At 44.0% G+C, this 60,948-nt stretch overlaps 1 protein-coding gene and 1 long non-coding RNA gene across 4 annotated transcripts in view; one reads left to right on the top strand and one right to left on the bottom strand.

The window, feature by feature from the left end:
• Window positions 1-3,045: 3,045 nt before the first annotated feature.
• Window positions 3,046-36,936, top strand: ISM1 (isthmin 1). Its single transcript, XM_083431988.1, has 6 exons — window positions 3,046-4,468; window positions 25,044-25,283; window positions 28,197-28,470; window positions 29,303-29,446; window positions 32,099-32,188; window positions 33,981-36,936. The coding sequence occupies exons 1-6, from the start codon at window positions 4,346-4,348 to the stop codon at window positions 34,496-34,498; spliced, it is 1,389 nt and encodes a 462-aa protein (XP_083288114.1). The 5' UTR covers window positions 3,046-4,345; the 3' UTR covers window positions 34,499-36,936.
• Window positions 36,937-57,536: 20,600 nt separating this feature from the next.
• LOC310675128 overlaps window positions 57,537-60,948 on the bottom strand; it is a 6,213-nt gene continuing 2,801 nt past the window's right edge. The window contains exons 1-3 of one of the 3 annotated variants that reach the window (XR_014509967.1): window positions 60,376-60,948; window positions 58,739-58,844; window positions 57,537-57,672 (exon numbers count right to left, since the gene is read on the bottom strand). The exon at window positions 60,376-60,948 is cut by the window's right edge and continues 512 nt beyond it. This is a non-coding gene — a long non-coding RNA (uncharacterized lncRNA). Of the gene's footprint in view, window positions 57,673-57,725; window positions 58,845-60,375 lie in introns of those variants that run through there. The other 2 variants (XR_014509968.1, XR_014509966.1) reach the window with 2 other exon arrangements.

Below are 60,948 nucleotides of genomic sequence, written 5' to 3'. Positions count from 1 at the left end.
ACTCCTGTCTGCCTCCTTCCCTCCCTCCTCAGAAGACACAGGCTGGTTACCAGTGGACTAAACTGGGCTTTCTGTGGCCGGCCCTCCAAAGGTGATCTGTCTGAGAATGGTTGAAAAGGCATGGGAGTATGTGATTGATTGGATGCCGGTGGCTTAACGAATCAGATTCCAATAACTAATAGTGGAAAATGTTGTTTCGTAGCCAGTCCGTTGTGTTTCATTCTACGTCAATCCACTGACTGACCTTTTTTTCCTGGATGTTGTTTATATCAGTGAACTACAGAAGCTTCATCCCTAAACCTCAAATTCATTTAAAAAAAGACACAATGCTTTGAATTGGGCTTGCATACAATTGAGTTTTTCTAGGCCTGTGTCCTTTTCAGAACTATCACAGATGATTTTTAAGCTGCCAGTGGAGCCATGTGTCGTTTCTGTTATAAAACTTAACTCAGTCAGTCAAATCTAACTGCATTTGCTGGTTCACATTAATATCTAAACATGTTAGATATTAACCACAAAGTAGATTATTTTTACTCCTCCAAATCAAAGCTTTCAAAGGAACGGTAACATACACTGTGATCTCAATGGCTTACAGGTCTTATGTACCACAGTGCAGTAAAGATTTACTGCTGGTGCCACGAGGATTCAAAAAGACTGGCCTGCGATTGATAGCTGCATTGTCAATGCCATTCACACCCATGCAGCCTAATCCTGTTCATATTTACTCAGAATTAAACCCCACAGGCTTAAACGGTATTTATTTCCATTCTGAGTGGGCATCTGTAGGGTTGACCTGTGAGGCAGACATGTAAGCAACTCACACGGCTCTCTCTGACCCCAGATCTGGCCTGATGAGCACACATCCTGGGCTGACCATAGCGATGAGCACAAGTGCAATATCGCACGCAGCAGTGGCATCTCTGGTTAAAAGGAGCAGGGGGCTCCTTTTATTTTTCACTTTGAAATATATATTATTCTTTTCTACCCCACTCTTCCATTATTGGTCAGCAAGGCAGAAACTGCACATGCTATAGAGGGAAATGAGGGGAAGGGGCTCATCGACCTGTGAAAGTAGCCCACCTAGAAGGAAAACTCTGGTCTTAAATCTTCGCTGCCTTGCGGCTATACTCAGTCATGAGAAAGGCTTCGGGAGTAAACCCCAAGGAAAACCCACACCCACGGCCTTATGGGACAGATTTGAGAGAAAAGACAGCAAATTCGGAGTGGAGTCCCAAAGGCAGTTGAATAGCACCTTGTACTTCTGGCAGCTCATGCAGCCAAGCTGGTGCCAAGCATATTGCTCTGCTTTCCTTTAGACCACACCAGCAAGGATGGGCAGCCCAAGACCTCCATACACACTGCCCAGACTTGCGCCCTTGGAAGCTAAATCAGTGTTGCTAACACAGCGAAAACAACACAGGAGGCAGCAGCTATGAATTACTGGTCTCTGCAGCCACAGCAGGCGCTGTGATTCTCCAGCGGTTTGGTTTCATCCCTGGGGGCACAATCCACTGTCTCTTGAAGCAGGCGAATGCCAACAATAAACCCCACTCTCCACAATGGTCTCATTCCCAAGTAAATACCCTTAGCATCAGGGCAACAGAAGCAAACTCCATTTTGTTCCAGTAGTCATAGTGCTGTGATTCAAGTGAGTCTTTAAAATGCAAAACTGAAAAAGTTCTGAGTGTTCTGAGTTCTGAGTGTTTCTTTGTGTGTGTTCTAACATACATGAGGAATGTAGAAGCAACTGTAAAGCACGGGGTGGTGATGTAGGGGAGGGAGATATGTTAATTGTGTGATTCGCAACAAAAGTAATACACATGGCTGAATAAAGATGAGCTCCTGTAAGACCAAAAAGCTAAGGCATCAAGCTACCCAGCTGCACCATGGCTGAGACCAACCATTTGGAACTACTGCTAGTCAGAGCAGATGGACAAGGCATATTCCTATGTGCCTACCATCTTTTCACACTTTCTGTGGAAACCACTGGAGGCCACATTTTGTGCGAAGAAGCCCTCCCTGAACCCGCTTAAAATGGGTACAAAGTCATTTGAGTGACTTTGGTTTTCACTTGTACATCTGTAAATTTCTGTTGACATGTCATTTCGGGAAAATCGTATTTTCTCAGGAAACAAAAGGCGAAATAAGAGCTTGGTCTTAACATTTAATGGTGTCAGACAAAGGGGATGTAAACATGACCATTCTGAATTGTTACTGTTTAAGGAGATGTGTCTTGGGGGAAAACTGGTTTCTGGTTTGTTTATGGGGAAGTTAGATGATGCATCAAAATCAAGTGCCCTCCCACATTTTCCAGTGCATTTGCCCATCATGTTCTTTATCGCAAAAAGCCTAATCTTTTGGGGAAGTAAGTGTGTTGCACAAGACCTTTCAGCAACCTGAATTTGCACAAGGAGAAAGAAAGAAAGGGGGCATCTGGATTAAATGAAGGGGGAGATATGGGGTGGCAATTTTGATGAAGCCGATGTCATGTGGATGCTGCGAAAAACTTGTACACACAAGCAGTGCCAATTCCACAATAAACTCCCGTCTCCAAGCACCCATAAGGCATTTCCAGGCTGTCATTGTTTTCATGTGGGATTCAATCTGGGGCAGCAAACCCACTTCCCCCAAATGTGAGCCTTTTGCAAGAAGGAGTGAAGAGAAAATGCAGGGCAAAAGTGTGGAATAAGGTTGCTTTGAGGCAACATTATCTAACATCGCCACCGCCCTGCAAACCTATCAGAATGAATGCTCAACAAAAGCCCGTGTTTTCTGATGTCCAAAACCGACTTAGAGTGTCTAATTCCGTATGACATGGTTTGCTTGGTCCGGGGTCTTCTGTCCACAGGCAACAACCTACTTCATGAAATACAGGAAACCTACTAGAGCATCGGTGTCCGCTGCTGTACTGGCCTGTAATTATCCAAGTTGGCAGTTAGGGGCAAGTAAACAGCAACAGGGAGTTAAGCAAGGGGGGGGAGAGAGAGAGAGAGAGAGAAGCTGCTCTGACGAGATCAGAAGAAATAAAACTTTACGAGGAGGGGGGGTTGGGGAGGGAGAGAGACAGCAGCCATGCAGAGGAGGGAAAGAGCGCGGTATAAAAGCATGAGACCCACGCAATGAGAAAGCCTGGCGGGACGGGGAAGAGAGACAGCATCTTGCAAGCGGAGACACACCGGCCAGCAGACGGGGGGATTCGCACACAAACTCTCCGCCGTTGCCGTCTTAGCACCGGGAACAAGTTCTCCAGCGAGGTGCCCCTCAAAGACTTGGACGTTTCCTGGTTCCCCCCCGAGAGGATTTTTACCCCAGGAAGGGAAGAGGTACAGAAGCCACGCCGAAAACCCCGGGGAGGACCTTTAGCCTGCAAGACGCGCAGAAGCCCCGAGGGGGCGGCCGGAGCAGCCCCCACCCGCACCCCTCTGACAGCACCCACCCCAGCCCGGCTCATGGGCTGAAGAAAACAGGCGCCCGCCGACCGTCCCGGGAGCCCTTGGGTGGGCTGGGGACCCCCGTAGGCGCCCCTGCGAAGGCGCCCGGTGGTGGGGACGGGCGGGGAGCATCTGGGTGGCTGGAGAGAGGAGGAGAAGTCGCCTTTCCCGGCCTTGGGGGCAGCAGTAGCCCGAGTTAGAGACGAGAGAGGAGAGCCCTCTGAGCGGGGCGCTCCCTCCGGCCGCCAGCAGGGGCGGACGCCGCCCCCGCCTCGCATGCTGCCTTCGAAGGCAGGCCGGGCACCTCCAGCGCAAGGCGCGCTCCCTCTCCACCTCCTCCTCCTCCTCGCCTTCGTCGTCCGCAGGCGCAGCGCCGACGGCTCTCGGCTGCGCTGCGCCACGAGGGCTGCCCCGCCGCCGGCGCTGCTCCGGCTGCTTCGGAAGCGCGCTCGGGGCCCGACGAGGCGGCGGTGGGCGGGCGAGAGGCCGACGGCAGCTGCCTCCCGGTGCGCTCCTGCCGGCGGGCGCGACCCCATGCGGGCGCCGGGCTGCCGGAGGAGCAGCGAGAGCAGCGCCCCCTGCAGCCGGACCCGCTCCCTGCCACGGCCCCGCTGCCGTCGGGCGGGCGCCCGCAGCCTCCTCGCGCCGCCGCCTCGGAAGCCGCCTCCCGCCCCGAAGTGGCTCCGCCGGGGTGGTGGCGGTGCTCCTCCTGCTCCCCGTCGTCGTCGTCGTCTGCCGGCCCGGTTGATCCCGAGAGCGGCGCAGGGAATCCGGCTGCTGCCCCACTAGACGCCGCCGGCGCGGCCGGAGCTCCTGCTGCTGCTGCTGCTCCTGCCGCCGCGGCTCCTCCTCTCGCTGCTGCCGCTGCTGTGCCGTCGCCGTCGCGGAGCCCTAAAGCCGCCCGCTGCAAGAGGATGGTGCGCCTGGCGGCCGAGCTACTCCTGCTGCTGGGACTCCTCCTGCTCACCTTGCACATCACGGTGCTGCGGGGCAGCGAGCCCGACGCCGCCACGGGAAACCACAGCCAGCGCCAACCGGTGAGCGAGCACCCTTGCAGCAGCCTCCGCCGTTACCGGCGAAAGTTGCGGGTTGGGAAGGGAGAGGATTTACCAAGGAACCGAGGCGTCCCTCTGCTAGCCACCCTCTTGATTCGCTCCCCTAGCCCGTTCTCTTCTTTTACTTCCACCCACTGGGATCCCTGCATATGTTGGTGCAACGATGGTTGAAGTTGCTCATAGAAGGCACCCCAGGGTCATCTAGTCCAACCCCTGTAATCTTCCGCCCAAGTGTAGAACTCAACCCACAACTCTGAGATTAAGAGTCTCGTGTTCTATTAACCGGAGCTATCAGGTTGTTAGTTCAGTTAGTGTTTCTCGCACCTGGTTCCCAAGCTGTTATTGGACTACAACTATAATCCCTAGCAAGTAGGACCAGTGGTCAGGGATGATGGGAGTTGTAGTCCAACAACAACTGAGGACCAAATTTGAGAAACACTGCAGGGAGAAGAAGGGTTGTAGCTCAATGACAGAGCATCTACTTTGCATGCAGAAGGGCCCAGGTGGGCATTGGTTGAGATGCCCCCTCCCCGTCTGAAACCCAGGAGAGCTGCTGCCAGTCATGTAGACAGTGCTGAGCTAGATGAATCCAGTGGTCGTGACACAGTAAGGCAGCATATTAGGCTCCCCCGGACTGGGACTGGCTCTTCATTGTCTTGGGGGGAGAAAGGTCTTGCCCATTCCTTCTCGTCTTCTTGGAGGAGCAGACACTCTGGATGCCAACGTTCCCAAATTTGGTCCTCAGCATCTCCAGGTAGGACTGGGAATGACTTCCCTTGCCTGAAACCCCAGAGAGGCTCTGCCACTCCACATAAACAATACTGTACTGAGCCAGGTGGAACAAACCTCCAAAGAAATACAAATGTGTTCTGTGCTTCTCCTTTTAATTAGAGATCCTGGGGATGGAACTCAAGAACGTCTGCATGCAAAGCTTGTGTTTTTCAATAAATTATGTTCTTTTGGCTTAACTAAGGGTGTGTTCATGTTGCCGCTTTAGAGCACAAAGAAGTTGCCGCCCCCCACCCCCCTGGCAGCTAAGTGTTCGCACTTTGACTAGAGATAATTAGGAATGGTTCAAGGACTTGGCAGTTTGGATAGCGTTGTGTGAGCATGGATTAAAAACTCAGCGCAACAGAAATGCAGCGAGTGCACACAGCAAACAGGAGTCCTGGGGAAAAAAAACCTTGCAGTGTATCCCGTGTGTGATTTCAGGCTATTTCCACCATCATTTTAGAAGACTGGGTTGGTCCTCCAGATTTTGCTGTACTCTTAACTCCCAGCACCCCTGGCCATTGGCCATGCTGGCTGGTGCTGACGAGGCTCATCATCTGGAGCAGTGGTAGGCAAACTAAGGCCCGGGGACCGGATGCGGTCCAATCGCCTTCTAAACCGGGCCCGCGGACGGTCCGGGAATCAGTGTGTTTTTACATGAGTAGAATGTGTCCTTTTATTTAAAATGCATCTCTGGGTTATTTGTGGGGCATAGGAATTCGTTCATTTCCCCCAAAAAAATATAGTCCAGCCCACCACATAGTCTGAGGGACGGTGGACCGGACCGGAACACGGCTGAAAAAGGTTGCTGACCCCTGATCTGGAGGTTCCCCATTTCTGCTTTAGAACTTGTACATTTGGCTCCTTTCATTCTTTCAGTGCTTGCATGAAGAGGAGTAGGATCATGTGTGAGGTCTCTGCTCCAGACTTCCACATGTTCTTCCAAAGGTCTGGATGGAACCTACATGCATAGGCTTTGGGGACCTACCCCTTTGGCTAGGTCCCCAGTTTTTACAGCCTACCTGCTGGAGCAGAGACACCAGGTCTTGATCCTGATCTTCTCATGCTGGCCCCAACATGTTGTGCATCCTGCAGCGGATCTCAACCCATTCATCTGCACCACTTTAAAATACTTGCTGCATCATTCAAACACCAATCGCCATTACACTGTTGCATGAGAGGTTGTTTCAGCCCGCTACCCAGCATGGTGTGCTCTATGCTCCTCCCCACCCACATCTCCAGTGAATGTTGCAAAAGGTCTCCCTGTCTTTCCCCTGTGTTGTATTTAAACTTGCATGAACACACAACTTGCCAAGTCCTTTTCCCAGCCCAGGTATGATAGGCCTATATATTTTTCACATGTCCTATGAGCATCTCTAAACCAGTGTGGACTTGGGAGTCTGAAGAATAGAATATATCCCTCTGCCCACAACAATAATAGTAATATTCTTGCAGATATTCCGGGTGACAGCAGGTGTGCTCCATCCCAAATTCTAGAACTAGCCTGCTCCTCTCTACTGAACTGGAAACATTGTGGGAAATGCTAAGGAAGAATGGAGTGGAAAAGTGGACCAGTGTGTGGACCATAAGATAATTATCATTTGCATGGATTTGTAGTAATGCTTCTTAGCATTTTCTGATAGTGTTTAACAGTTCTACTGCACGGGGGTTCAGAGGGCTTCCAATAAATATCTTGTCCTCCTTACAACACCCCTGTGAGGTTGGCCGGTGTTGCCATGTTTCAGATGTCAGAGAGAAAGAGAGAATGAGAACCTATGGCCAGCTAGTAAATTCATGGCAGTAGCAAGATTCAAGATGGGGACTAACTGGTTTGTAGTTAGATTTTTAGCCACAATGTTAAGGGCCACATTCCCTCTTGGGGAACTTTCCAGGGGCCACATGCCATTGGTGGGCATGCCCAGGGGCAAAGGTGGGCAAAGCAGTACAGCAGACCACATTCCATCTGTTCAGAGGCTCCATCCACGTAAGCAAAAGGCATTTTCACAGTTCCAGCCAGGCGAAAGCACTTGTAGGAGCACAGAGCAGGACTGGTGAGAAATGCGGTCTGGAGAAGCGGGCATGGCCCAAGGAAAATTGATTTATATTTATCGGATTTGTATACCACCCTTTATCCGAAGATCTCAGGGCAGGAAGTAGGAGTCACCTGTGTGAGTGACAGGTGCTGCATAGATACTGTGGTGAGAATTTCTCTTCTTATTATAGTCTCTCCATACATCTGTGGATAGGGAATTTTGGAAATTGAACAGCCCAGATACTTTACTATTTTGATTTCTTTCCAGTCCTTACAGTTTCAGGATAGTTTATGACATTTTAAAAACCAGCCTCAAAAACCATGTGGACGATTCAGTGTTTTCTAAACTAATAATGTGTGCTTCATCTAGGAGCAAGCTAGTTTTAAGTTCTCCCCATTCAGGGTTGATCTCGCCCCTCCTTTGAAACCAATAAATGCTGTCCTCATTTTACTTTTTTCAAATTCCGGTTAGGTGTGACTGAGTTTGTGCAGATGGGATGCAGGAAGGCCACATTTATGTTGCAAAGTTTCAGCCTTCAGAACGGTATAATGTGCTGGGACAATGACAGCCTCGCCCTGCGTATTGGGGAAAAGTACCTTTCTCTCTCTCCACACACCCCCTCCCAGCTTCTTCTTAATAGAAGGCTGCATAGTTTCCACAACTGGTGTTACTGCGAGGGTGCTTATTAATCTAAACGTGCATGGCTGCAACTTGAAATTAGGGTATTAAAATGGGAGCTTCCCCTTGTTTGTAAGGACGTAAAAGCCCTGCCTGCTTACAGGAGGCTGAAATAGCTGAATGGACTTAACCTCAGTGCAGCTTTAAAGCATGAAACCAAATTTAGGATTCCCTTCTGCATGAAGAGACATGGGAAAGAAATATATGGGGAATGTTGACACTTAGGGAGGGTTCTGCTGGGCTGCCCAACAGCTGAATTCCTATTTTAAGCTGCTTCCTTTCGTTAGTCCAGCCTAAAGTTGCTCCAGGGAGGCCAAGCAGATACAAAATCCCCACCACCACAGCCAAAATGAAGAGGGAGAAAGAGGGTTTGTTAGGAGAGAGCTTGAACGATGTAAGAAGAAAGCCGGAACTGGGGAACCTGCTGACTCCAACATCCATAAGCCCCAGCCAGGATGGCCAGTGGTGAGGGATTATGGGAGCTGTAGTCCAGCAACATCTGGAGGGCCGCTGGACTGCGTTCTGACTGACAAGAGCCATCATTTGACCCATTTCTTGTAGGCTGTCATTGTAGAACAACTTTCACTCTTGCCAACAATATCTTCAAGATGCCTAGCTATAACTTTCTTTATATGAATGATGCTTTCTTTCCTTGTGGGACCCTGAAGTGCCTTCTGTAGAACAGTAAATCTGAGAAGGATTTTGTTGTTGTTTTATGAGGCGTTTGGTACCACTGGAATAACCCTGAATTTGCCTCCCTTTACAGGCCAGTAACATAATGAGGGAAACAGCTGGGCAAATGAAAATCTAGGTGAAACTAATTCCCAGCGGAGTTATTTATATGCTACTGAATTGAGGGGGTGGGAGTGACTTATCTGGTATTTTAAATTATAAAAAAAGGCAAAAGGCAGATTCTGTTTAACAGCGGCTTATGTGTTTGTATACGGACTGCTGATTTCATGAAACCTCACCATTCCTCATAAAGTGATCTGTTAAATTAAGTTTCTGCATTTGAGAAACACTGCAGAGCAAGAGCTTCAGTAGATCTTTTTCATAGATTCTGCCATGTGTAGCAATACAAAGTTATATACTTCCTAACTCAATTGATTTTGCAGCTCTGGGATTTGGGAGAGCAGAATCCTGCAGACATTAAAGGCAAAGAGTATATCAGATGTCACACTAAGCATTTAAACAGATGGAAACATAAGTTGCAAATTTACTTATTCTCTAGCCAAAATTATAGTAACCTGCCTCCGCTGTACATTTCAAAGCACAAGTAAACTGATGCTTTGGGGCCTCTGAAATGTTTGCTAGCTCCCAGTTTTCTAATATTTCCAGGGATGATTCTGAATTCTCTTAAATCTATCCTGCATTCTTTAGGAATATTCCTATAAAAAAGGAAGGAAACTTGCATGGAAAAGGAGATTTATTGGATATTCTGTAAACAAACAGTAGTAAATCAGGTGGCTGATGGTTTTAGCTGGCTGGCAAATATCTGCATCTATCGTTGCAGACAGTTTGGTTTCCATATCATTTGGGATTGTGTACCTCTTGCAGCATTTCTGAGGGGTTTTGCGAAGGGGTGGCAGGTGCTAAGAAATGCTCCAGAGCTGTTTTCAGTGTCCACAGTGTCATTGTTTGCAACCTCAGGAATGTCTTGACTTTTGCAGCCCAATGCAGAGCCAGTGTGGTGTAGTGGTTAAGAGCGGTAGTCTCGTAATCTGGTGAACCGGGTTCGCGTCTCCGCTCCTCCACATGCAGCTGCTGGGTGACCTTGGGCTAGTCACACTTCTTTGAAGTCTGTCAGCCCCACTCACCTCACAGAGTGTTTGTTGTGGGGGAGGAAGGGAAAGGAGAATGTTAGCCGCTTTGAGACTCCTTAAAGGGAGTGAAAGGCGGGATATCAAATCCAAACTCCTCCTCTTCTTCTTCTTCTTCTTCTTCTTCTTCTTCTTCTTCTTCTTCTTCTTCTCAGGTTATGATCGCTTATGGGGTTATGGTTGCTCAAAAGTCAGCTCCCCTGTGTTCAGTGGAGCTCACTCCCAAATAACTGCATAGTAAATGAGGTTATAATATCAATCAGCAAATCACCAGCCAACTGGTGTTTCAAGGCATGTTTGGCAACTTTAATATTAGCTCTGCTGGGCAACTGCTGCTGGATTAGACAACTCCAGGGGAAACAGAGGGGCTCTTCTTTAAATTTGGCCTCCACAATCAAAATGCAAAGTGGGAGGAACCTTTGGGGGGGAGGACCTTGATATCTGAATCCCAGGAGGCTACTCCTAGAATATGACTCCTAGTAAATCTTTTTATTCTAATCCATCCCAGTGTGAGAACTGTAGATGCCTTGCTCTGTTGTAGGAGTAGGAAACGTCCCCCCCCCCCATCAGATGTCAAGGAAATAAACAACTATCTGACTTTTAGAAGACATCTGAAGGCAACCCTGTTTAGGGATGTTTATAATGGTTTGATGTTTTATCATGTTTTTAATATTCTGTTGGGAGCTGCTAAGAGTGGCTGGGGAAACCCAGTCAGATGGGTAGGGTATAAATATATTATTATTATTATTATTATTATTATTATTATTATTATGGCTAATAGTTTCACAACAGAGAAAGATTAAGAGGATACTAGGATCAGATATTTGTGCCTTTCTCTTCGCCTGAGGAATATAATTCTGACATGGTTTATGACTTTGCATGTAACACACCCATGGCTGGCTTCTTCTGAGCACTGGAAGAAAAATAAAGAGACGTTAAAAGTGTCAGAACTCTCATTTGTATAGTGATGATTTAACGTAGGAAATAGATTGTGATGATGATGTAAATACAAATTATGGAGAAAATACGGCTGTAAAGATGACCTAACCAAATGGACAGAATGCAGGATCTCTGTGTAGACAAAATACATGCAACCACTTAATGAGACACTTTAGAAAAAATATATATTCATAGGACTATTTTATTCTGTCTCTGAGCCCTCTCTATGTAGCTTACATCATTAGTTAAAAACAATGGGTTGTATTCAACTGTTGTTCTCCTCCGAAGGCTTCAGTGACCAGAAGAAGGAAAGCAATTTTCAGTGATTCCTCCTCTGTTGCCCCTGTGCTTGCTTCCCTAAATCTGCTCTGGAGGCTCCCCCCCACCCCAATCCTCTGGAGCACATTTAGGAGGGGAATCATTGGAAATTGCTTTCCTAGTGATGGATGCCTTACTGTTAGCTGAGCGACACCATTGGATAGAATCCAATACAACTGACAAAATGTGAAGACATCTCCCTCTTTAGCACAAACTCCCTCCATCTGTTCAGAAAAGCTGAGAATCTATTTATCTGGGGACGACGACTTAAAAGTATGTATTTTATCATGCAGATTTTCAATGCAGCTGACAAAGCAGGCAGAACAGCAGTAACAACAACAATTAAAATACAGTCGCTACAAAAATCAAAGTCATAAACAATAGTAGCAGTTTTAAAAAGCAAAGAAACAAGCAAGCCACAAATTTCTCAGCCAGCAGCAACATGGTAATTAATAATTCTAAGGCCTGGGCAGTTGAAATAGTCTTACCTAAAACTTATTAGGCAAGATGCCAGGAAAGTATCCCAAAGCTGAGGTACCACCATAGGAAAAGGTCCTTCTCCCTAGTCATCACTACCCGCTAACAGTGGCGTAGCGTGGGGGGTGCAGGGGGGGCCGACCGCACCGGGCGCAACATCTGGGGGGGCACGCTCACACTCGCAGCTCTCTGCCCCTACCTGGCTCACTCACTCTCTCTCACTGCAGTGCTGGCTGTGCAAATCCGATCCGAGCCGCCGGGTCGCCGCCCACTGTGGAGGGGAGGGTGCCAGGCGTGCGGTGCAGTGCGGAGAGAGAGCGAGGGACTATCTGGGGGAGGGACAGTGCAGCGGGGGGGAGGCGCAAATTACTTGCCTTGCCCTGGGTTAGGGGGCACAAATTATTTGCTTTGCCCCGGGTGCTGACAACCCACGCTACGCCACTGCCCGCCAAAGCTCTGGCAGCAGGAGTACCTAGAGAAAGGGCCTCTGATGATAAAGCCACAGCCCTGCTCTCTGGCTCTCTCTGCTGCTTTTCTCCTTTCATAGCCAGTGCTGAGCTGAAAACATGCAGATCAAATCCACTCTGAAGTTCCTGCGAAACAAAATATTTTGCCCCAACACCCAGAAGGAAGCACAGGGCACCATAAATGCGATTAAGAGCATTTTCAGCCGGAACTCAGTTTTGGCACCTCACAGGTAGGTGCTATGGCCGTTATAAGAGCACAAGGGAGGGATGTGTATACCTGTGAAGAGATCCAAGATTTAGAACCTCAAAGCCAAAGTGAGAGCATTTGGGTCAAAATTAAGGGAGAGAAGAATAACAGTGACCTCATTGTGGGAGTTTACTATAGATCCCCAAGCCAAACGGAGGACATAGATGATGCCTTCCTGGAACAGATGGCCAAGCATGCAAAAGGAAGGGAGATAGTAGTAATGGGGGACTTCAATTACCCGGATATTTGTTGGATGTCAAACTCAGCCAAGAGCATAAGGTCAAACAGATTCCTCACTGGCCTTGCAGACAACTTTATTGTCCAGAAAGTGGGAGAAGCAACAAGAGGAACAGCCATTTTAGATCTGGTCCTAACCAATGCTGACAACCATATGTCAGGAGTGCTCTGATGGTGTTTCCTGCTTGGCAGGGGGTTGGACTCGATGGCCCTTGTGGTCTCTTCCAACTCTATGATTCTATGATTCTATGATTCTATGAAGGGAGGTGTTCATGGTGAGTTCCAGCACCTCTTTTTCTAGAAAAATAGCACAGATTACATGCTACCTGAGCTCCAAGAACTGGATGATATTATTATTATTATTATTATTATTATTATTATTATTATGCCACTTTCCTCACAGTAGTGACCCAAAGTGACTTACAAACACAATATAAACATTAAAACCAATTATTATGGCAAACACAACCAATAAAACTATTATCTGATATCATCCAAGCCCCTCTTTGCCAGCCCTCCAAATTGTGAGCTGAGGGAGCTTCGCCACCATCACCAACCCTGACTGTCTGACATTGGGAAGGGTGAAACCTACGGGGCCCAAAGGATGCCCCCCCCCCCTTTGAAAGGGTTGGAAGAAAGGGTTCTATTAGGCAGCACCCTATCATCCTGCTTGAGGGTGCTCACCGTGGCAGCCTGTTCCCTTTCCTCTCGCTGCCCTCACTACTTGCTCATTGTGGCCAGATTCAAACATCAGGTAGCCAAGTAAATAAGCAATGGACTCGATGGCCCTTGTGGTCTCTTCCAACTCTATGATTCTATAATTCTATGATTCCAAGTAGAAACACACACAAAGTGCGCCCTTGGGCAATCATGGGAGGCATTTTTTAAAAAACTTCTTAGCCAACACTAAATGGGCATTTCCCCAGTTCTTATTTGTCACTTTACTGCTAGAAGAACCAGACATAAATATCAAAAAGATGTCTTTCTGTACAAGTTATATATACCTGTTTTTAAAAAGCTGCCTTGATTCTGGTTTGTGTGGTGGGCAGTCTTACTCTTAAACCAGCTCGGGCAGTGAATACCAACAAAATTTTGACCTACTTTGGGGGCCCATCTGAAACTCCTGCAAAGCATCTTTGCTATTTTGCCTCTAGTACCCACAGCTGCCAGTCTTGGTGACTCACCTAAAAGTCTCACCCGATGACCAATAACTGAGGAATTCCTGCCTTTAAAAAAAAAAAGAAAGGATATCTGGCAACCCAGTCTACCCTGGCATAAATTGTTACTACATTTTGTTCTCTCACACCCTGTTTGGAATTCCAAGGACAAAAATGTCCTCGCTCGTTCTCCAGTGATGCATTCTGACACACAAATGACAGATGAGTGAGTGGGCGTTCTGTTCTGGAATGCCAAGTCTCCATTTTAATCCCAGGAATTGGGACAGTATGGAGCCCTTATATGTGCTGATTCAGTCACTTCAGTCTGTGGAAGTTGCACACCACACAGAGCTTGTTCCAAGTTTGTAAGGAGTCGTTCCTTTAGTGTGTGCTTTGGAACTCCCTACCTGTTGACATTAGGCAGACACTATCCCTGTACATGGGACACGGGTGGCGCTGTGGTGTAAACCACTGAGCCTTGGACTTGCTGATTGGAAGGTTGGCGGTTCGAATCCCCATGACGGGGTGAGTTCCCGTTGTTTGGTCCCAGCTCCTGCCAACCTAGTCAAAGTGCAAATAGATAAATAGGTACCGCTCCGGCAGGAAGGTAAATGGCGTTTCCGTGCGCTGCTCTGGTTTCGCCAGAAGTGGCTTAGTCAATGACAGTGCATCCTCTTTCAAGCCCTGTTCTTTAAGGAGATGCAGGCTGAATTTATTTTTTTTAAAGGTATACACTGTCACTACTATGCCTTTGAAGCAAATAAAAGTACAGTGGAACCTTGGTTGTTGAATGCTTTGGAAGTTGAACGTTTCGGCTTTCAAACGCCAGCAACCCAGAAGTGAATGCTTCCGTTTTCAAACGTGCCTCAGAAGTCGAACGGCTTCCGAGGCGTGTTTCCCCATTTTTTCAATGGATTTTGCTGACTGGCAATTGCGCCTCAGTTGTCAAATGTTTTGGGAGTTGAACGGTCTTCTGGAATGGATTACATTTGACAACCGAGGTTCCACTATATTACGTTGCAGGTTTTGACTGATACCTTCAGGTCTCTTAGGAATGCAAGTGTTTTTCTGCATCTACAAAGAATAAAACTATACATATTTTTATCTAGTCCTTCAGAATGGGCACATGTTCCTCAGCAGTCCTTCACCTCTCCAGCATGAATTCCTCCCCCTGCCTCCCTTCTAACACTCAACTATGATTTATTATGGTACCTTCATCAAAGGAACCATGGTTATCACTGACTTAGAGCTTGATGGAAGAGTCTGAAGTGTGTCTGCATGTCCTGGTTAAGAGGGACCTAGTTAGCGCAACCTCATTTAAGGCTGATGATGGAATAGAGGAGAATTTGTCAGCAGGGCAGGAAACAGGAGGAGCCATTCCTGAGGTTTGCTGCTGGTTTGCAATCCTAGTTTATAACTGTTGTTCAGCATGCCTGACTTCTTCCTAATGAGCAATATCTGCTTACCTAAAGCTTGGTTGGTTCTAATAAGAATTTGCCCTTTATTTCCAAGGAGCAAAAGAGTTCTGGGGAGGAATGGTTTAAACATAATGCTTGCTCAGGGGGTAACCATTGCAGTGTGATATGACTTGTGAACCACAGCAGGGTTTCACCACTGGTGTATCTCTAGAAGGTCTGGAGAGAAATTTGATTCAGTTTTCATTTCTAGGTGAAGTTACCTAATTTGCACTTTGTGAAACAATATGCAAACCAAAACGCACCCGTCCTTTGAAATATGCACTTCTCTGAATTTAGCAATGCAGTTCTCCAACCAAAGGAATGGGACTTCTTTGCTGAATCTAATGGATACTAGAACTTCTGTTCCTGTTGCTGCAACCAGATTAGCCTTAGTCTACTTCCTCCTTAACTTTACCATTATCCTTCTCAGACGATCAGCCCATTAGTCTCTGAGATCTCGGTTATTTTCTACTGTAGGAAACCATTCAGGCCAGGCCACTGAGACGTACTTCACCCAAGGCCACCTGGCTCACCAGGGCAGAAGAGTCAGAGGCATGCCAGTTTCCATGAAACACAAAGGAACGATCTCGCCCACGCTTCCTTGTGTTTTCCATTAAGACAATGGGTTGCAAACATTTGAAATTCATCAGCTGAGACGTGCTTTGGAGGTCTGTTCCTTGAGGTATTTAGAGCAGGCTCTAATGATGTAAAATATTTATTACGTGCCTGAAGCATCTAGGCATGTACAAGATCTTTTTTATAAAAGAGGTCCTGTCCTCTGATGCCAAAATCTAACTGTTGCGCACTCCTGTGCATTTTCTCAGTGCCTTATAGCAGACATAGTTGTTTGTGGTGAAGATCCACCAGCTGAATGTACAATCACTGTATCCATATCTACAGACAAAATCAGCTATAAGAAGCACTGTGAGCTGAATGGGGAATTGACTGTTCATCCTCCCGGTACCTTTTCTTCAGTAACTTCTGAAGCTACTCTTAGTTATGGCCATATTATATAAACCTGTGGCTTTTGAGCTGCATGCAGGAGAACCTGGAGGTTCCTTTGAAGCTCGCCAAGGGCTTAAAGTCAGCTTGCTTGCCACTGCCCATCCATCCATCCAATACAGGGCAGTGAGCTCCCTGTTAACTTGGGCGATGGCAGGTGCTTCCAGGATCTTCTCCAATAGATGAGTTCTGCAGACTATTTGGTGACGCAAAAGGAGTTCTATGAAGGTACGATGTCTTAAAACTTCTGATCTAAGTCGTGTCATGATGCCGTTCTGTTACAAGAACAAGCGGACTGCTTCTTTGGAACAAGGGCACAAAGATCTGCCAAGCAATGCAGGAATGTCATGATTAATCCTAAAAACGTCTCTCTAGCACAAACATGCCCAGTGATGCTTAAAAGAAGAAGAAGAAGTATTGGACTAAGAAGTCAGAAAATGACAGCCCAACTTCAATTTCAGGTATAAACATCTCAGAAACAGCAGATGACTAATAACACTTTTTGGAAGTTTATTCTACCCTACTGGCAGTTTTGTGCAATACTGATGGGTAATTTTTCATTTATGCATAACTACATGCAGACTATCTTCTGGTAACATTTAAAGTTGTTGTTTTGTGGGTTTTGGCATTTTGTAAAATAGGGTCTAAGCACATTATATTTTAAAACAAAGAGCACTTTTGTTTTTTAAGACTGTTTGCCGGGGCCTCTTCCTGTTCTTCTTTCCCTGTATATATCCAGCTTTCATTTCACAAAGGCTAAGACTGCAATGGTACACTTCCAAGGTAGGGACAATTTGCAAGAGATTAAGGAAAGTATTTCATCCCTGCAGGTAGATAAGTTGTATCTTGGAGAATAGCAAGTCATGTTCTCAATTTGCATCTTTTCCTTGGTAATTAGCCCTCCCTGGAATGAAGCCACAATAGGTTACTTTCAGTTTTTAGTATTAACAGCATTGAACAAAATTGCTAATATATGTAGCTGTTTAATTTTTAGAGTAAGTAAAGGTAAAGGTACCCCTGCCCGTACGGGCCAGTCTTGACAGACTCTAGGGTTGTGCGCCCATCTCACTCAAGAGGCCAGGGGCCAGCGCTGTCCAGAGACACTTCCGGGTCACGTGGCCAGCGTGACATCGCTGCTCTGGTGAGCCAGAGCCGCACACGGAAACGCCGTTTACCTTCCCACTAGTAAGCGGTCCCTATTTATCTACTTGCACCCGGGAGTGCTTTCAAACTGCTAGGTTGGCAGGCGCTGGGACCGAACAACGGGAGCGCACCCCACCGCGGGGATTCGAACCGCCGACCTTTTATCGGCAAGCCCTAGGCGCTGAGGCTTTTACCCACAGCGCCACCCGCATCCCGACAATTTTTAGAGTAGTAGCATGTGAAAATTGATGACACATCCACCCAGTATGTAAGTTCCCCTGTGTGGATTTTGTTGAGAACAACATTAGAATAGAAACGGCTTCTTATGAACCTCAAGAGTGGAATCCATGGGTGGAATTGTGTGGAGTATGTGTGCAGAGAGCACATGTTTTAATGGTTTTATTGTATACCGCCTTGATATATTTTATGAGCTGGTGGTTTAGAAATATTCTTACAAATAAACCAACTCTTTCCTCTTTTTCATATTGAGTTGCCTGGAAGCAAATACTGGAGCTGACTCAAAACCCAGGGGGTATTTGGGGTATTTCCTGTTTGTGGGTTTCACCTGCTGTAAACCTGCGGCTATTTTGCATGTGCTGAAGAATTAGAAGATTACTTCCTTTCCTGGAGTTCTTTCATGTGTCAGCTAAGCCAAGCATGCCTGGCTCAAACTCATGTCTACGGATATCATTGCATGTTGCTTCACAAGATTCTCTTCCTCCCAACAAAATATGAACCAGCTAGATAAATGGACGTCCCATATTGTTTTACTTGGAGATGCTTTCAAAGCTATTTGGGCTGCATGAATGTAAAAGGCCTGTGCAAATCTTGTTTAGACATTACATGTATTATTTGCTACTGGTATCGATGCTTAACTCTTAGGATGGCATTTGAATACTGTAACGATAGATGAAGATTTGGAGGGGATCGGTGTTTGAGCTCTGTCTTCCTACTGAAGAAACAACCCCCACCCCACTTGTATTTGTATATTCCTGTCTTAGCGGGAGAGGTTTTGAGAGGACTCCTGCTGTATGTGCTGCCCATATTAATTACAATTCACTTCTGTTCTGGAGCCAATGTATCTGTATATCCTCTCTGAAGACTACATTTGGCTCTGACTGGAATATTATTGCACTTTTACTAGTGCAAGCAGCACATTGTTTCAAGGGCATCACAATATCACAAGTCGTTTTTAGACTGGAACCCACTTATAAAACTGAATCGTGAATTGTGCAGCCCACTCTCTTTCTCGCGCTTGTTCACCACTCCTGCCACTAGACTGCCACCCCTGCAGGTTAGGGATATAAACTTTTTAAAATATTTATATTTTATTAAGGTGATTTCAGTTAAAAGAAATAAAGTGATACAGGGGGAAAAGAAGGAAAAGTGAGGAGAGGGGAAAAAACACACAAAGATACATATAAAAATGAAAATATACAAAAAAGAGCAATATACGATATTCCCATACATTATTGTATAAATTGTATAGTGTGATTATCCTAGTGCTTATGTAAATGCTAATAGCCTAATAGGTTAGGGATATGAGCTTGTGGACAATCATCTTTATCCTGGGAGAAAATTAGCTTATCCAGATTATGTGATTTTTAGAACAACGAGGCTTCCATTTCTATTGAGCAAGTCAGTCTCGCCGTAGGAGATCTAGGGCTTAATTGGCTGTCTATGTCTAGGGCTTAATTGGCTGTCTATGCTGTTGAGACACAAACTACTACAAACTAAATTTGAAGGAATTCTATGAAATTTGGTTCATCAGGGCAGAAGAGCAGTATCTTATTCTTCATAAGGAACCTTTAAAAAAACCCCACAAAAAAATCGTTTTAAGCACCTGATATTTTTTTTCCTCCCCCCCCCCCCCACCGCCAGTCAGCCAGTAGCACTCTCTCAGGATTTTTGGTTGGTTGGTTTTCTTCTCAAGCTTTTCTTCCCAAGGGTAGCACAAGACATCATACTATTGTGTGTTTCTCATTTGTCTCGGGCACTCTTAAGTGTGGTGCCTTCCATACCATTTACTGCACTCAAATGCACTTGCCTACAGGGCAGCAAAGCCACGCCCACCTCACCTGGAAATGCTCCACCTGTCTTCACTCTTACATCATGTCAATGTAATATCTCCATTGCTCTTCCATGTCCCCCACATCCCGCTTTGCATAACATCCAGCTTAAGGAAGAGCTCTGGAGAAGATGAATTCTTGCTCATTTACCTTGTACCATTTTAGTTGGGTCTCATGGAGGCATTGCCCGACCGTGATTTTTAGATAATTATTTTTCCACAGTGAACCAGCACAGCTGCCTACGCCCTATGGTGCTAATGGAGGTGAGCGGGACCCTCTTCCTGTTTTTCTTGGCTTTCCTGTTCCTGCATGTGCCTCTTCCATGGCCCTTGAAGCATGTTCTAGCCCCCATTTTTAACATTGCTGTAGCATCTGCAAATGCTAAAATAGCTCCGTAACAAGGATGGATTAAATTTCCCATAGTGAATGGAGATTTAGGTTCTGGCAGCATAATGTGTAACTGATCTTAGGCTTTATTTGAACCAAGTAGCCTTCAAAACATCCACTACTCAAGACTGGAAACAAAATAGTTTTAATAGAGATGTGGATTCCCCCCGCCCCCCCCCCCCCATTTATTATTTTTTAGTTCAATTAGATAAGTCGCAATGAAGCATTCGTTTTGGGAGGAGGGATAAATCTTTTTCTGAAGTGGGTAGATTTATGGGAACCTATCTATGGCGAAGAACCCAGCAAGAAGTATTGCTATTTTGCTACACTCCTAATGTTTGGGGCAATCAAGTTTAAATATATATAATTTTCAGAGCGTAAAACATGTGAAGTTATAGCCTAGCTAAAATATAATTCAGTTAGTCAGTTAAACAATGATATATCATCAAAGAGCTTTGAACTATGGCCAGAGTGTACCAAGCATTTAAAAACTGGTAACCACAGAGATATTTCTATAAGGAATGTTCACCTCATGGGGATTCTTTAAAGGTGCTTCATGTTGTTAGTTTCTTTCTTTCTCTTTTTTACAAAGTTATAGCTCTGCTTTATTGTACATGATGTCCTATAAAGAAGATCTATGTCTGCGATACCTCTTTGAAAGAGGACCACGGTGCTATCCGTTTAAAAGAGAACGCAGTCAAGCAGTAAATTTAGGGGGCCATCTCTTTTCATATTGACTGTATCTGAGCCAGCAGTGGGTCTTTGATGTTGTAACAATAGCGCATAGGCCGAGAGGCGTATTAGGGCTTGAACAATGTCGAAATGAAGCTGCTTTCATTAGTTTCAAAGAGAGAGGCTTCTAATGTGTAGCAGAACTTTATTTCTGCATGCTTCCTTGCTTCTTACAGGAAGAGATTGTGCGGCGTCTGTCATATAGTTTTTGTACAATTTCAGCCTGGAGTCTCTTGCGTTTATCATTTTTAATTATAAACCAGGTGCTGTGGAAACTTGCATTGTACACTAGGTGCTTTACTAGTTACATAAAGGCATCAAGACATTTCATTCACCCCACGGGCCTCTCAAACCCACCAGCTTAGGCTACATAGCATAGAAGAAAACACTAACTGGTTCAGATAGTTTAGTGTCAGCAACATTTGAGAATTAGGCATGTTGTTAGTTTCACAGTCCAGCTAATTCTAGGCCTTAGATGCTTATTAAAGACAATGTTGTTTTGTTCTCAGAAATTATTCTGAATAACCATTAGCATTCCTGATAGTTTCCACCCTTTACATATTCCAGACTCGAAACAAAATAAAAAAATTCCTTCCAGTAGCACCTTAGAGACCAACTAAGTTTGTCATTGGTATGAGCTTTCGTGTGCATGCACACTTCTTCAGATACACTGAAACAGAAGTCACCAGACCCTTATATATAGTGAGAGGGTGGGAAGGGGAATTACTCAGAAGGGTGGTGGAATAGGTGATTGGCTGATAGGTGTGGTAAACCTGTTGACAACTGTTAGCGACTGCAGTTGGTCTTATAGCAAAAAGCAAGGGATGAGATGGCTAAAAATAGCTTTATCCTGTATAATGAGATAAGAATCCAGTGTCTCTATTCAGACCAGGTCTCTCCATGGTTTTAAGTTTGGTAATAAGTTGCAATTCATCAACTTCTCTTTCCAGTCTATTTCTGAAATTCTTTTGTAATAAGACAGCTACTTTGAGATCTTGTATAGAATGTCCTGGGAGACTGAAGTGTTCTCCTACTGGTTTCTCTGTCTCGTGATTCCTGAGGTCAGATTTATGTCCATTTATCCTTTGGTGTAGGGTATTCCAGACCGTATCGTTCAAAACGCTAAACGCTGATTCTCATTCTATGTAACAAGGGTGCTTGCAGCATCAAGTGGTTGTCTGGAGCAGCAAACACTGAGATGGAAACATGCTTTTTGTGGGCACACATGGAGGGAACATATACCAGGAAGGCCCAACAAATGTACTTTCAAGAAAAATTGGCTTCCAGGTGGAAAAATCAAAATTGGAAACAGAATTGTTAGAGCCAAAAACTAAAATTTTATCAAGAATGTATAACTTGCTGTTGAAATGGAATACACAGGATGAGGAAGTGAAATCAGCGATGGTTAAGTGGGCCCAAGACCTGGGTCATAACATAATGTTTGCTGACTGGGAACGGTTATGGACCACTGGTATGAAATTTACGGCATCTAATGCCTTAAGAGAGAATATTATGAAAATGATATACAGGTGGTACATGACACCAGTCAAGCTCGCAAAAATCTATCATCTGCCCGATAATAAATGCTGGAAATGTAAAGAGGTAGAAGGTACATTCTTTCACCTTTGGTGGACGTGCCCAAAGATCAAGGCATTCTGGGAGACGATTTATAATGAGCTGAAAAAAGTGTTTAAGTACACATTCCCGAAGAAACCAGAAGCCTTTCTCCTGGGTATGGTTAGCCAACAGGTGTATAAGAAGGATAGGACCTTTTTTATGTATGCTACAGCAGCAGCAAGAATACTCATCGCACAGTATTGGAAGACACAACAACTACCCACGCTGGAAGAATGGCAGATGAAGGTTACTGACTACATGGAACTGGCAGAAATGACCGGCAGAATCAGAGACCAGGGAGAAGAGACGGTGAAGGAAGACTGGAAGAAATTTAAAGATTATTTACAGAAATATTATAACATAAGGAATGTTTGATGACATCAGATTGACTATAAATGGTTACTGGTAAAAAAGTAAATAGAAAAAGATCCAACATTTTTATATATAAGGAAAAGTAATTATATATTTCACATTAAGATGATTATAAGATTAAATTATGACAGAAGGAAAGAATTTGCGGACACAATATATGATTGGGAATACAGAGAAGGGAGGTCTGGGGAAGTCGGGGAAATAAGCTAATGAAAAGAGTATAAGGAGACAGAAATTGTTTTTAACATTTTTTATTTTTTTATTTTTTATTTTTTTATTTTTTTATTGCTTTGCGTTTGTGTGTTGTAGTGTTTTTTTCTTTGTTAGTTTTCCTTGTTGTGAAATTTCTTGTTTGTTGTTGTTTTGTGTTAATTGTAAAACTCAATAAAAAAATTATATATATAAAAAAAAACAAATGTACTTTCAGCACCTTTGCCACATAAAGTGAAAACCAACTTGCAGTTGACAGCATACGATTGACATACAGCAACCAGAGAAGTATTTGGGGCTTTAAATGCTCATATTTTCTTTTGAGGTGAGCATTACCAAGCCCACAAAGATTGTTTCTGAGTCGAACTCTGGTAAATGCCATTGACACTTTCACAAATGAAGGAAAGAGACCACAGGTGCAATTCCCTTGACACCCAGGGCATTTGCTTCCATAAACAAGAGCCCCAAACATCTTTTGTTTAAATAGATTGACTCTCCCCAGATGACCCTGCTTTTTCAAATATAACACCCTTCTGTTACAGTCAGAAGTTAAAGCTCCAGGAGGACGTAGTGGGCAAGCGTTATATTTGAAAAGGCAAGGTTCATCCTGGGAGAGGCAATCTGTTTAAGCACAAGATGTTTTTTGGTCTCTGAATCTCTGGTGAAATCCTTGTTCCTTGTGAGCCATGTCGACAAAATGCTTTCAAGACACTAAGGGAAACACCATTTGACAGGCGATGGATACACAAATATATTTAGCAAGGAGATGGTGAATGATCTTGGGGAGTGGGCAGGAAGAGAGGCAAAGAGCAGAGAGCAGCTGCCTGCTGGAAACTGCAGACAGCTCTGAGAAGCTGCATGCTTTTAAAGCTGCAGGGTTTTTCTACCATGTTGCAAGAATTGAAGACCCACTTGAAGTCAACCTGAAAAGGAGATTATCTAGATATAGCAGTTAACAACTCGCTGCAGATCTCAGTGTGGATTAGTGGCTAGACTAGGACCTGTGAAATCCAGGTTGAAAATCTTATTTAGGGCCTTTCTATACTTTCCATTTTTATAGCATAATGGTTGCTGGGTTTTTCAGATTTCTTGACACATTGCTGCATGACATCAGCATGCATATTCCAGCTAGTATTCCAGAATAATGTACCTGGAAATCTGCTGCTTCTTATACCGTAAGGAATCCAACTTGGCGAAAGATCCAGAATGGATCCTCAATATTTTTAGTTGTGTGGCATGGGGACAAGCATTGTCCTGTTCTTTGTGTGAAGGGTGGTGGGGGTCAGCGGCAATGGTTTGGAAGACACCTGTTTCGTGCTGCTTCCCTTGGACCACTGCGAGCTGTCGGTTTGAGAGCTGAGTTCAGAGGAGAGTTGTGGCAGATAGAGATGATGGCACTGAGTCAACATCTGATCCATGACAACAATCATTAGCTGCAGACAAAGTCTTGCCACAAAAACCGAGTTTGCCAGAAGCGTACTTCCTCTTTCAATTTTCTATACAGTGGTACCTCGGGTTACATACGCTTCAGGTTACAGACTCCGCTAACCCAGAAATAGTGCTTCAGGTTAAGAACTTTGCTTCAGGATGAGAACAGAAATTGTGCTCCGGTGGTGCAGCAGCAGCAGCAGGAGGCCCCATTAGCTAAAGTGGTGCTTCAGGTTAAGAACAGTTTCAGGTTAAGAACGGACCTCCAGAACGAATTAAGTACTTAACCTGAGGTACCACTGTACTTCCACAAGGTCAATATTCTGGGGTACTAGGCATTAAAAATAAATTAAAAAGGGCTGACCTCCCCCCCAGCATGTTGATATTTAACGGCTAGAGGAACACAAGGACACTTTAGGAGTGTGAATGTAATCACTGAACTTTTCTCAGTTTGGGCAAAGCTCACTCTTACCATGGAAAAGAAAACCCTGCACTCACTCTCTTAACATTTGTATCAGCTACCAGGTCAAGTCTTTAAAATGTCGAATCAAACAGTGACTATTCCACTACAAATGGTCAGTGTGAAAAGCCCCTGAGTTGTGATGCTCATTGGGTAATCAATTACTATTTTGTAGCCCAAGCTACCTGACAAAGCTGTTCTGATGATAAAATGAGGGGGAATCGCGTGGCTTAAAAGTGAATGTGCAAAACATTTGTGCGTGGTGCTAAACTCATGACTGCTCCTACGGGGAGCTAACCCATGGTTTGGCTTAGGGTTCCCCCAGGCATATGGCAAGTGGTAATCCAGGAGCAAACCATTGTTAGAGTGGGGGAGAAGCAAAGTGAACACCATTTTTGCCAGGGTGCCACCACACCTTTAAAGCATAGTTCTTAAGCGTAACTGTGACATGTAAACCAACCCACTGTGTTCTGCTAACTCTTGTTCGTCTTTCTTATTTGCTGTGTGTAATTTTGGTGCTTGCTTCTTGCCCCCAGGATGCCCTCCACACAGATGGTCTTCCGTCACCTGAAGCCAGCTTTACACTAAACCCTGAGGACAGACGGGATTACCCTGACCACCATGTAGCGCACAAATCGTTCACCAAGCAGCGATTCAGGCAAGAGAATGGGCATACAGCTTTGCAAAGAGATGGGCCCAGGCCATTCCTACTGGATCTCCCAAACTTTCCTGACCTCTCAAAAGCAGACATCAATGGGCAAAACCCAAACATCCAGGTAAAAAACTCTTCTTTCCTATTTAGGCTCTTACTTGAATCATGGAATAAACAGCCTCTAACAAAGGTACAGTTTCATTCACGAAACCTACAAGCCACATGGAAAACAAGAAATGTAAGAAAGGAGTTTTTCCTCCCCCAGGTTTCCATTTGCCATACAGCTAAGGTGATTGGTGAATGGATTGATCTGTTCAAACAGATGGATTATTCTGTTCAATTGTTGGTGTCAAAATGATAAAACATGTTATCAACATAAAGCAAAATACCTACAGACCAGTTTCTTAGCAAACCCTGCAACAAAGGTCATGCATTGAAAGTTAAAGTAAATGTGGAGATGTCTGGCACAAGTTCTTTGGAACTTTATTCATCTGACTGAAGATGGTTTGCTGCAACTAAACAGTAAATGTGTGGTGCTGAAACACTCACATAGCTGCTTTGAAATGGTTTGGACCTGCTTTGCCTAGAATATTGTATAAGAGGACTGGTTCAAATGTTGAAATGAGCCCAGAAAACAAAACCTTATGGATAAACATTAGCTTGAATGGAAATAAACCACTGAACTGTGGAACAGGGACAAAACTCATAACTTGAAACAAACACTAGACTTTGAGCAAGTTCCTCCAAAATCATCAGCCAGAACATTTGCAATATTTTAGAGCAGAATTGTTTGCCTGAAAATGGCACATCGCTTTGTTTATGTCACTGGTTTAATGTCAGAATCTGCTATGAGTTGCACCCAATGTTAGTTCTATCCATTGAGTGGACCCACTGAAATTAAATAAAAAACGAGTAACTTGCGTATATTAATTTCAGTGGGTATACTCTGAGGAGAACAATAACGAACATGGGATACAACCATATACAGAAGATTTTCAGGTAGACATGTATAACTTATTCTACCATACACTTAAAAATAAACACTTCCTTGGGCTTTCTTACAATAAAGGTAGGTAAGTTGTTTTTTAAATGTTTGCAATACAAGACAGTGGTCAGTCACTGACAATAGCCTTGCACAAAATTTCGAGACTTGTTCTACCTAGTGCCAGTTGAAATGAATACAGTGCCTGTCTGTTTACTCATTATTTGGCTCAATCGTTCCCAGAAATGAAATATTTTTATTCAGCCCCTTTTCCATTTGTGCAATTGTTTCAGTATTAGCAAGACAAGGAGACATTTGAAAAGGGTAACCCAAGCAGCTGTTACTTTTGTGCTACGGATGCTTTTTTAAACTCCGTTGCCAAATCAGCAGCCAAATGCACCGCTGCACTCAAGTAAACGAATTCACAGGAAGTCCTTGAAAATGAGGTGCTTTTTTTTTAAAGCCAGTAACATATTTCCTTGGGGATCAGAGATTTTCTTCGTTCTTGGTGAAAAGCTCTTTTGTTGATCGCCCATTGATTTGACACATGCCAGCTCATGCGGTCATGCCAGCAGTGCAAGGCTATTCAGGGTGCAGCAGCTTCACTTTCTTTTCCTTCGAAACAAAGTGAAGTCATGTGTCGAGCCAATAATTTGGCTGCCAAATTTTTTTTCTGTGTGATGTTCTTTTTTCCCCCCCGCTTCGGTTTCCCAGCCTATTTAAATGTGTACCAACTGTGAGGAGCTCCTGGGCTTGGATTCCGATACCTCGCTGCTTCTGTTTTTGTGAACTCTCCTCTTCCTCCAGTTTTTAAGTCACCGTTTCTCACATTTCCAGAGCACGTAAATTCTATGCGGCATAAAAAAGAACAAAGTGTCCTGTGACACTTCTGTCCTTCTTTGAACCTTTGCTCTCTGCCTCTTCTCCTCTTTAAAAGGAAACCCAAACAAAAAAGTCAATATTGGTGATGCTAGTAGTACAAACCTCCCTAGGCCTAATTTACTTCATAGAATCACAGAATCATAGAGTTGGAAGAGACCACAAGGGCCATCGAGTCCAACCCCCTGCCAAGCAGGAAACACCATCAGAGCACTCCTGACATATGGCTGTCAAGCCTCTGCTTAAAGACCTCCAAAGAAGGAGACTGCACCACACTCCTTGGCAGCAAATTCCACTGCCAAACAGCTCTTACTGTCAGGAAGTTCTTCCTAATGTTTAGGTGGAATCTTCTTTCTTGTAGTTTGGATCCATTGCTCCGTGTCCGCTTCTCTGGAGCAGCAGAAAACAACCTTTCTCTCTCCTCTATGTGACATCCTTTTATATATTTGAACATAGCTATCATATCACCCCTTAACCTCCTCTTCTCCAGGCTAAACATGCCCAGCTCCCTTAGCCGTTCCTCATAAGGCATTGTTTCCAGGCCTTTGACCATTTTGGTTGCCCTCCTCTGGACACGTTCCAGTTTGTCAGTGTCCTTCTTGAACTGTGGTGCCCAGAACTGGACACAGTACTCCAGGTGAGGTCTGACCAGAGAAGAATACAATGGCACTATTACTCCCCTTGATCTAGATACTTGTGCGTCTTCTTCCACTAACTGAGGACCAGTCTGACAGCAGACAGCAGACATCCTTTCTGTTCGTTGCATACACACACACACAATGGTACCTCGGAAGTTGAACAGAATCCGTTCCAGAAACCAAGGTGCAGCTTCCAATTGGCTTCAGGAAGCTTCTGCAGCCAATTGGAAGCCATGGAAGTCACCTCGGACGTTTGGGTTCCAAAGAACATTTGCAAACCGGAACACTCACTTCCAGGTTTGTGGCGTTCGGCAGCCAAAACGTTTGACTCGCAAGGCCTTCGGGATCCAAGGTACGACTGTATATGGATTCCTTTCCCCCTCCATTGCAAGTTCCAGATGACACTTGCCTTTTGTCTTGGCTTGACAAAATCTTTCACTGGCCTGTCAACATATTTTTCTTTCTTTCTTGGATTGGTGTTTGGGACATAGCTGTAGAGACCTGAATACTTATTTGCCTGCTGTCTCGAATTCTCCAGGTGACTATAGAAGTTGTTGATGGGCCAGACTCTGAACCAGAGAAGGATCTCCGAAAGGAAGGCAGCAAACCCAGCTGGCCTGTCCCATCACCAGACTGGAGGAACTGGTGGCAGAGATCAGCACCCACGGTCACCCGCATGAGTAGCGGGGACCAGGATTACAAGTATGACAGCACAACCGAAGACAGCAACTTCCTGAACCCCGTCGGTGGCGGGTGGGAAAGTCACGCACCTAGTCACCGGACATTTGACTCAAAGGCACAGCCAGAGTATGGTGAGTGAGCCTTCTGAATCCCTTGTTTGTAGCACCTCAGGTTGGTAGCAGTGCTCTGCAGGTGAGGAACCATCAGCAGTGGAAATGTGAGGTGGGGCAGAGCCACAGGGGGCAGGAGTAGGCACTTTCAACACCAGCATTCCTGCTTCTTACCTGGACTTGGTTGGGGGAGGGTGGCATGAGGTAGGGAACATGCAGGGGCACCGGTGGGACCAGTCTTGTGCATCTGCACAACTTCGCCACCACCCGGCGCTGCACTAACAGGGAAGCAGGTGTTGGGAGGGCACCCACCACTACGGAGAGTGACTGGGCACCAAAGATAATAAGAGGGAAGGGAGGGTCAGGGGCACAGGTGAGAGAGAAAAGGAATTGTGTTTCAGTTATTTCAGATTAACTGATTCCCTGAGGCATAGATAATATATACTATGCACTGATACCGATCTTCTCTGACTATCGTGTAGCCAAAGCACACCCACTTATACAGGAGAGGGAAGTATCAGCCGGCTTGAGGGAACCCCAAAATTTGCAGAAGCACACATAAACTTTGTGGGGAAGGGAGGGGAAACCAAATCAGCTCACTAAGGTCTGAGCATGTTCAGTGAGCATGGAATGGAAAACTGGGGAGGGAAGCGATAGGATTGCCAAGAAAAGGCAATGCTGACTCGCATTGTAAACAGCAGCAAATGTTTTGTTGAAGACACCACTTAATATCTGAGCCAGTCCTCAGATAGCAACACGTATTGTTTTCTTGCCATTTCTACTTTTATAATCAAACATTTACTTGTTTACCAGCTAGTTCTCTCCTTTTTTTTTTCTTGTTCCTCCCTTGCAGATTACATAGATGGGGAAGGAGACTGGAGCCCCTGGTCTATTTGTAGTATAACCTGTGGCAACGGCAACCAGAAGCGCACCAGAACCTGTGGCTATGCCTGCACAGCCACCGAATCAAGGACATGTGACAGGCCCAACTGTCCAGGTTAGGCTCCGCATAATTGCTTTGACCTGAACGGCACAAATGTTTGCAACCCTTCACTGGTAAAAAGTATCGTATTAAAATAATAGGAGGAGGTGCTACCCCATATCTGAAATTATCGGCTTTGTTGTGCCTTTGAGGCAGAGCCAGATGCTTTTCCTTTTTGAAGGGCCTTCAGGAGCACTGCTCATGCTGTGTGCCTCAGATTTCAATAGAGCCTACAGAGATGTAGGCAAGAGAGACCTGCATTTCTTGTGCGATGCACTAGATGGGGTACTATAGGAAATAAGAGTATCCTGCCTTCTGAAGTTCTAATTGCATTAAGTGCTAAGAGAATAAGATACTTTGGTGTTTTTGCAGTGACATCAGGTTTCAAAGTGTAGAGAAAAAGAGCAATATGCAAAATGAGATGATCAAGACAGCCATAGCAGTTCAAAGCCTTATGCCTTGGATGTGGTACCTTGGCTAAACTATGACTCTTGCACACACATCACTAGTGGGGTCAGGGAGGCCCTTCACTCAGATGTGAACATGCTGGTAACTATCCTTTAGCTTAGGCAATGGAACCCTCCCCTGATATTTCTCATCCCTCCATCACGGCCTGTATTTAGATGCAAAAGTGCAAATAGGAAACACATTGAGATCTTCAGGGAATTCTTACTTGTGGAGAGAGCATTAGCACTATTTTTTTAAAAAAGCATATTCATTAATCATGCTACTATTATTATTTCATTGCTTTGTTATTTCAAATAAATTGTCTCAGAGCAACATACAGATCCATAAAACTACAAACAGCATTAAAAACTATCAGTTAAAAACTGGATGCAAAAAACCCCCAAGAAGCAATAAACACAAATTCAAACAATGCTATGAAAAGAAGAAATCATTCCCCTGACCTAAATGGTGAGCACCACAAAAAAGGCCAAATTCATACCAGAGTATGTTCCAGATTAATAACCCAATGCCTGGGCAACACGGAGTGTCTCAACCTGGCACCTGACAGCTGGCACTGACAGCACCATGTTTGTTTCCTTGGAAGGAGCATGATGTAACAGTAGAAATTGCCCAAGGATTTGCCAAAGGCAAAGAACCCTCACCCTCATTAGAACTCCACTGAGAATTTGGAAATGTCAAGGGCAAAAACTAAACTGCCATGAATTTTGCCTTCATGGTGGGTTCTTGGGTATCTTGCTCAACAAACTTTCCATAACTTGTAGGGAGGGTACGTGTCTGGAACAACAGCAAGGGAAAGCTCATCTGAACAAATAACTGTGTCTTCAACTTACAAAGATAAATTGCTGATACTTCTCCAGAATTGTCATGTGTAATGCTAACATGCCAATTTGAGGATGTGTGTTGCGGAATGCACATAGTTTTAGGCTACATAGAAAGTGCTATCTTTACTTTATTTAAGGAATTTTTTTCCACTTGATTGTTTTTTATGGGATACCAACCTTGGTATTTTTCGTCCGCCCACCGCCCCGCATCTCCCCTTTCTGTTGTCAACAGAAATAGAGGCATGAAAATAGCAAACTGAAGTCAACCACCTTAGACAGTGCAGTTTAAATTGACTAGCCCTAGACTCTGCATCTGTGTGATGCATGTTTGAGGCGGGGAAAGGCAAGGCTCAGTCTCAAAGGTGCTGCTAATATCTGCTTGGCATAGGGGCACCTAGCTCAACAGAGCAGCATCTTTCAGACAGAGGATTGCCTTTTTTGTCCAAATACATTTTCCAAACAATGTAAACTTTGTTTACAAGTCGCTTCCACCTGACCCAGCTGGAGCTGAAAGGTGTGTGTGGAATCAGGTGGTTCATTCTCTGCTCATGTGGTTAGGTCATTTAAACATGGCCCCAGATAAGATGTTCTTGCACAGCTGAGAGAATATCTGCAGGCATTTTTTGTTGTTGTTGTCGTCGTCGTTCCTCTCATGTTGGGGTGGTTTCTTAAGGTCTGGATTTATTAATAGCCCAAATATTTGCACCACCGTGTCTGTCAGTCACATTGTCTTCATCAGCCTGCAACACCAGTATGTAGTACATCCTGTTTTTTGTAAAAATAAAATAAAAATCTGCTTGCGTAGCAGTCGAAAACTCCTCTGCTCAGCACTCGTTTGCTGGCACTGCAAGCAGAAAATAATGAAAAACTGTCTTGCGACTTAAGTTTCCAGTCGCTGGCAGGTTTAAGCGATTGCTGTGATGTTCAGAGAAACATAACCATTCAGAAGGTGCTTAATGGCACCAGCGAGTAGTATCAGGTATTCATCTCAAGTCAATATTAAAATATTTGAGAGAGGGGATGGTGTCAGAGAGGAGTGGGAGGACATTTGTTTTGACCTTTGTATTAAAGTGCAAGACTGCTGAGGCTCAGAAGTAATTTTCATTCTCTTAGGTTCTTTCTCATTCTCTCTGAATTGAAAGCAAGAGCTTTAACCAATTTTAATATTGTATTTTTATATTGCTGTTGTAACCTTCCCCTGGGACCTCACGGTGACAGATGGTTAAGAAATCCAATAAAATAGAAGTAACGATGACGGCATGAGTGTTTATAGGAACATAAGAAATCAGTGGGGTACTAATGCAAGCCTAGTTTCTCTACTGCCTTGTATTATGTGCCGTTACTGAAAAAATATATTTATATACCCTGCTTTCTTCAGGGATTGAAGACACCTTCAGGACAGCAGCAACAGAAGTGAGTTTGCTCGCAGGAAGCGAAGAATTCAATGCCACAAAGCTCTTTGAAGTCGGTAAGCAGATAGGAGCAGAGGGTTCTCTTCCTTCGGAGCTAGATGATGCAGGCAGACTTCAACCTGTGTGACAGTTTCCCCCTAGGACACTTTTGAGAAGGTGCTGTGAGGGAGCGCTCAAATATTTCCCATCTTTGTAATGTGTGGGTTTTGATTGAGCCAGTTACACATTGTTCAGCAGCCATTCCCAGTTGGCTTTCTAAAGGAAAAACGTTGGACTAAACGTTTCTGCCTCCAGCTGTGCCACAGCCTTCTTGAATCATTGCGAATTCGTTATTCAAGGACAAAAGGCAAAAACTTGAATACTACAGCTGCACGTAATATGTTCGGGGTGACTGATTGTGTTCAGGGTGACTCTGCAACCAACAGGTAGCACTCCAATATCTGCCCATGCTGGCCAAGACATGGTTAATCCGGAGCATTGTTGATGGGATGCGAAAGCATTGCTTGGAGCAAGGCTGAGGATTTTGTTAAAACTTGCACAAAGGTTTGACTCTGTTCTTTATTCCAGATGCAGATCCTCACTTCATCATTCATGAGTGTTCTGCTAGTGTCATATCCTGATTTGCACAGATATCTTGCTGTCTCCCCACATATTACAAGTCTGGAATGTGAGCCACTTATGGCTTCAGTTATAAAGGAGCTGTTTCAATATCATCTGTTAAGATTATAGTTCCAGTGTCTCTGTGCAGCTGCATTCAAGAGGCCCTCACAGAGGCAGGGGGGGTGCTCTGCCAAATTTCAACCCACATTTTATTTTTTCATCATAAGGGAACCTCATGAAAACTAGGTGCACCACAATGCAGTCACTTCAGCTTTAGTGTAGCTAAAGAATGCACAGTATATTTTCAGAAGATTGATATTGAAATATGGAAGGGCAAAAATACAGCCCCTTTGGTCAATGGATAGATGATACGACAACTCTTGCAACACGTGAATGGATTGCTTTCAGACGAAGATTATACTTGGACAAATTTAAATGATATTTGGAACGTATTCATGAAAACCATAGTGACCCATGAGTTAACATATGCTTGAGAGAAACAATAAGTTTAATCCATCGACATATATACTATGTAGTTTGGTAACATTAATTATATGTTATGGTTATTTTGTTATTGCTGTTTTCCTTTGCTTTTAACAAAAATTATCATTTTTCTTTTTCCCTTTTCTGTTCTTTTCTTTTCATATTTACTTTTACTCACTAGAATCATCTTAATAATAATAATAGTAATAATAATAATATATTTTCTTCTGACAAGATGCACACTCCATAGGGAAAGGCTGACATATTGACATATCACATATTGACAGTGAAACTGGTACAATTCAAAGTGTTGGTTCTGACCTTTAAAGCCCTAAACGGCCCAGACACTGAAGTCCTCCTCCGAAGGTCTTCTGCTTGTTCCCTCACTACGAGAAGTGAAGTTACAGGGAACCAGGCAGAGGGCCTTCTCGGTAGTGGCACCCACCCTGTGGAACGCCCTCCCATCAGATGTCAAGGAAATAAAGAACTATCTTACTTTTAGAAGACATCTGAAGGCAACCCTATTTAGGGAAGTTTTTAATGTTTGACGGGCAGGGTATAAATAATAAAAAATTGTTGTTGTTGCATGTTTTTCAGGGCCTTAAAACATTTTTAAAATAATATTGGAATTGATTTTGTGATAGAACCCAAAGCAAACCCTTGACTACCAGAGTGTGATGTTAGCTAAACGCTGTCAAAATCCTGCATTTTTGTCATCTCTGAAACACAGTTAAGTTCTCCTTGTGTCCCTTTTCTACTGCCCAGATACTGACAGCTGTGAAAGGTGGATGAGCTGCAAGAGTGAATTCTTAAAGAAGTACATGCACAAAGTGGTCAACGACCTCCCTGCTTGCCCTTGCACGTATCCCACGGAGGTTGCCTACAGCACGGCCGATATCTACGACCGGCTTAAGCGGAAAAACTTCCGCTGGAAAGATGCGAGTGGGCCAAAGGAAAAACTGGAGATCTATAAGCCGACCGCTCGCTATTGCATCCGGTCCATGCTGTCTTTGGAAAGTACCACCCTGGCTGCACAGCACTGTTGCTACGACGACATCATGCAGCTGATCACAAGGGGCAAAGGAGCGGGCACCCCAAACCTGATCAGCATAGAATTCTCCGCCGAACTTCATTACAAAGTGGACATTTTGCCTTGGATCATTTGCAAAGGGGACTGGAGCCGCTATAATGAAGCCAGGCCTCCTAATAATGGTCAGAAATGTACAGAGAACCCTTCAGAGGAGGACTATTACAGACAATTTCAGGAAGCAAGAGAGTACTGAGAAGGCGGAGGAAAGAAGCCAACTTCTTTCAGAGTCTGTGGAACATGGGCGGTTGGTCTGCAGGACCTCAAATCAAAGAAACTCTCAGCATACAGATTTAATGTCCCATTCCTCCACCCACCCCAACTAACTGTATATAGTTGTATAGAATACACATTTTTTCATAAGTGTGTTATTTATATATGCATATAGAAATTGCATATGGAACCCCTGTGCAAATAGACATTTATATAATGGTATGCGTTCTGCACCAATATAAGGTTTTGTGTTTTTAAAATCATGCTCAAGTAAGGACTGGGCTATCATTTTTTAATCTGTATGGGAAAAGCTCAGCTTTCAGTGGTTGAGGCAACAGAACTCAAGAGTCCGTTTCTCAACTGCAAACCCCAGTTATGGGGCTTTTGCTGATGGGTTATCCATCTAATGCATCTGAAAACTGCATCTGATGATACTACTTTTGTTCAGAACAGCAGGGAGAAATATCAGCATCCACTGCCATTGTGCCTGTGCAGAAGTCAGGGACTTTGATTTGTGTCAAATACTACGTCTGTGTGATTGACTCTGGTGAGTAAAAGACTGTGATACCTAAAGTGTGGCTGACGCAATCAAATATCCCTTATTCTGCAAAGTGTACAAGTACCTCTGAAATATTTTTACTAAATCAAAGCCAAGGACTATAACCAGATCATTATTAAACAGTTTCCATACATAAGTTATTTAATACAAATGCAGCATAATTTCCTTAGAGATATATTGATGAAAATATTTAGACATATTTAAGAAAAAGAGTTTTTTTAAAAAGGGAAGGGCAGTAATTATTCGAGAGGAGGAACGAAGCTGGTAGATACAATAATAGACAAAGCAAAACTCTCTTCATTCCCATTTTGGAGTTATACTTGCCTTGCAATTTAGCTTGGCAGGGGTCCAGTTACTAAGAGCTCTTAATAGCTCCAGGGATGTGAGCAGAAGTAAAGCACATTTTCATTACAGTTATTATTTTGTGCCACCACTCAAAGATAAGGCCTGGGGAGGGAGGAGCTGCATGGATAGTTAAAGTCCCTCAAAGTCTTCTTCACACACCGCCTTATTACAAGGATGTAAACACAGCAAACTCACCTATTGTATATCCACATTTTTCTGGGACCCAGAACTGGCTGCACCTCCCTTTTGAATGCCCATTTTGTTGACTAACTTTGATTGATCCTGCACAATGTGTAAAGCAGCCCTAAGCAAAATAACCTTAAGCAACTTGGAGCAGGCTTACCCGCTGTGCATAAAGCAAAAATGTGGGCGGTATCTTAAAAACTGGGAGTTGTAGTTAAAAACACACACATAACCGGATCAGTTAATTGGAAAAGTGTCAGAAATGCATTTCTGGGTTGAAGGCAAGTTTGCGCATGAGCATTAGGGTCTGATTCATGTTATGACTGATGTGCTCCCGTGTTCAGTTTATTCATAAACAACCACAGTTGCTGATTCTATGAGCTTTCACTCCCAGAGGGTCTGTATACATGATACAGAGTCTCCATGTAGAAGCCACTTTAATTTCTTCTCTGTACAGTGGTACCTCTGGATACGAACAGGATCCTTTCCAGATCCCCGTTCGCATCCTGAAGCGAACGTAACCTGCGCCTGTGCGGGTCGCAATTCGCCGCTTCCACGCATGCACATGACGTCATTTTGACCGTCTGCACATGCGTGAGCGGCGAAACCCAGAAGTAACACGTTCTGTTACTTCCAGGTTGCCGTGGAGTACAACCCGGAAGCGCTCAACCTGAAGCATATTTAACCTGCGGTATGACTGTAGTAGTGGCTTTGTTAGGAGGGCAGGGAACATTTTATCCATGCCACTGCAGAGCAAGTCCCAATCCAACCAACTTGAGAACTCTCAAGCCTACTGAATCCTACAGTGAATTTAAGTGCACTTGTCTATGTTTACACAGGCAAACTCTACAACAGCAAAAGGATTATGGCCCAATCCACTTTACTGACCTTGCACACGCATCATGCTTTGCTAACATGAATGAATCAGCCATGGGAGAACAATTTAAAGCAGACTTCATGTGATACCCTTGTTGTTTGTTCAAACTCATCTTCTGAAGGAACATACTGTAAAGAGATTTGTTCTTAAAATATGCCCTTGTTGTTATTTATTCATGAGTCTATACCAAGTCATTTGGCCATATACCAAATAAATGCATAGTATTTTACGAAAGAAAGTCTATTCTTTAACAAAGTTTTTTTAAAATAATCAGTAAGGGGATGGAGTGTTATAACTTTACTGCATTCTTTTGTAGCGTATTTATTAAACTGCAGCTAACATGAATTTGGCAGAGTTAAAAGTGGCAAGCAAAGGGACTTTCTGAAAGGGACAATCGTGTTCCATAGAGAGTTGGTGCACAAATCCAGGTTTATCAATAAAGCCATGATGAAACATCTGTTGATTTGCATTCTCATTATGTGGATGTTAAATACAACAGGGAAGAAATGTGAAGGAATGCTTATGGCTCCATGAAGAAGGCCTGAGCAGGTGAGGGAGGGATGCCAGAAAGAGTGAGCAGGCGAGCCACCGACAGTGTCTTCTAGTAAAAGCATCTTAAAACAATTTTTGTATATGCTAATACATTCCATAAGGCTAATACGTTCCTTACCAGGAGTTTGGGAACAGATTCACTTGTTTCTGTGACCAAGAATGAAAAATAAGGAAAATTTAAATGTAGCTTCCACAGCGAGGTCTAAGAAAACATTAATATCAGCCACTGCCACAAGACTTGTCAAGGTGATGGGAGGGAATTATTTTAGAATTTGTCTCTCACCTCATTCATTAAAATCCCATTGCTTCAGACCTGCCAAGGCTAGAAACACTTTGGCAGACCACAACAATATGTTTTCAGGCTCACTACAGCTTTTCCCAGCAGCAGCCCTGGAACAGATCAGAAGGAAAAATATTTCTCCCTCTGTGGTCTTCAGGAATAGCATTTTAAAATAATAATAATAATAATGTTATTGTTTTTGCTTGGGGGGAAAATGAATTTTATAGCCTGCTAGTTTTAGTATCCCATTGACAACTGTGACAGAGCAGGGTCCAATTTTACTTCTGGCTCCAGCTTGGAGCAGTCCATTGATGGCTACAGTTTGATTTTGTAAATAATGAAGTGTGCGTTTGTGTATAATGTAATTAGATCTTCCTTAACATAACATGGCGTGTCCCTAATCAGAAAACCATAACGCCGAGCATTGAGCAACCCACAGAGACATCAGTTATGTGGTCTCTGTGTGGGGGGGAACTGCACAGTACATAACTTACAAGAGGTCTGCCTCTTCAGCGCAGGTTTGCCTTATGGCTGCTCTGTTGTCAAAGAATGGTGGAAAAAGAGCACTGGAGAGGGCAGGGGGAGCTTGGGTATCTATGGCCCAAGAACATTCATGCACTGTGAACATGTGTGAGCTGCACTGAGTCAAGGTTCAGCCATCTGTGTGCTTACAGCTTTTAGGTTAGACCAGCAACTATCAAACTGAAACCATAGAGAAAGCAACACATCAGCTAGCCAGGAAGGGCAAGCGGATGTTGCAGAGGATTATTCAGAAGTTCAAGCTGATGTCAAAAAATGGAGGTAGGATTCAAATATTACCTTGCCTCCCAACTGGTGTGAGTAATCTCTCAGAAATGCTTGCCACAAAAATGTTGTGCAAACTTGGGGGGGGGGCGGGTTGTGCACTGTCTGCAAGATTCAGTTCACACCCCAAGTCAGTCCTTGGAAAAACAGCCCGATTTGGTCTGAAGTGCTTCAGAGCCTGCCCATTTGTTGCACATTTGAATCCTGATTTGGAGAAGTAAAGTTTCATGTCTCCCCCATTCACTGTTACGGGGAAATTTTTAAAAATGGCTATATTTCCCCTTCTTAGTAAAATTGGATGGAATCTGCAGGCATAGTAGCCCCTCCTGAGTGGACAGAGCTTACCAACTTACAGACAAATAGAGTTTTGTGCTGGGCACCGTCAAACAAAAAAGATAAGGAAAAATCTATAACTTTTTTAAAAAAAATTGAGGCAGAAGTCGATGAAATTTGCAGGCTTCTTGGATCCTTTTGAGGGGATGAAACCTGCCAAATTTCAGTATTACGTGAACGGACTAGTAGCAGCTCTCCAGGTTTTCTGGCAGGAGTCTCAACCCCATCTAGAGACACCAGGGATTAAGCCCAGAACATTCTGGATGGAAAGCAGAGGCCCTGCTACTGAGGTACAGGCCTTGCACCTGCTCACTCTCCCCTCTCACTTACAGTGTACAGCCTATAGCTGAGGAATACAGCTGCATTTCTGTTATGTGAAGTAAACAAGTGATTCATAGTATGGTGGAAAGCCCAGAAGATGAGCAAGTTACTTCCAGGCTATTTCCTGGCATGCCTCACCAATTTATTTTTATAAAATATTAGCATTGAAATGTCCATTTCCTTACATCTCAGCACATACATTTTCGCCCTTGTCATAAGTCTGTGCCCTTGGGTCTGCTCAAAATGGGTACAGCAATTATCATGTTCCATTACGAAGACGGATAACATCGCGCCAAGCCAAAAATGGATAGTTGTGTGTGTGTGCAGGGGGTAGAGATTGCTTGCACACAGGCCACAATCCAACACTTGAGTTGGACGTACTTAAACCTCTTCAAACCCATGACTTTAAGTGGCCCCTGGGCTGTGGGCCCTGGGACTGTGGCCATAAAGAGAAAAGAGATGAAGTTTGGAAGTAGATTTGAGGCACATACATCACTGCACACCTAACGCTGCCATCAGATGACACAGACCTGTACATAAAGGTGGGAGCAAGTAGGGCACAAGGGAAAAATGCCAGTAACTGTAAAAACATAGCCATGGAAGACATTCCTCAGCATGTAAGGTGGAGGGGGGGGACCTATTACAATCCCTTCCCCCTACTCCACCCTCCAATTGTACAGAAGATGATAAAAATGTGTGGCATTCTCCCTCCGAACATATATCTGGTTATAATTTTTCAGTGGAAAGTTGCTCAGGCAGTTTCCGTTAGACTGCACCCACACGGTACAAGGCAAATTAAGGGACTGACTGGGTAATTACTAGTGCATGTGCATGCCCACAGATCAGTAAATAAAGGCAGGAAATCCCTCAGTCTTTCACTCTTCAGCTCACTCCCAGACAGTACGATTGTTAGGAACACATGGAAAATCCACCGGGTAGGTGAGATGATGCTCTTTGTACTTCACAGAAGACTGGTATTTAGCCACAGTTTCAACAAAACTCGGATTCCACGGCAGCGCTTCAAATGACAAGCCAGGGATGAAGAGACCCAGCGTTGACTCTTAAACAGCTTTTTCAAAACAACAACAACATCACGCATACAACAGGTTCGTAGCTTTCTAGCCAGCCCCACAGAATGCTATTTTCTCCCTTAAAAGGGTTTACGCGATTCCTCTGAACACAATCAATGAGACACAGTGCGGTGTCTCCAACCAAGCCCTACTTGGAGTTAGGCCCAGGGCTGGCCCATCCATGAGGCAGACTGAGGCAGCCACCTCAGGCAGCTGAATCCAAGGGGCACTGCTGCCTCTGCTGGAGAAGTGGCAGCGGCGGTTTGTGGGTTCCAGCGAGATCTCGCAAGAGCTTCATGGGGCTGTGAAATCTCTCCCGAACCCAGAAACTGCAGTCCTGTGACCCTGGGAAATGAGGTTTTGGTAGGGTGGGTACCAGATGGACATGCAGGGCAGCCCTTTCCTGTTTCTCCTCGGGTGGCGAAACAGGGTGGGACGCTGTTGATCCACTGAGATCAATGGAGTGATGGGTCCAATCTGAGCAGGATTGAACCAATTGCACCTCATTGCCTTTTTCCGCCTTCTGCCAGGCAAGAGCGGGACAGAACTATGGTCTGCTTTGAACTTTCAAGATGGCCAGGACTGAAAAGGATTGACACCTTTCCTTGTCATCTTCTCTATGCAGGCTGCAAGTACAGGTAGCTAAATCGGGCAGAGCTTGACACAAACACTAACAGCTACCCGGCCACAGTGATTGCTTATGCTTTATTACATACCCTTGACAGGTTCAGATACCAGGTGTCCTTTATTTTAAGAAAAGACAATGGTTCCTAAATCTTTTTTTAAAATAAAAAATCAGTTACTTGAATACCCTTCGGCCTATGCCTCATTTCTAAGTGTGTGTTCCAGTAGTCAGTATATAGTGAATTTTTATCCAATATTGCAGCGTATTTTCCAGACCTGCTTCTTCATACATCCTGCATTTGGAAATGCATAGAAAAGATGGCCTTTGGGGGCTATTTAAACATTTTTGATATTTAGGAGGAGGAGGAGGCAAGGAAAAGCCACTTTTCTCAGGGAAATTGGACATTGTCCATCCCTTACACTTTGGAGCTCTTGTGGGAGCATTATATTCCAAACCAAGCCAGCCAGTTGCAATGAAGGGCTCCTTAAGGCACCATGTGACATTCCTGACTCTGCCTGGAAATGCAGATGCTTCACCACTGAGCTACAGTCCTTCCCTAAGGAGGAGGAACCTGCCTAGAGAGGAAGCAAAGAGACTTTGGCACACCAGCATAAATGGGTGTACCATAGAATTGTAGAATTGTAGAGTTGGAAGGGAATCTGATGACCAACTCACTGCAATGCAGGAAGATGTAAATGTCCCATTTGGGAATTGAACTTGCAAACCCTGGCATTATCAGCACCACACTCTAACCCATGGGTAGGCAAACTAAGGCCCGGGGACTGGATCCGGCCAAATCACCTTCTAAATCTGGCCCACGGACAGTCCGGGAATCAGCGTGTTTTTACATGAGTAGAATGTGTGCTTTTATTTAAAATGCATCCCTGGGTTATTTGGGTGTAGGAATTCGTTCATATTTTTTTTCAAAATATAGTCCGGCCCCCCACAAGGTCTGAGGGACAGTGGACCAGCCCCCTGCTCAAAAAGTTTACTGAACCCTGCTCTAACCGGCAGAGCAAGCCAAGTTCTTTACTCAAACCAACAATGGAGCTTCAGAGCAGAAAGGAGAAGGTGGCAGCTGGCAGGGATAAAGCCTAGAGTTTGATTTCATAGGGTCAGTTATGAAATGCTTCATAGTCAATCAGCCTTTCAAGCCCTGAGGCTGTTAAGTTGCATTTGAATTTTTCAAGGTGATGAGCAAAATCATCACCGTAAAGGCTGCTCATTCCAGCTACAGTTGCTGAGAATTTCTCATAAGGCACCTCCTGACAACCTATGTATTAAGCATTCATCCTGATTTGATGGGGCAAAACGTGTGCAGAAATTTGACTATGTGTGACCTTTACTGAGCCTTTGTTTTGTGGGGAGATTATACAACAATGAGCATTCATCATGATTCACTTGTGGAGTGTTTATAGATCTTCCCAATAATCATTATTTCACCTCACACTTTTCAGAGCACTTCCCTGTCACTTTCCTAACTACAAAAAGTTTTGTTTTGTTTTGTTCTGTAAGTGAATTTGTTGTGCTAGGGCAACAGAGAACTTTAATTGCACAAACCTAAATTTCCAGCAGTACACTCTTGAATCCCTCAAGCAAAGTAGTGACAGTCTGGAGATACATTGCCCTAGAGCTGTTTGCTAGCACAGAACAAAACACTCTGCTTTGCTGAAATATGTTTACAGCAAAGAAAGCTACACTGCAAAGGACTCTGTGACAAGGCAGAACTCTTTGCCAAGTTTACAAAAAGTCTTCGCTTTGCTCCACTATGCTTGAAAGGGATATGTCTGGGTGGAAAGGGCTATAGAAACATTGTGAACATTAGTAGCAGGAAAGGAGCACACTTTTCTGCAGGATACCGGGTGATAATCCATCATTAATTATACTCAGGTAAAGTACAACGCATGAGATCCATTGATTTTAATGGGTTTACTCCAATAGGATGGTTTGTTTTTGGTTTTTTTAAAGAACAGAACACCGTAAAACTCTGAAAAGGCAATTGGTTTCCACCTTCCCATCTGCATTATGTGGTTGATCTCATGACTATTTCCATGAGGATGGTGACACTTGTTTTTGTTCCCTTGTTTTCCTGAAGCAGATTTGTTGTCCCTGGAAATAATTTACAACTACTGGTGCCAAAAAGAAAAAGGAAAGAATGGAAAATGTTTGCTTGTTTCTTTTTTGGAAAGTGCCATATCCTGAAACATTGGGCTGGGCCTACCCTCCAGAATTATGGGAGACATCAATGGAGGTGGGAGAATGAGGAGGGTCATGAAAAGGAGACTGCCGGGCGCTAAATTCTTCCACGTGGCATTATTTTAAGTGTGTTGCTGTTCTGCATTGTGCGCCTTGTTTCTGTTTGTGGAAGATGTTTGCAAAGGGGGGAAATATCATCAAAAAGAGTGAACAGCAAAGAGTTTGGTTGGTTGTGTTTGTGCCTTACACTGTGGGGGCCCCCCTTGTTGTAACTACCTACTGGAGAATGTCCTGTTACCTGCTGGAGAAGCCCAAAACAAAGCCCTGGCCCTACTCTTGAAACATGGAAGCCGGGCCATTGATAGCGAAACCCCTGAGTGCTCAACAAGCCACATCTGGAAAGTCAGAACAGCTCAGTTCCTCTCCTTGCCTTCATTAGTTAGCATGGCTAGAGAGGCCCTGTTTCATCTCTACAAGCTCTCCTTTGAAGCAGTGGAAAACGCATGTCTGGATAAGAAAAAGCTCAACTGCTATGTTACCTGCTGTAATGATTCAGTCAACTCCTTTTTCTGCACTTCTGGCACCCTGGGCACCTTGAGTGAGTGATTCTGGGTCCACATACAAACTAGAGCAGCATTTCTCAAACTTGTGTCTCCAGCTGTGGTTGGACTACAACTCTCATCATCCCTGAACACTGGTCCTGCTAGCTAGGGCATAATGGGAGTTGTAGTCTAAAAACAGTGGGAGACCCAAGTTTGAGAAACACTGCACTAGATGTTGGAATGACTTTGTTCACCAGAGTCTCTAAGATGGGGTGAGGAACCTGTGGCCCTCCAGATGTTAGTGTACTATGATATCTATTATCCTTGGTCATTGTCCATGCCTGCTTGAGGGCCAAAAGTTCATCACCTCTCCTCCAAGACAAACCTGTGTAACAACCTCTAGGTCAGGGTTTCCCAAACTTGGGTCTCCAGCTGTTTTTGGACTAAAACTCCCATCATCCCTAGCTAGCAGGACCAGTGGTCAGGGGTTATGGGAATTGTAGTCCCAAAACAGCTGAAGACTAAGTCTGGGAAATTCTGCTCTCTGCCTTTGAAACTGCCTGGGACATGTGACTTTAGGACAAGCCCTCACATTACCTCACAATCTTGATACTAAAGGAATAATTCTAAATTCTAAACTCTATTGTCACACATTCCAACCATTCTAGGAATGCAGACAAGTGGCTCAAGCCCTTCTTTAGCATCAGGGCCACCAAAGGACCTGCAGTTCTCCAAATGTTGTTGGACTCCCACTCCCATCAGCCCCAGCCAGCATGGGCAATTATCAGGGATGGTGGGAGTCGCAGTTCAACAGCTTCTGGTGGGCCACCTCTGAGGTGGAAAGATTACTGAGAAGCAACTAGGGACTCAGCTATACAGCTGCAAACAAAACATTTAAATGTGTTGTAAAGTGCAATATACAAATGAGACACTAGATGGCAACAGTGAGCTATGCCAAATTCAATGTATTTTTCAAAACTTTTTTTTTAAAAAAGCATTTTCGGGTGTGTAGATTCCACCTAAGTATATGTGGAAGGTACCAACTATTATAATGTAGCTGATACAAGACAAGGCAACCATTTTCTCGCTGCTTTTTGCTTTGTCTGAACTGGCTACCTCCATACTGGAAAATGCTGGTCCAAAGAGAAATTGGAAATGGAAGAGATAAAGAAAAACAGCAATATAGGGAAATTTGCAATAGGAGCAACCTTGGAATTGGGCTTGACAGTTCCAAGAGGACTTGATTGAAATCCCACTGAGTCTAGCACAAAACCAAAATCTGCTGCTGTCTGAAGAATGGGATTTACGCCTTGGCTTTCTTAACATGTGCAATCTTCTAGCAGCAGATGTATTATTTTGCCACAAAACTGCTGCAGTTCTACATTCTGTAGTGTCTCTGTGTCAGCCTGCAAATGCCATGCTCATGATAGTGGTTTAGCTGCCCAAAAATTGCCCTTGGTTTTTCTAGGTTCAGTGGGCCCTTCTTACCCCAGATGAGCTCATTGTGCCACAATAGTTTGAATCAGTTGATCTATAACTCCCAGCAGCCCCAGCTGGTAGAGCCAATGGTCAAGGATGGCGGGAACTATAGTACTGAAATATCTGGAGGGCCACATTGGGGAAAGCTGACCTAGTTGGTTAACCTGTGTCTGGATTGCCCAAAAAGGCCAGTTGATGTCAAGTAGATCCATTCTCACATCTTCTCCCTGATATGCCAGTTTTTTGTGCATAGGATCTGCTGTGTGGCTTCCTTTTCCAGTGCCAGATTTAGGGCAGTTTAGGCAGTTCCCCTGCACAGGATGCCAAGCCAAGAGGGTGAAAAATTGAGAAAATCCATAACTGAGAAGATTCATTGCTTCTCTTTTTATGCCGAATTGTTCCTTACAAGGCCAAATTCCTACCTTATGTTACAGAAAGCAAAGTCCAATAATATTAATGCCTCCGTAGTAAAATCCAATTTCCGTCTTGTAGTTTGGCAAAAATAAATTATCGTGGCACCTACTGTGCTTTTAAGCACAAATACAAACTGCAGTAAAAATTTGTCCGAAGCTTAGAAGGGTCACAAAGTGCATTTGGTCCCCCAAAACTCAGGAATACTTATTTTGATTATAACTTTGAGACAATGAAAAGTGGTTGCTGCTGACAGCCAGTCAAACTCGCGCGTGTCTTTCTACCAGCTTCATACCTAATAAGTGTAGTAACAGCACTCTGTCTGCTTTGATAAAACCAGAGGGGCTTTAAGTTGCTGAAGTATCTGAGCATTTATGACAATCATCTGGCTCTTGATTTGTTTGCCTGAAGATGGCAGATTTCACAAGAGACATGAAAGGTTTCAGAGTGGCTGGAAAGTCACTTTTGATGAAATCATTCCTGGCCCCAGGGGCTGCATTCTTGAGAATTTGGGCATTTTGAGGATCAGTGTCCTCTGATGATTTTTTGGCAAGTTTACACCAGTGCGGAGAAACCCATCTGGAACAAAGGAGTCGAGTAAACATACACGAACGTGAGGAGAACAAAGCTGGCACAGAAGCCACATGGAATTTCATTTAAGGAAGCAAAATAACTTCTCCATTCATGGCCCTGGCGAGAGCACCAGCAAAAACAATAAAGCCCAAGGAACATTGCAACATTACTAAAAAAACCTTCGGACAATGTAATATTCATGTCAGAATTCATGTGCACTCTTATTGTGGGTCTCTGTATGATGCAGAAAGACCAGCACTAAAAAGCAGTGCAAATCTGAAACAAACACTCAGCTGATGGGGTGACAACTGGAAGTCCAGCTCCCTTCCTCACCAGCCTCACCCCCACCCCATCCCTAGTAAGGGATCTCAATTTTGTTGTTGTTTAGTCGTTTAGTCGTGTCTGACTCTTTGTGACCCCATGGACCAGAGCACGCCAGGCACTCCTTTCTTCCACTGCCTCCCGCAGTTTGGTCAAACTCGTGCTGGTGGCTTCGAGAACACTGTCCAACCATCTCATCCTCTGTCGTCCCCTTCTCCTTGTGCCCTCCATCTTTCCCAACATCAGGGTCTTTTCCAGGGAGTCTTCTCTTCTCATGAGGTGGCCAAAGTACTGGAGTCTCAGCTTCAGGATCTGTCCTTTCAGTGAGCACTCAGGGCTGATTTCCTTCAGAATGGATAGGTTTGATCTTCTTGCAGTCCATGGGACTCTCAAGAGTCTCCTCCAGCACCATAATTCAAAAGCATCAATTCTTCGGCGATCAGCTTTCTTTTATGGTCCAGCTCTCACTTCCATACATCACTACTGGGAAGACCATAGTTTTAACTATACGGACCTTTGTTGGCAAGGTGATGTCTCTGCTTTTTAGGTTTGTCATTGCTTTTCTCCCAAGAAGCGGGGATCTCAATACTGATAGTTAAAATCAAGAAGATAAAAGCCCTGTTCTCAATACTAAGGCATTTAGGCAAGTTGCCATATTGTTACACAAAAGGTGAACAGTTTTAGAGACAGAACTTAGCTTGGTTTGGTTCCCCTTAGAAGATCACTGGAGAAGCACAGTTTTGCAATTGTTAGAGTTATTGGTGGATAACCTGCTTTCCATGCAAAAGGTCCCAGGTGTGCTTCTATGGCTGAGCTGAGTCTGGAAGTCAGGGAACCCAGAATCAAAACCCAGCAAAACTCTCCATTTTGTTTTACAATTTGGGGAAGAGACACCTCTTGCCTCTTCCTGCTGGCGCTCTCCCTCACACCACACCACCCCCGCCAGACACGCATGTGCCAACAAGGATTTTTCCTCGTGCATGGCCGCCTTCTTAAGATATACATCAGTTTCTTATTAAAGGGCATTGCATCATTTAAATGTCAGAGGCCATATCATGCCACTTTTTTTCTTCTTCTTCAACTGAGTCCTGGCAGCCCTCAAGGGAAACAAATGCATCAGAGTAAGGCCTCAGAACAGAGTTGTCAGTGGAGTTCAGCCCACTGGAAAACCAAGCTGAGAACCACAGAACACAAGGGGCACTTGTTTGCCCAGAGCCCAGCACATCAGTTTCACTGTTTCTGGACCTTGGGAGCCACTGTGTTCACGTTGCCACATTTCCCCCAGTGCCGCAGTGAAGACAGCATTCAGCATGGTTCAAAATAGTAAAAGCTGAGGTATTCCAGTTTCTTCATGTAAAAACACTCAGCTGCCTCTCAGCCATTAAATGAATGAACAGCAAAGACTGTCCGCATAAACATCCAGCCAAAAGAAACCTCGGAGGCCGCGCGGAGGCTACTGCTTCATACAATCTGGGTCATGTTTCCCAAATGCAAATATTACCCTTGGCACAAGCCAGCCTTTACTTCATGAGTTATGTGGCATTTTCTTGTTGCTATATTTGAGTTGGTGCAAGAAAAAGAGGCATAAATAGTTTTGGATTTTTTATCAGAAAAAGCCAGGACACAGCTTGTGCTGCAGAGAACTCCATGTTCTTTAAAGGTCCTAGCATTTCCATTACAGCTGCCCGGTCTTCAAAGAAAATCACACATCAGCTGAAAAAAACACATTCAAGAATGAACATCCCATTGGAGAATGACTTTCTTAATTCCTTTACAAGGGCATCAGCCCTTTGGATCCAGACCAGAATGTTTCATCAAGGGTTGTTTTTTTAAGTCTCTATCAAAAAGAAAAGAGATTCATACAGCTCATCCTTCAGTCACAGTTATTTCACATCTGTTGCCCTGCAATAACATCCACATGTCCAATGGCAGGGATGGAAAGCCTGTGGCCCTCCAGATGTTGTTGAACTGATGGGAGTTTCTGTCCATCATTATCTGGAGAGGCCCAGATTCCCCATCCCTGCCATTTGGAAATGCCAACATATCTGCATCAGCCACACGGTACCTTCAAAACATTTCTGCACAGTTTTTCATAGCAGTTAGGGACAGCTCCTTTAACTTACAACTTCATAATTCAAGAAGGATATTGACAAGCTGGAACGTGTGCAGAGGAAGGCAACCAAGATGATCTGGAAGGGTCTGGAAACCAGGCCTTATGAGGAATGGTTGAAGGAACTGGGTATGCTTAGCCTGGAAAAGAGGAGACTGAGAGGAGATATGATAGCTGCCTCCAAATATCTCAATGGTTGTCACATGGGAGATGGAGCAAGCTTGTTTCCTTCTGCTCTGGGTTCCCCAATCACATTTGGCTCTAAGACCAAAACAGTTAACATAAACGTTGGTCCTGCCAGCAACTTGATCTCAAACAGTGGGTCCTTTGGTAGAGATTCTTGTTGCACCTCTTGTCCAACGTTTTGGCACAGGTATGTGACATTGCTCAATAAATACCATTCCGATGCTGTGGTGACCATTCTAGAATCGTCCACACGAGCACCAGCCTATCTGTCTCCTTTTCAGTGCAATGCAACCATTGCAAGCGACCAGCGCCACAATGACTGAAGGTAGGATGGGAAGTGCTTGAGGGCAGGAGGAGGGAGGTTTAATATTTCTTCCCACTAGGAAATAGTGGCAGGGGTGGTGGTTTCTTTTATCAGATATATTATGCTGTTTAGTGTTTTATGAGCCATCCTTCTGCAAACGGCTTCTACAAATGTGCTCCAAGGGGAACTAGAGCCTTGGATGAGCGCCATCTCATGTGGCTTGCCGAAGATTAAAATCTAAATGGACAAAATAAATACAGTCTTCCAGCTCTCCTCATTGCGTATGAATGAACAGCCTCATTCAGGGTTTTTTTTTTTTTAATGCAATGGCCCCCCCCCCAAAAAAAAATCTGTGCCAGAGAAGTTAAATGGAGAGGACGACTGCTTCCATTCTTATTTTCCTAAATGCACTGCGTATTTAGAGTGGAAGTCTGATGTCTATACAAAACCTTTAGGGTGAAATAATTGCTTTAAGATGAGGACAGATCTTATTGACAAGCATCTTTATAAGAGCACTTGGTTGAGGGAAGGCACAGCACTTTGGCAGAATGAATGTACGGGGAGATGGCGCTTTCAAAGCACCTTAGGGGAACAGGCTCCTGCTTTGTAAGACCAATAAGGGATAAACAAAGAGAGTAAGATCTATGGGTGTAGAGCAGGTGTGGGGAAGCTTTGGCTCTCTGCTTGTTGCTGAACTGCAGCTCCCATCATCCCAGACCCATTGGCCCAATGGGTCATCACAGACCCATTGGCTATAATCTCAGGGACTCTACAGGCATGCTGTGGACTGAGCATGGATTAGCAGCCAGTGGCTTTCCAGATGATGTTGGACTCCAACATAGCCAATGGCCCAATAGTATGAGAGTTGTAGTCCAACATCTGGAAGACTACAGCCTCCCCGATTCTGCTCTAGGGTAACTGACATGGAACAGCCAGGCATCTGTTAAATCAGCAGCATGAGAAGGGACATCTGAATGCTAAAAGGAGTCAGGCTCAGCGGATCAACAAGTGTGGAGGAAAGAGCCCAATAAGGAGATGACCAGCAGCTAGATTCTGGGAACAGAAGATGGTGGAATGGTTGTGATGGGACAATCAAACCTGGATTCAAGGATCTGGTTACAAAGTAATACATAAGTGATAAAAATTTGGGCTTCATTTCCTTCCCTGTATTGGAAGTCCGTTTTTGGCATTTTGGGCAATATCTAGCTACTTCCGAAGTATACTGAAAGGCATTCTGTAAGCAGGACATGTTGGTTTGACTCATATGTAGTCCATCACACAAGCAAAGCGCAAGCCATTTTTTACTACCATAATTGTCCACCAAAATCTAGCATATGGTTTATTACACCCAGCACTTCTGTCCAGTATGGCAATGGGGGATGACAAATATTTGAAAACTCCAGATGTGGAACTAGGGTGGCCGCTTTTGCATTGCCAAGAAAGAGGGAAAGCATCAATGAAAAAGAGGGCATGGATTTGTATAAATTTTGGGCATGCTAATTCACGAAGAGTCGGACACGACTAAATGACTAAACAACAAAGTTAATACGTGCATATTTAGATATAGAGAGTGGGGTTTAAATAGAAACAGGGTACCTAGCGGGCAAGACTGTCAGCAAGAGACCTGTGTGTCTCCTCAGCCTGCTCTCTGGGTGCTCATTGTTGATGGGCAACTTCTAGGCCTCCCCACTCTTATGTTTGCTTATCTTTAATCCAAACTTCAGTTGGGCAAGTACGGAGGACATATGAAAAGCATGTAAAGCGAGACATGTGGCCAACCTGTGTGGAACAAAGTCATCATCCATACAACCCTCACCCCATTTCCGTGAGCTAATAGAGATCCACTTCTTACATCCCCAGTCTTCCAGCTGTTACCCATTTGGAACTGTTTACATTTTTACAGCACTGAACTTGTACTAAGAGGCTGGCTTCTGGCCATCATGAACGGTTGCCAAATGATCTAAACTGTTTCTTTAAAGTCAGTAAACAGAGGTATTAGCATGCTATATAAAAGAGCAGGCACAGACTGGGATGCATCACACTTCAAAATGGTTTTGCTGAACAGATTGAAGATGGGAGAATTCGCATGGCCTTCTTTTGTCCAATCAGCTGACGCCCCCCCCCCCCGGGCCGGCTGCCACTTTACAGTGGAGCAAACATACATCCTGATCTCTTGTCCAAGGCACAGAATGGGTTAAGAGAGTTGGTAAGCATGCCTTGTACAAAACCCAAATGCCACCTTCAAAATGCTGCAAAAGGTTTCAGGGCAGCCGAAGCAGCAGCCACCTGCATTGATTCATCTTACTTTTGTATATAAAGAGCATCAAAGTGTGATTTAATGAGTAAAAGCACATGGAGCCACAGATCAAGATTCTTTAATCCAGCCAGAAGGATCTGCCAAGTATGTACACTGTCCCTCCCCAGTCAGAAATTATTAAGAACTTTAGGTGATGGCAGTCATCTGCCCTCTGCAGATGACTGCCATCACCTCAAGAAATATATTTCATTAACTGTTCTTTGATCCTGCAAGCCATTGGCCATGTGGCATAATGAGCAGAGACACATGGTGCTCAAATCCAAGCTCTGCCACAATTCCACTGTCTTCTTTTCTCCATCTGGCCACAGTTATCCATGCTCTGGTAACATCCTGTCTGGCTTAATGCAACGTGTTATACATAGAGCTGCCTTTGAAAGGGGTTCAGAGGCTTTAGATAGCCTGCAATGCAGCAGCCAGAGTCTCTGCTCTCTCTCCTTGTGTATCTCACCTGTTTTGACAGAACTTCACTGGCCGTCTACTTGCTTCTGGGTCCAATTCAAAGTGCTGGTACTTACGTTTAAAGCACCAGATTGCTTGAAGGATTGCCTCCTCCCATATCAGTCTGTCTGCACACTAAAATAATTGACTGGTGCCCTTCTCCAAACATAGTCTCTTTTGGAAAGGTGACGCTTGCATCTCCAGGGAACAGGGCTGTTTTGGTAGCGGCACCTCAGCTACTGAATACCTCTCCCAGTAAGGTATGTCCTGGCACCAGCTGTTCTCTAGGTGCCAGGCAAAACAATGAAAAATGACAATTCAGTCAAGCATTTAAAGAACATTTTAAATACCTTAAATATGTTAAACTCTTAAAGCCCGCTTGCTACATTTGTTTCTTGCTACTTGACTTGCTTTTAATTTCATTTTTGTAGTGAAACCATTGTCTAAAATCAGTTTTCGATAAATAAATGAAAATAGGCAACATGGAAGTATTAGAGACCTGCCATACAAGGTTGTTGGACAATGGTCCCAGCACTGACCAAGACCGTATGGCAGATTATTTGGAAAGGAAAACTTTGCCATGAAGGAGTTTGTGATGGACCCAACTGCTGTGCCTCTTTGGCTAACGGGAAGAGTGGCAGCCACAGAGTTCATAACACAGCACGCATACCATTCAAACAAGACATAACTAGCAAAGAGCTGAGTGGGACCTGTGAAGGATACCTCTGAGGTCAAGGCCTTCTCCTATGCTGTTGTTGTTTAGTCGTTTAGTCGTGTCTGACTCTTCGTGACACCATGGACCAGAGCACGCCAGGCCCTCCTGTCTTCCACTGCCTCCCGCAGTTTAGTCAAACTCATATTGGTAGCTTCGAGAACACTGTCCAACCATCTCGTCCTCTGTCGTCCCCTTCTCCTTGTGCCCTCCACCTTTGCCAACATCAGGGTCTTTTCCAGGGAGTCTTCTCTTCTCATGAGGTAGCCAAAATATTGGAGCCTCAGCTTCACGATCTGTCCTTCCAGTGAGCACTCTGGACTGATTTCCTTCAGAATGGATAGGTTTGATCTTCCTGCAGTCCTTGGGACTCTCAAGAGTCTCCTCCAGCACCATAATTCAAAAGCATCAATTCTTTGGCGATCAGCCTTCTTTATGGTCCAGCTCTCACTTCCATACATCACTACTGGGAAAACCATAGCTTTAACTATACGGACCTTTGTTGGCAAGGTGATGTCTCTGCTTTTTTAGATGCTGTCTAGATTTGTCATTGCGCCTTCTCTGGGTGCCTCAGCCACTGGGAGCCAGTGTGGTGTAGTGGTTAAGAGCGGTAGTCTTGTAATCTGGGGAACCGGGTTCGCATCTCTGCTCCTCCACATGCAGCTGCTGGGTGACCTTGGGCTAGTCACACTTCTTTGAAGTCTCTCAGCCCCACTCACCTCACAGAGTGTTTGTTGTGGGGGAGGAAGGGAAAGGAGAATGTTAGCCGCTTTGAGACTCCTTCGGGTAGTGATAAAGCGGGATATCAAATCCAAACTCTTCTTCTTCTTCCAAATATCAGGCATGTGGCAAGCAGAGAAAAGGCTCTTTCTGTGTTGCTGCCACATCTGGAATGCCCTCCCCAGGATGGAACCTACATTTTGTCATTTAAATGCCAACTTAAGGCTTTTGTGGTCTCCAGGACTATGGATGGGTTGCTGCAACCTGATTTTTTAATTATTTTTTACCATTTCTATGTTGACTGTACCATTAATCTCTGCTGCTGTGTCTAACAGGAACAGCTGCTTCATTTAGGTTCTGTTTACATTCTGTTTGGTTACAATATTTTGCTCTTAGGGTTATTTTATCGTGTTATGTTTTCAGCGCATCTTTATTACTTTATTTGTGATGAGCAGTTTTGTAATCAGAAAAATCACACATATGCTTAACAACCAACCAACCAACAATAAACAAGTCCCATATCCTTGACATTCATTATTGTGGACTTCGCCTAGTCATTGGCCTCATTTGGACAAGCAAATCTCAGTTTAATAAGCAGATATATAGATTACCATAGCTCAAGGGTAGAGCATCTGCCTTGCCTGCAGAGTGCCAGGTTAAATCCTGGCATCTCCAGGAAGATTAAAATGTTCCTTGTCTGAAACCCTGGAGAGCTGCTGGCAGCCAGTGTCGACAATGCTGAGCTAGGTGGACTAATGGCCTGACTCTGTAAAAGGCAGTTTCCTGTGTTGCTCCTATATGCAGCCACTTTATCCCGCAAGCAAGAAAACAAGTCAGGAAGCCACAGCTAACCATAGGTTTCCATTATGTTGAACTGGGAAGCTATGGTTAATGGCTTTCAAACAAGCCAGTGTATAAAGACATGGTTTAAACTCTGGCTTCTGTGTCATGTTTGGAAGCCATTAGCCATAGTTCCTGATTTAGATATAGCAGGATGCGATGGCTAATTGTGGCTTCCCATCTCACATTTACCCACTCATGTGAAGGAACAAAGTAGGCATGTGTGGATATGTGAAGCTAATTTATATCTGTTTATTAAGCTGAGATTAGATCATCGTGAAAGGCCAGCAAAAAGGATAGATATTTCTTATTTTTAATGCCAGATAAAGGCGCATGTGGTGTTCTACCTCAGGTGCGCAGGGATGTCTGAGTGTGACATTTGCTTCTCTGTCTCAGGTATCGTAACGTCTTAGGCTGTAAATATTAACAAAGTTCTGGCTTCAGTTGTCCTTTCTTATTCCAGCAAACTCCCTGGGCACTGGCAACTCAATGCCATGTGAAGCAATTTACCCAGAATAGAGTTTGGTCACATTTTCCCACATCCAGACCAAAAATAGACCCGTCCCAACCGGGAAAGTCACAAAACTTGTTTATTTTGCCTCGCGACCAGAATGTAAAACCGTATCGTCAATTCCATTCCCCACACCTCCACTTTTTCTTTTTTCTGTGTTAGGCTTGATCAACGTTCCCGCACCCCAGAGCACAGAAGTGGGCAATGGGCAATGCCAAATCAAATTTCTATTTCAGACCATTTAGAAGGGTAGTCAATTAATTAAATGTTTGAATCATTGCGTTAAAAAAAAAAGAGTCAGATTACAATCACGAATAGCTCTACTTTAATGAATGGTAGATAATACAGAAAAGAGAACATAATAAATTGAAAGAAATGACAACAACCAAGTGTGTTGTTTGTTCAGAATGTAACACTGCTCCCTTTGCCTGGAATTTGCTTGGATGGGCCACATGGAGAAGCCTCATCTTTCCAATGTTTATTTTCACTACCAAAGATCACCACCACTCCTCTCTCTAAAATAAAGGCCCCTTATAGCAAGAAGTGGCTCACAGTTGGAAATGGGACTTGTATTCCTGAAGGGCTAGTGCCTTGCAGAGGTGCAATGTTTATTTTCCATAGGGAGAAAGCTTTCGCCCACCCCCACAGACGCCCATCTGGGGAAGGCCCTGTGTAAGCAAAAGGAGCAAGAAAGCAATTGCGCCCTTGGCAAAAGTTACGTCAGAACCTGGTGACTCAAAAGCTTTGGCCTGCTGCAGCTTTGAAATGGTTCCTTGCACAGATCTGCTTAACATTCTGGTCGTCTGTGAGGTATTATGAAGACATGGTACAGAAGGAAGTTCTACAGAATTCAGTGACTCCCATGTAAGTGGGTATAGGCTTGCTGCCTAACACCATGCTGTGGTGATCACACAGGGTCCCCGGACGTTGGACGTCTATTGATCCCTGTGCCACCACTGTGATTGCTTCCCCGCTGCCACCAACCCGTTTCTCTCGGGTACACACGGAGTCCAGACAGTTGTTAATATTAAACCAAATAAACAAGTTTATTTTATAAGCTTTAACAAGTTTATGGTTTCAGATAATTTTTCTTGTCAGTTTCTTAATCTTAGTTTCTTTACCGGCCTATACCTTCCTAATAACTTCTAACTGATTATCCCAACTGTCTATCTGACTCCTCTTAACAGATTCTCTCACTCTCTCACATCAAACTATCCTAACCCACAGACTTATTTATCCTCCCTCTCTCTTCTCTAACACCCGACTGACTCCTTAACAACACTAAATCTAACTCTAACTCCTCCCCTTGGGTTCCCACTTGCCAATCACTTCACACTCATTTAACCCTTTCCTTATGACCCAGCATGATGTCACATGATGTCACACCCAGGATGCCACACATGCACTCACTTGCAGTCCCAGAGATCTTCCAAATCCCTATCCTTACTTCCTGCCCTACATCTTTGAGAGTTGGAAATCAAGGATTTATACAACGGTGGCTGTGCACTAGTGAAATGCGCAGGCACATATCCTCCAACATTTCTCCAGTGAAAATAGGGACATCCTAGGCACCAAATTGTCCTCGGTCCTGTCTACCTACTGTGAGTCCTCTATGCCTTCTTATATCCGGAGGGTCCCCCAACCCGCAGGAACCACCTTTTAGGTGAGACAGAGGCTGCAGTGATTAAGAGGGATCTCTCATACAAGCAGAAGTGCTTCACATTAAGGAAAATCCAGCATTGGATAAAACCCTATGAAAGTAGATGGGAGGGAGGAATAGCCAGGGAGATCTGCAATCAAAGGCAAGGAAGGTTAGCTCCTTGCTTTCTCGGTGTTACAGCGTCATTGTTCTTCCATATTTTTTAATACATATATATATATACACATTTTTTATAAGCAGACCTCCATGCATCAAGGACCATCTACACTGAGCTGGCAGGGAAATGATGTGTTATAAACATGAATTAAAGTGACCATTCAATTTCCTCTTCAATAGGAGTTCATTTTAAGCTTGTCTTTGCTTATGAATTATTTACAAAGAATGCTGTTTAAACTTTTGCTCTGTATGCTTTCTCATAACCTAAGGCAGATTGCCTAATGCAATTTCTATCCTGTTCCTCTTTTTTAAAAAGCTGACCTTAAGATGGCTACTAATTATTATTATGGAAGGAAGCAAGAGGGACATCAAATTTCCAGGACAGGCACATATCCCTAATCTGATTTTTACCTATAATCAAATAACCTATGATCAATTCTGAAATATATGTTATGCTTATTATTATTATTATTCCATTTATTACATGCCCTTTCCCTAATGTAATAGGGTGAATTACAACAATTAAAACTCAACATTGAATTGTTTCTGCCCTGTCCCCCTTTCTACAGACACCCATTAAAGTCCTCAGGGTGCATCACTGTATTGACACTTAATTTCATCTGTCCTTTTGGAAGACCATGAAGTTGAACTGGGTCATTGTGGGACAGTCAGTTCATTCAGCTAGCATCACTATTGATATTTGAAAGTGATAAGAAGTTGCCATAGAAAGATAAGTTAACCCAAACCCAGCACCTGCAGGCACCATGCACCCATGAAGACTGAGCTCTCATTATGAAAAAGTAAGTCTCTAGCCCTCCTAGGATGTTGTGAGGTAAAGTGTGGAGGTACCTAGTGATTCATGCGAAATGAGCGTGGTGTGGTTGCTTTGTCTATTGTTCCTGGTACTGAGGAATGCTCCATGATGGTCATAGACACCAATAGGATTAGTCAGAGTGTATATGTGAGAGACCTTCATAATGAGGACCAGCTGGACACAGATGATTTCCCACTGTAAGCAAACGGTCACTTGGGGTGGTAGTCTCTCTCATTTTGGGTTCTGTCCTGCTTCCTATGGCAGCCATTTTGTGTTACGCCACACTCTGCAGCAGCCATCTAGTGTTATGTGTGCCCCCAGGACTATCGAAATTCAAAACATGATCATTATCCAAGAAGGTTGGTGATCCTCGAGTTAACCTTTATGATTGCTGCAAAACAATTAATTTGCAGGTCAACTTGAAAGAAGCATATGGGGTTGACCTTGACTTCAGAGAACAGTAGTATTGTTTCATTGCCTTTAAAAGCAAAGGAAGACAGACTGTTGGCACCACCAGACAAGCAAGGAAAGGCTTATTGAGTTAATAAGGCATAGCATGCTTGGGACTGTGTGATTATGCATTGGGTTGTACTCAGTGTCGGAATAGGGGGGTCGAAAAGCCAGCTGGCTCGGCCCCAGCTGGAGTGTCTCCCCTCAGCCTTGCCGCTGAGGAGATCCATAGACCTCTGCTCCGACATGCATCAGTGACTCAAGCTTGCAGACTTGATCACACTATACTCAGCAGTGTAAGCTGTGCAACAGAAGAGGCTTGAGGCTGTAGACACATACTAAACTACGCATTTATTATACATAAATCAGGACAAAGAAAACATGGCATCTCTCCTTGCCGTCTTCTCAGAGAGACTGAAAAGCAAAAGCAATAGAGAGTGGAAGTTCCGCTCACACCGGCAATCAGTGCTGGAACGTAAACAGACATGTGACATAGAACAATCCCATGTTTGCAGAAAGGGTGGAATGGAATTCCCAACACTCAGTGCTATTTTTCTTGAAAAATAGGTGCCAGAACTCACCATAAATGCCTTCCTTCTCAATATCACCCACCTGAGAGGTGCCGGAACTGAGTTCCAGTGAGTTCTGGCTGAAAAAAGCCTTGGTTGTACTGTATGTGTTTTCTTTGGTTGGTGGTTGCAATTGAAAAAATGAATAAAGAAATGCTAAAAAGGTGGGGGTCAGCATTATTTGACCTATAGGAGATATTAAATGTTGCACTCTCCATACTTCCTCCACCAAAATAGTTTTTGTATCATGGCAGGAACTATTAATGTTTTAGATGTTAGCATACTTAGCATGGAATACAGAAGATTCACTCAGCATTTCCAGAAGTATGAAAAAGTAGCTGGTTTTTAAGCAGCAATTCAATCCAAATTAAAGCTAAGAGCCATATCATCTATATAAAATACAAATGTGCCGAAGGAGCAGAAGTTTGCACCAGAAGAATGTTCTCAAAGTTTCGTTAAAACTTACTTCCCTTAATTGGCAAGAAGAATAACTGATGACATCTAATGAGAATATGTAGAATAAGGGAGTTACTGGAGGGAGTCCTAGTCCAAGAAATCAGGGCTGCAATCCTGCTGAGCTGTAGCTTGGGCAAAGTCTGGGAAAGGGTGTAGGGCACAGGGAAGACATGCAGCCAGCTATGTCTTGGAAGTTTACACTAGTTAATTTATGCCTAGGTATCTCTGTGGAAATAGTGCATCTCTAAAATTTGTATTGTGCTGATACAAAATTCATCACAGCCCAAGCATGCTTTGGGGAGTTTGCTTATACAGTACCCATTTCTCAATATAATGTACGGTATTTCTCTCAGCAGTGCTTTGGGCTACCATTCTACAAAAAGAAATGACTTGTGTGAATGTGGCATATTGTTAAGTATTTCCTAGGGTGGCAGTTTCAGGCAACTATGTTATGTACAGGTTGAGGAACCAAACTAAAGAACAGCTCCAAGAAAGACAACCTCACTCACCTCTCACACTGCTTTCGATGCCAAAACTGGGTGTTTAAGGATGTGGCTCCATTATACAGCTTTAAACACGAACAAGCCATCTGCTTGCATTGCCATTAGTCATACCCTACATGGAAATATATACATTTTTCAACACATATGAAAACTTTATGGATTTCCTCAGTATGACTTTTCAGGACTAGTGAAAAGGCTAATGGCCAACTGGCAGCCAGTCATTATTGCTCTTGGCACTTGGCTGGCAGAACAAACCAAAGATGAGATTGCAATGGATGTAGGTTTATGAGACAAGAACTCAATTCGCCGTCCAGATTAATATTTTGAATATTGTAATACTGGTGACAATTCTTTCAACGTGTATGCAGCTGATCAGGCATGATGAGTTTTGAAAGCTTTTAAGTCAAGGATTGTTCTGAACTCCCTGTCATGGTCAGGAATTGCCAACTTGCAGTCATCCATGTTTCTAGACAAAATGTTATTTAAATCCAATAAAATCTGTAATTAATGGTGCAGAGGTACTAGAAAGCAGGAGGTCAAAATAGCAAACAGAGGGATACTCTCAACAAGATGTTTCAAAAAGGGCAGAGAGACAGATAACAAGGCTTCAATAAAACAGCCATTACCCGAGGCTGAGTCTCATTGAACTCAGTGGGATTTAGTTCAGAGAATACACATATAGCAAGTATTGCAGGGTAAATGCTTGACCTGTTGCAGCTGGCTATGACTAGTGATAGCGCAAGACAGACACATCTGCAATAGTGGGGCTACTTGCATCCTCAACAACGCTGTTCCTTAGCAAAGCCTTCCTTCTTTCTGGACAGCAGCAACAGAATGCAAACTAATGGCTGGAACCAAGATACTTTGACAAGTGCTCTATGTATCTATATTCTTTCAGGGAGGGTGAATAGGGAGAGGAAGCTTTGTAGAGCTTATTTTTAAACTTTTGAGTTATAAGTTCACTCTAAAATTCAGTTAACTTCCTTGAGAGTCACAGACGTCTGCCTCTTTGCAGTTCATTGTCGTTAAATGCAGTTTGAGCAATAATGGTTTTGCCAAGCTTAATGCTTTCCAGGAAAGAATTAGGTAAAAAGTCGGTGTTTCAATTTGGCTAAACTTTGCAAGCCACTTTAAGATCTCAACACACTGCAGAAGTTGGAAACTTGTAATTGTTTTACTGAATTCTGTTAAAACCAAACTGAGTGTGTGTTTTAGAGAGGAAGAGAAAACGGGGGAACACTGGGTTGTACCCATTGCTAGTAACACCTCAAAGTAGACCCATTAAAATTAATAGACACAACTTACATAGGTAAATGAATTTCAATGGGATTGACTGAGAACTTAGCTGGATGTATCCCAGTGCATCTCAAATACATCTGAATCCAATAACTCATCCGGTGATTACTTAAGAAATCTAGGTCTGCATCTTTGCAACTTGCAAGACCGTTCTCAGAAAGAGGACATGATGTGCTTCAGGGGAAAGCTCAATCAAGCATAGTCAACCTTGTTTTAAAATATTAGCTGCCCCCTCCCGTTAATTTTTCTTTTGGATGTAACAAGAGGAGAACCATCTGGAACGTAGTTAGCACTCTGTGATTTGTTTCTTACTTAGTTGTGAGCAAAAATGTTTCAAAATAACTCACACGAAAAAGGAGTTAGGACTGACATGACCAATATGCTGCAAGGAATCAAAATTTGGAGAAGGGTTATTTTCCCACCACCGGTGGGCTAAGCGTATCAACACTGAACTGGTCTCAGGTTATGTCCTCTTTAACAGAAAAAAAGAAAGAAAAAAGACACAGTGTTTATAGTTTTTATTCATTAACAAAATCAAGAATTTTCCCTCTTGTTTTGAAATCACCTGATTGTATCTTTGTGAGCTGGCCTCCCAAGTGTGCATGAAAGCGTTATTATAAAGTGATGACTGCATAATCACATAGTGTTTTATGACTACACTAAGCAGCTTCAAAACATAACATCTAAACATCATAAAACCAACGGCAATTTGAGAGGTAAATGCATACTGGTGGAATCCCTAGCTGCTGTAGATGTCAGTATTATATTGTTCTGTAGTTTATCCAAGGCCTTGTGAAATACTGCTGTCAATTACCGCCCTGAGAAAATACTCTGCTTTTTCAAGGCATAGTAAATGGCTAGCCTTCATTTAAACTGGCTTCCTTTACTATAGTTTCAGCAACTGCAGCTGGTTTCCCTCC

The sequence above is a fragment of the Podarcis tiliguerta genome, assembly GCF_965153285.1.
Source record: "Podarcis tiliguerta genome assembly, chromosome: 3".
Classification (NCBI taxonomy): Eukaryota; Metazoa; Chordata; class Lepidosauria; order Squamata; family Lacertidae; genus Podarcis; species Podarcis tiliguerta.
This window is presented reverse-complemented; position numbering and strand designations above follow the sequence as displayed.

Coding starts and splice junctions, on each gene's coding strand:
- ISM1 (XM_083431988.1), top strand. CDS start 4,346: ATGGTGCGCCTGGCGGCCGAGCTACTCCTGCTGCTGGGACTCCTCCTG. Junction 28,471..29,302: donor AAAGGCACAGCCAGAGTATG/GTGAGTGAGCCT, acceptor CCTCCCTTGCAG/ATTACATAGATGGGGAAGGA. Junction 32,189..33,980: donor CACAAAGCTCTTTGAAGTCG/GTAAGCAGATAG, acceptor TCTACTGCCCAG/ATACTGACAGCTGTGAAAGG.